The following is a 72,089-nucleotide window of genomic DNA, read 5'->3' as shown; positions in this document are numbered from 1 at the left end:
TCGTTCCATCTCTCTCTCCCTATTTCATTTTTTTTTTTTTTTTTTCATATTATTCGCATCCATTCTGAACATAACCGTTTGATCCCCTGTAAAAGTCATCTATCAATCTAGTCTTCTATTTCTCCAGTCAGTTTCCATATCCTTCATTATTTACATCAACCTTTTCCTATTAAATCCTCCTCTTTTTTTTTTTTTTTAACAAATGCACAAAACAATAAACAAACATCCTTATTCGTTCCCGATATTTCTTTCCATCATAATTCTCACTATACCTGTCGAAATCCACATTCGTCTGTCTTTCTAGATCCTATATTGTTTCCCCCTATCAATACCTTCATTGTTTCCCTCCGTCTTCTCTTCATTATCCTTAATATTACTTTTGCTGCAATACGAAACAGTGGTATTTATGATTAAAGATCTTGGCGATTTTCCCTTCCGTATATCTGCTCAATTTTGTTAGTTCCCCATATCACTGCATTTCTCATCGCTTCAAATTACACTTTAATTCGTGTTCCATCAATTTCAACTACCTTTACCGTCTCCATTTTCTGTTTCGGTTATCGTTGGATCCAATTTAATCCCATTCACCCTCACTCACAACCTTATTCTTCCTTCCACCTCTCCCACATAAATTCTCTATATATTTGGTAAATCTATTCAGTAAATATAGCAGCCTTACGTTTTAATAATTTCCCATATCTTGCTTGTCTTTTTCTCTAGAAATTTTGTCATAGAGGCAATGTCAAAGTTAACATTGACAAATGCAAAGTACTGCATATGAGTAACAGTAACCCTAGAGAAACGTACCAACTGTGTGGTAAAGAATGAAAAAGAAAAGATCTGGGGGTAATTACGCAGTCAGATATGAATTTTTCTGAGCAGTGCAGACAGGTGCCAGAGAAGGTCATGGGGTTTTGTCAATGATATACAGGAATTTTGCTATTAGGGAAAAGGAGGTGATTATCCCTTTGTATAAGGCAATTGTCAGGCCTCGCCTTGAGTACTGCGCACAGGTCTGGAGGTATCATTTTGAGAAGGATGTAGAATTGCTAGAACGAGTGCAGATAAGGGTAACAAGATTGATGAGGGGAACAAAGCAGAACTTAAGCCTTTCTTACCAAGAAAGGCTTAAGTTCTGCAAATTACAGCGTCTGGGGTCTAGGCACTGATTGAGGTGTATAAGGCCTTGAATGGTTTAAACAGGCTCAATGCTGATGGGATCCTTGATCCTTCCTCTTGCTCAGATTATTCACCTGAAGGGACGTAAATTCAAATTGAGGAAAGACAATTGTAGAATAGATGTGCGGAAATTTGCCTTTAGCCACCAGGTATTTCATTGCTGGAATAAACTTCCATCTGTCGTTGTGGAAGTTGATAGCTTAAATAAATTCAAGGAAGAAAGTTTTGGATTTTTTTTTTTTTTTTTTTTTTTGTGGCTGGAGCTGTATAAGCTTACTTTTTTGCATCATATTCCTCTACTAATGCTAACGTCCTGTTTTCTTCTTTCCTTTTCTTAGTCGTGTAATAATTTTGTTAATTGGGCAACTTTTTTTTTTTTTTATGAAAAACCCCAAACACGAAAGGTATCAAAACCTATAGTACTTTGTACCATGCATGGGTTGAAGGAGAAGTATGGGGGTAGGGGATGCCGGAAACTGCTCTAGAGACTAAACATGGGTTTCACCACTTCAAGCCTCCAATAAGCAAAGAGGTATACTTTTGTTAATTGATCATCGCGGATGAGCTCTCCATTTTACTACAGAGTGGTTCTTATTGGGCTCAAACTAGGCCAGTTCACTAAATGTCATATTCTTTTTTTTAATAATTGAATTAAAAGGAGGAACAAACCAGGGCTTTAACGAAAACGTGGAAGTTTTTTGTAAAGGAAGTTTTCTTGCTATTTTCATGTTAAGAGAACTACTACAAGTTTCACTTATTTTCAGATTTGTCATTCATGGAGAGAACAGTAGTTGGAGGTTTTCATGCAAACTTCACCTACAACTCTGTAAATTCACTTTAATCTTCTAATTTTCTTTATGTCTAACGGTCATAAATAGATTGTGATTAATCAAGAAATCAGGAATTGCGATTTCGTTTTCCTAAGAGTTATTGGATTTAACAGCAGTAGCAACGTTTCATACAAACAAATCCAAATACAGAGTGATTCACTACTAGTGCGACAAACTTGCAGGAGGTGTAGGGGGCACAAAGACGAATCGGAATCACATAGCATTGCAGGGTTCGAAATGCCTTCGTCATGCGGTAGAGGACGTTGAACGGGAGGTCGCGTGAAGAGCGATCCCGCTGGAAATCAGCATTTGCGAACCGGTTCCCGAGGCAGTAGGATGGACGAGTATTCAAACGATGAACTGGCCGACATGCACCTCGCGTATGGAGCTGCGGACTGTAACGGGCGCGCCGTTCTGCGCTTGTACCAGGAACGTTTCCCGCACAGGCGTGCTCCTCATCACACGATTTTCGCACGTGTGCACAGAAGGTTACGTGAGACTGGTTGTTTCACGAGAGGTACCATGAATCGAGAGCGAACGACGAGGACGCCAGACAATGAGGAGAATGTCCTACGTCTTGCAGAAGGCAATTCGAGTACGAGTACTCGAGCGATAGGCCAACGATTGGGTATTTCCCAATCCACTGTATAGAGGATACTGTCAACAAACCAAATGAGTTCATACCATCTGCAACGCGTCCAATCATTGGAGCCTGCAGATTATCCACTCCGGAGGACTTTTGCTACTTGGTTTCTTCAACAGAAACGGTTCGCAAATGCTGACTTCCAGCGGGATGGCCCCGAGTGCCAAGCGAGTGATCAAAGCGAATTTAAAAAGTGAACTTCACAGCGACTTCTCCAGAATCAGCAGATTACTGAGAATTTAAGTCTTTATTTCCAAAATTATTTAATTTCTGCTCTTCTGAAAAAAGAAGCTAGCTCTTCAAAAAAAGAAAGGAAAGCTACCTTTCTTCTTGTATATTGTACTAATTTATATAACCCACTAACCACTAACCTCTGATCGCTTGGTCACTGGTGGCACCGCTCCTGCCTCCACGTGGCGGGGCCGGTAACCTGGGGGAAAAGTTATCCTCCGGGGCGAAAAGGAGCAACCATGGTTTTTGACAATTATCCCGCACTTGAGCCTAAACGCTCAACTCATGACCTGATTGAACCCGAACATGACGTATCACAAACCAAAAGACAACATAGAAATGAGAATCAGCAGGAATTCCCAACATTCCTTATATTCCACTCTCTCTCATCCAAGCCTATGAGTGCCCTTTCACCATTTCTAATTCAGAAATGTTTAGAAAGCGTGGCTGGTTCACCGAAAATGGTGAAAAGACTCCGATCCGGAGATCTGTTAATTGAAACAGCGAAATATCAGCATTCTCAGGCTCTACTAAAATTATCAAATTTTGGAGGAATTCCTATACAGGTCACCCCTCATGCTACACTAAATAGTTCCAAAGGGGTAATAGCTGAGTGGGACCTGATGAATGTCGCTGAAAATGAGATAGTCGAAGAACTAAAAGAGCAAAAAGTCGTCCAGGCAAAACGAATAATGATTAAAAAGGATGGTGAACTTGTTCCAACTAGAAACATTATTCTAACATTCGGTACACCTACCTTACCATCATGTGTGAAAGCCGGATACCTAAATTGCCGAGTACGTCCATACATTCCCAACCCAATCAGATGTTTTAAGTGTCAAAAATTTGGACACTCGCAAACAGTATGTCGAGGGGACACTACATGCCCGAACTGCGGCTCCAAAGATCATGCACAAACTGACTGCACTGCAGAAAAGCCACAATGCCCAAATTGCAAAGGCCAGCATCCAGCGTATTCAAAAAATTGCGAACTCTGGAAAGTAGGCAAACAGATCCAGAAGTATAAAGTCGAAGAAAAGGTCACCTATCAGGAAGCTAGGAAGCAAGTTATGCTCAGTATGCCAAAAATCACCTATGCTGCAGCAACCAAAAAATATCAGTCAACAGCAACACAAACGGCAGTAACAGTACCACCATCTATTTCAATTGCTGATTGGGCTCGATCAGTGCTATCAATCCCACAGCAGTCACCTACAGAACAATGTAAAGTAACTTCTGCTAGCAATACCCCGCTAACAGTCCCACCAACTGCTTCTGATACCGTAGCAGAAACTGCAAAATCAAAAGCATCACTCCCAAACAGTTCAAACCAACCATGCTCAGCAAATATGGATATTGATTCTGGTACCCTACAGAATGAACCAATACTATATCTACATGCAGAAGATGATATGGAAATTGGACGCCCCACTTTTCCAAAAAAAGAAAAGATCAAACTAGATCGAGGCAAACAGGTAGGACACAAAAAACAGACAGAACCATACACAATTTCTAAAACTAAATAATGCACAACATTATACAATGGAACTGTAGAGGTCTACGAAGCAATATTTTTGATATTTATGAACTAATCAAACAACATAGTCCAGTTATCCTATGCCTGCAAGAAACCAATCTAACCCCACAAGTGACTCCGGTGATCAAAAACTATAGTATATATCAACAGGACAGAAACAATACTAATTCAACAAGAGGAGGTGTAGCCATAATTGTCGACAACAAGGTTCCTACAAAACAGATCCCGCTGCAGACCACATTAGAGGCTGTAGCAGTACGAATTGATCTGAATGTTATGTTAACAGTAGTCTCAATTTACCTTTCCCCAAACAAAGAATTCACTGTGAAAGAGCTGGAGGAACTTATAAGGCAGTTTCCATCGCCTTTTATTCTGCTAGGAGATTTCAATGGGCACCACCCTATGTGGGGATCACCCCAGATAAACAAAAGAGGAAAACTCATTGAAACAATTATTGATAACCAGAATCTCACATTATTAAATACTGGTGCTGACACCTATATTCACTTTCCAACCGGAGTATCTACTGCCATAGACTTATCAATATGTTCCCCAAAATTGTTCTCAATCATTCAGTGGTCAGTCTCAAATAACCCACTGAGCAGCGACCATTACCCGATTATTTGCAAATTGCAAACAAACAGAACCTCACATATAATCAGTCCCATAAAATGGAAATTCTCCAAAGCAGATTGGAACAAGTTCACCAATGCAATTTCCTTTGATGATCAAGTTATTAAAAACCAGCCTATTGATGATGTTACCGACCATATTACTACACAGATAATAACAGCTGCAACCAGTGCCATACCCAAAGTCACAATCGGTCCACATAGATATGCCAATATTTGGTGGAATCGTGATTGTCGAGATGCTAAAAAAGAACGGAATAAGGTATGGAATCTTTTTCGCAAGCATCCAACAACCGAGAACCTAATTAATTTTAAGAAACTCAAAGCCAAGGCACGTTACGTGCAGAAAAAAGCAAAAAAAGACTCTTGGATCCGGTTTGCTTCTACCATCACTAAAAATACTGAAAGTAGAAAAATATGGAATAAAATAAAGAAACTAAATGGAAAATACCTCCCAGAAAAAACGCCTATTCTAAGCTGGAAGGGTAAAGAGTTTTCCTCTTCAGTGGATATTGCAAATGTCTTGGCAGAATGCTTTTCTCAAATATCAGCCACGGCAGCATACGAGCCTGCCTTCAAACAGCATAAAGCCAACGCAGAAAGGTATAAACTGAACTTTCACACAACGGCATCTCTCTCATATAACAGACCTTTTACATTACTGGAACTAGAGAGCTCCCTAAACCGATCAGCGAATACTGCACCAGGGCCTGATGGAATATACTACATGATGCTTAAACATCTAAACAATCAAGCTGTGAATTCACTACTGGCATATTTCAACCGGCTATTCTCAGAAGGTTACTTCCCCCTTTCTTGGCGCCACTCAATTGTCCTAGCCTTTCCTAAACCTGGAAAGGATCAGTCAGAACCACAAAACTATCGGCCAATATGTCTCAGCAGTTGCCTTGGTAAGATAATGGAAAAAATGATTCATGCTCGATTAGTCTGGTTTCTAGAATCTTATTCGGTAATGGACAAAAATCAATATGGCTTTAGAAAAATCGATCAACTCTAGATCTTATGATCAAGGCAGAATCCAACATACGGAATGCTTTTATCCGTAGAGAACATCTCGTCATGGTCTGCCTGGACATTGAAAAAGCCTTTGATACAACCTGGCGTTATGGCATACTTCAAAATCTCTATGCCACAGGACTTCGGGGTCAGCTACCACTAATCATACAGAGCTTTCTACAAAATAGAACATTTCAGGTGCGTTATTGTAATACACTGTCCCAAAAGGTTGTTCAGGAAGAAGGGGTCCCACAAGGATCAGTTCTTAGTGCAACACTCTTTGCAGTTAGGCTGAACAGTGCAACAGATAATATTCCGCGTAATGTCGACACTTATCTATACGCAGACGACCTTACTATATCCTGTCATTCACTAAATATGCGCTCCATTGAACGCCAACTGCAACTCTCAATAAACAAAATAGAGTCATGGGCATCCCACAATGGCTATCGCCTATCCAGAACAAAAACCACTGCTATTCACTTTTGTAAAAAGCGACAGCTTCATCCAGATCCTGAGCTAAGGTTAGGAGCCCAACTAATACCACTTAGCAACAATATCCGGTTCTTGGGTTTAGTACTGGACACTAAACTTACCTTTCAGGCACATATAATGCAAATGAGAACTCAGTGCATGAGAAAGATGAATATTCTCAAAGTTATCTCTTCTATGACATGGGGAGCCGATCGCTTCACACTCTTACACTTATATCGTACTTTAATCAGATCTCGACTAGATTATGGAGCCCCAGTCTATGACTCTGCGCGTAAGACAGTACTAGCCCGGCTCAATCCAGTCCAGCATAGTGCTCTGAGGATTGCTTTAGGAGCCTTTAAGACCTCCCCAGTGCAAAGTTTGTATATAGACGCCAATGAACTACCACTATATCCTAGGAGAAAAGTATTGCTCCTTAACTATGCAGCCAAATTACATAGCCTCCCTTCTCACCCCATCTGGACATATCTGTTTGAACCTCAGTGGGAAAATTTGTATAAAAATAAACCCAATGAAAACAAACCTGCTGGTATCCGGCTACAAGAGCTAACCAAAAATTGGAACATCTGTCTAGGAAACATCTCTCAAGCTGCAGATGTAGTACAAGCACCATGGGCAATGTATATACCTATTTGCGATAACTATTTTCTACAGTGGGGAAAACACTCCCTATCAAATCACAATCTTAGACAGTTACATGCGGACCATGCATTGACCAATGCTCACAGTCTTCATATATACACAGACGGATCCAAGACAGATATATCCGTGGGAGCTGCAGCAATCAGTCCTACATCCACTGTTTCTGTACAATTACCATGTGAATGCAGTGTATTTACTGCCGAATTATATGCAATCAAAATGGCTCTAAATCTCCTTAATGATCTTTTAAATATCCAGGTCATAATATACACAGACTCTTTAAGTGCAATGAATGCCCTACAGGAAAATCGACAAAATCCCCATCCACTTCTCACACAAATCAGATCACAGTTATATCACCTCAATAAAAATAAGCTGACTGTCACTTTCTGCTGGATACCCAGCCACGCCGGAATTCCAGGAAACGAGCGTGCAGACCAAGCAGCAAAACACCCTGCTTGCTCTGATCTCATCCCAGTTCCTTTTTCTGATTACAAGCCAATCATACGGAGGATATGTACAGAGATGTGGTCTGGAAAGTGGCATAATCAGATATCAAACAAACTTCTTGAAATAAAACAAAACCCACAGCTATGGAGATCTAGTTCCCGATTAACCAGGCATGAAGAGGTCGTCCTTGCAAGAGCACGAATTGGTCATACGCACCTTTTTTTACTGCTAGGAGAAGAGCCTCCTCTCTGCTTGCACTGTACAGTAGTTCCATTCTTACAGTGAAACATATTATTATTGAATGTGCACACTATGGTTCAGCTAGAATTGAATGTTTCAGATCTTTAATCAACTCACAAAAACCCTTGCAACTAGATAATATACTTGGCGATGACTCCAATCTATCAGAACTGTTTAAATACTTAAAAATGATAAACGTATACAGTCACTTCTAGAACAATTCCTTTCATATATTGACCAACAATCTTAAGTTATAGGCGCATTTTGGCCATAGCAGCCCTTGCGCCAATAAACCCCACTTCAACAACAACATCCAGCGGGATCGCTGTTCACGCGACCTCCCGTTCAACGTCCTCTACCGCATGACGAAGGCATTTCGGACCCTGCAATGCCATGTGATTCCGATTCGTCTTTGTACCCCCTACACCTCCTGCAAGTTTGTCGCACTGGTAGTGAATCACCCTGTATGTATTTCACTGTATTTTATGGTTCGTAAATAATGTGATTATCACCTTAGACATGAACTTTACCTGCTGTGGATATATGAATATCTCGTATAATTCAACAAGTTTACTTTTATTAATTGCATGGAAAATTTTTTATTGCATTATTATTATTATTGTTAACAGCTACAAAACAGAAAACAAATGTGCCTGAGGGTGCAGCTACAAAGCATTATTACACAGCTTCAAAGCAGAAGCTTGGAGTATACATTTCCCAAAGTAAAGAAAAAAGTAAATGTACAGATAAAATAAAACTAAATAAATAAAAGTAGGACTCATTCGTCCTATTTAAGTGAACAGGTAGGAGTAAGGCAGAGCACTTCACACACATTGCACAGAGTCTTAGACTTGTAAGAAGAGTCCATTTTAAGTCAGGTAACGGATGAGGTTAGCAATTTCAGTTGCCTCTTGAAGTGTCCGGGGGTATCAAACATCTCCATATTTGCTTTGTTCGTTGATCTTGCAGTCCTGTTGTAGAAGTTGTAGTATCCATAATTTGTTCTCGCATAGGATGATTCGAGCAGTGGATGGTTTCTTAACGCTTTTGTCGGAGCGTTGAAATTTATTTGTGAGACAAGATGAGGGCAATTCAGGATACCATTTAACAGCTGGTTAAGAAGGAGTATGTATGTATGTATGTATTTAACTGTCGAAGGGTGGCACCCGGACATACATCCATCTCCACCAATTTATTATATAATATATTCTCATAATGGCCTGTTAGTGTAAGTGTGTGTACACGTGTGTGTAATGTGTTATAAGTGAAACAGGCTACTCTGCCACCAGGTGATAGTCCATTGGGCAATTACCACCTGGTGCCCATCCCTGGCACGAGGAGCTATGCCTGGATCTATTAGCTCTGGCTGTGCATATTGCACCTAAATCCCGCACCCACCAGTAAGGGTGCAAGACTGGTGGGTGCCAGCAGTCCCGCTCCTGGGGTGCCCACACCCAAAAGCCAGCAAAAAAAAAAAAAAAATGCACCAACTAGGAGAATACATCTTACTAGTGAGTGCAACAATCCCGCCTCATGGTCATTCCACAAGGCCAGCCAAAAAAAAAAAAAAAATTTCTCCCCGCCTCCAAGACAGAATGCCTATCCATCCAGAGGAGGGGAGAAAAAAAAAAACCAAAAAAAAAACAGGTCTTTAGTCAGTATTAGTAACAACATGTATACTCCTCCTTTTATTAAATGTCAACCTGCAAAACCGTTGAAATTCTAAAAAATTCCTTTCATTAGACAGCCAAATTAATTCAGAACCCCTAATAAAATTAGGTACAAATTAAATAAGTCTAATCTAAATTCATCATACAAATTGCATTCATATAAGATATGATCCCACGTTTCCAACCTTCCACAAACACAGTAAGGATCTTCTACTAAACTAAACTGATGCAACTTACTTTTTAAGGAACCATGCCCCGTAATCAAATATGAGCATTCCATACTTGGATAAAACCAGCGATGCAATTTGTTATTAAAGTTAAATTCAACACTAGGTATAAATAAATAAGTTACTCTACCAGTACTACTGGAATCCCAACGGTCCTGCCATAATTTAATTAATTTCACCAAAATTTCTTTCTTCTGTTTGCTGACTGCAGAAGAAACTTCATTAGTAATCCCCAGAAATGTAATTTGTATTCCTTTTCTTATAAAATAACAAAAAGCTCTATACACGACTGTTAAATCCAAAGGCAATACCCCCGCAATCACCTGTAGAGCATTAGTCGAAACAGTCTTACAAACACGCAAAATAGTTAACAACATTATTCTTTGTATTGATAATAGTTTTTGTTTAAATTTTACATTGACAGTACGAACATACCAAATTGATGCAGCATACAACACAATCGGAATAAAAATAGCTTTATAATATAGATACAAAATGCGTTTACCTAATCCCCAATCTTTTCTGGTAACCCTAACTATAGAAGCAGTGTAATTTTTTATTTTCCTACTTAAATAATTCAAATGTTGGAAAAATAATAACTTGTCATCCAAGATAACCCCTAAATATTTTACCTGGGAAACAAGAGGAATTTGTTTACTGTTTACTAATAATCGAGGTGGTCTGTTGTAGTCTAATTTTCCTTTTAATAACATCATGACAGTTTTAGAAGATGAAATTTTTAGTTTATTTAATGTAGCCCAATCAGTCAAATCCTGAACAATAACCTCTATTCTACTTTCTAATACTGCTCTAGATCTTCCTGTCACGCACAAAACCAAATCATCAGCATAAGCCACCTTATAACAATTAGGGACTGTTCTACTTAACCACTGGTTTAAGACCAGATTCCATAAAATAGGACCCAACACAGATCCTTGTGGACAACCGCGATCAATAATTCTATTAAAAGTTAAATGTTGGGATCTTATAATAATCTGTCTATCCATTAAATAACTTTTAATAATTTGGTATAACAAATTGGGACAATTTAATTCTCTTAATGAAAAAAGCACACTTTGATACCATACAGTATCAAATGCTCCTTCAAAATCTATGAATAATGCTAACACATATTTCTCACCAGAATTTACACTAAAATTAATCAAATCGCGTAGGGCATCCTCTGTTGAACTATTTCTCTTAAAACCATATTGATATTTAAAATGAAGATTTTGTTCGTTGAACAATTTCTCTAGCCTTAACAACAACAATCTTTCCAATATTTTGCCCAAATTTGCTAACAAAGAAATGGGTCTATAACCCCTAGGATCAGTCAACAATTTGCCAGGTTTTTGTAATAATTTTAACAGAGCAATTTTCCAAAATCCTGGAAAAACTCCTTTCAATGAACACTTATTATACATATTAACCATTATTTCTGGGCGCCTCCGTAGCCAGGTGGGAAGGAGCAGCAGTGCGTAGCACACGCTTCTTGATTAGACCGGGGTTCGAGCCCGTCACCACCAAATACGGAGGATGCGGAAAGGTCAGGGAATGACCACCGCATATCCCCCAGCAATATGGCCTTAGTTGCTAATGCTCCTAAAAACCAAATAACAATAACCATTATTTCTGGACACAAGTCAACAAACTTTTTAACACAATTATTTTCAATCAAGTCTAAACCTGGTGTTTTATTATCCCCAACCTTAGAACATACAAATTTCACTTCATCAATATTAAACAATTCCATCTCAGATGATCCAGTGTATTGTTCATTCCCCTGTCTAATTTGTTGCTGCTGTACACTATCTTCCCCACAATTGTCGTTCAAAAATAAAGTGCTAGTAATAGTAGCAATTGTAGAATACCAATCAGTAGACTCAGTATCATTTGAATACACAGTATTAATTAAATTATTAACATTCAACTTGTTTCTAGTTAACTTAAACAACAATCCCCATGGCTCACTATTTCCAGTAGTACAAACCAATTCTTTCCATGCATTAAATTTGTGTTCAGAGATTGCCTTATGGTATTCTCTCCTCTTAATTTTATACATTTCTTTATACCTTAATGCTTCATTATTACTTCTACTCCTAACCCTCTGAAAAAGCTTCCTCATTCTAAACACTTCCCTCCTTAATTCTGATAGCTCCAAAGACCACCAAGGTACTTTATGACCTCTCTGTTTTCTTCTCTTAGCAGCCAAATTTAAAGCATTAAAAATAGAGGATTGAACAAAAAATGAATATTCAGAAGCAGTTAATGAATTTAAATTTTCCCTAGTATAAATTGAAAAACTATCCAACACAGCACCTTTAAATTTATCCCACTTAATATTTTTATAATTAAATCTCAAAGTATCATCTGTTGACATATCTGTATTGCTAATTTCAGATAAATTTATAATTATTACAATAGCTCTGTGATCACTGTTAGTCATATTTGTAACAACATCCCAAGAACTGACTCTTCTATTTAATTGATTATTTACTAAGGTGATATCAATATTGGAAACACCATGAATGTTATCAAAAGTATATGGTTTAAACGGTTCATTCAAAACACTTAAATTATGACATAAAATGAATTCCTCTAATTGAACACCTCTATAATCAACCATATCACTATACCACAAATGTGATTTTGCATTAGCATCCATTGCTAATATAAGATTACTAGAAGCTACAAAGTTCATTACATTTTCTAAGTATTGCACTGAAATATCAATATTAAATGAAGGTAGACTGTATAGAGATACTAAATAAAATGATATCACATTAGTTGAAACATGAATACAAGTAGCATGTTCAGAGCAAAGACTAGATATAACAGTGATATTAAAACTCTTATTAAAAACTACAATAGCAGTTTTAGGTTTAACTACAGTAGCATGTATAACATGAGCAGTTATTGGAAATCCAGTGACCTTACAAGAGTTTGCAAATGTACCTACATAAGGTTCTTGGAGACACAGAATATCATAACCTCCTTCAATCATACCAACTTTAATTTCATCCATGACATTTCTTGATTTTTGCCCATTCAATTGAACAATTCTTAAATAATTTACTCTATGATCATACGTACTAGCATTATTCATCATAATTAATTCGCATACTTGCAATTTCCAATGCCCTGATATATTCAGGGCAATTAACATCTCTTATAGAATGATCATGAATCCTTCCCTTCCTTTTACAATTAACACATTTTGGAGTACCATCCTTATCTTGACAATCACTATATTTATGCCCCCCCCCCTGGGCACAATGCCCACAAGACACAGTCCTATGTGTACAGTTACCAGCTGAATGTCCGAATCCCAAACATTTAAAGCATTTGGATATTATTACAAACTTTCTGAATTTAAAAGAAGCAAACCCAATGTATAACCTATCACAAGCTAAGATACACCTGTATAATTTTGGATTCATACTTATAACCCAATTATTATACCTGGCTTTAGATCCAGTACAAAATCTAAATAATACACCCTCTTTAACTTCCAATTCAGTAAAACCAAAATCCTTAAAGTTCTTATAAAACAAGTCCTCAAAAAATTCCTCCTTTTCCACATCCTTTGGCACATCATATACTAAAATTGAAGGGTCTGAAAGTTTAATGTTGTCTAGTTTTAAACCTTTATTTACTAACTGTTCAGAATTGATAATTTTATTCAAATCCTCCCTTTTAACTGTTTCAATCAGCACTCCCTTATTTCTTATCATTTTTAAATTTCTAATTTTAATGTCCTTAAAGCCTTCTTTCAGGGATTGAGCCACAACATCCTTCACCTCTTGACTGGAAGTAAATTGAGTATTGTCTTCTGCTCGCAATATAAGAGTATTGCCCTGTTTTTGCTGAATGTTTTTAGGTTGATGCCAATGACTTCCATCTGACACACCTTCATGATCCTCTAAAACAACTTGAGCACCCAATTGCCCCTTTACAACACCTGATTTCAATTTATCTGCATAAGAAACTGCCTGTTGTTCTCCAATTGTTGACAGCTTGGACTGATCTCTAATAAGATCATCGAATAGATTGGCTCTTAATTGTAACTCATCAATCCTAGCCTTCAAACGCTCATTATCAATGAGCAAGGCTGTAGTAATTATCTCCATGTCAACCCATTTATCTAGTATAAAATTTGATGCTGTCTTTATAACCTTGTTGGCTTCGCTCGTGGTGTAATCAACCACAATCTTCTTTAACTTTGTAATCAACTCATATACTGTATTTACATCCCCATATCTGCATCTTTGCTCATATATATTGTTGACTATTATGTTGCTCTCTCTGACATTGGTACCTATGCTTCGTCTGCTAATATCCCCAGAAGAATTGTCAACATCAACATTAAGAAATTCTGAATGAGCCTCTGAAGCATCTGATATCCTTGGCTCTGATGTTAATTGTAAATCCTGTATATCCACTCTGATCTCTTCACTCTGAAGAGAAGAAGGAGTAAGTCGGCTTTATCTCTTCTTTTTTCCGGCGTTTCGAGTCCAAAGAATACACACCACTCTTGGTAGGATTTCTCATTGTATTCAAGGCCACTTTTAAAGCAAACGTATTGGATTGCTCTTTTTTGAATATTTTCAATTTCTAATTTTTGGTAAGCAACATGTGGGGACCACACCTGTGAGGCAAATTCTAGGGCTGGCCTAACATAGATTTTGTAAAGAAAGATGAAAAGTGCCAACTGATTGAAGTCTCGGTTAATTCTTTTCAGGAAACCTAGTTTTTTGCTAACTGCCTTCACAATGTTAGAGACATGGACATCAAAGGAAAATGATTCTTTAATAAAGATACCTAAATTTTTGGCTGTACTAACTTTTTTGATTGCCTTGCTGTTGATACAATAAGAAAAATTAAGTTTGTTTTTCTTGTGTGCATTAGCAAAGCTCATCAGCTCACACTTGTTTTCATTGACTGCCATTTTGTTCTCCTTCAGCCACTGATTAACTCGTTGAAGAGCTTCGTTTAGGATGATACAGTCATTGGTACTGTGAATTGCTTTATAGATTTTTATGTCGTCTGCAAATACGTTGATTTTGATTTGGTAGTCTCCAAGGGTGCGTGGCAGGTCATTGATGTAGATAAGAAATAATAGCGGGCCTAAGGATGAACCTTGTGGGACACCAATTTCAGGACTGAAAGGATATGAGGTTTTACCTTTAAATGTCACGGACATTTCTCTACCTTCCAAGTAGTTTTCAATCCAGTTTAGTGCTTGTCCTCTGAGAACATAGTGATGCAGTTTGTTGATTAGTCTCTGATGGACTACCTTGTCGAAGGCTTTGCTTAAATCAAGGAAGATAGAGTCGACTTGTTTTCCTTCGTCAAGCGCCTGGGATATGTTCGAAACAAACGAAATCATATCTGTGCAGGTGGAACGACCCTTGATAAATCCGTGAGAGTAATCTGACAAATTAAGTTTCATAAAGTTAAATAGCGGCTTCATTACAATGGATTCAATTATCTTTGAGAGTGTATTTAATTGACAAACTGGTCTGTAATTGTTGGGTGAGGATGGGTCTCCTTTTTTGTAAAGAGGGGTAACAAAGGCCTTTTTCAGTTGAGCTGGACAGATTCCACTCTCAAATACCAATTTTTTTAAGTGAAGTAATGGCTTTATAAGTGTAGTTCCACATTTTTTCCATAAGATAGTAAGGATACCGTCCGGGCCTCGTGTGAGGCCCTTTTTCATACTATGGATTGTGCTCAATAATTCTGCTTGGTTTATTTCAAATACTGTTAGGATATCAATGTAGTTGAGAGGAAAATTTTCGTTACCTTCCATCCCGTCATCTGCTGTATCTGTTTTGTAAATTTCTTCAAAGCTGCCAGCAAGGTAGTCTGCCTCAGACAAAGATGACAATTCACTGGGAATATCTAGGGTGTTTACAGCCGCATTTTGATTTTTTGCTTTGAAATAGCTGAATATAGGCTTCATATCTTTTGCCTCGAAGACTCTTCTTTCGACAAAGCACAGGTATTTGTTGTAGTCCTGTTTTAATGTCGTTTTAACTTGTTTGTCTTCTTAAGGAGGAATATTTATTGTAAAGGCATATTTCTTTATTTGTCTTAAACCTACTATGCATTTTTCGTTTTTTTGCCAGTAGGGATTTTAGTTCCTTAGAGAATCAGTGTGGGTAGTTTGTATCAGGAACACTATAGCATGGAACAAGGTTGTTAGTTACTTCATTAATGATTTGGTAAAAGCAGTCCAGTGCTTCTTGAGGATCATTGATTTTTAATAGTAATTCCCAATTACAGTTTTTAAATGCATAATTCATATCAGGCCATTTCACTTTATTGAAATTGAGCTTCTGTTTTTGTTCTAAATCGGTATATTTAACTGATCTTTTCTTGATGGAAAAGGCCACGGGAATGTGATCTGATTTGAAAAGATTAGTTGGCTTAAAGACCACCAAAGGAAAGTTGGTGAAGACTAAATCCAAGTAGTTTTCATTTCTAGTTGGAAATTCACAGATCTGATTCAGATTTAGAGAGATGAAAATTTTTTGAAATCTACCCTTAAGTGTCCAGACATTAGTTGGATTGGCATTACACCCATTGTAGGCATGTGGCATATTAAAGTCCCCTAAAACAATTAAATGGTCTATTCCCAGATGTTGATCGAGAATTTGGTCGATAGTGTTCTCAAATTCCGTCATAAGAGTGTTATCTATAGGTGGTGGAAGGTAGACAAGCATAACATAGCAGATATAAGAGCCACTGCCCAGTTGGAGAAAAATTCCTTCAATGTTAGCCAAGACTTTGATTTTTGAGACAGGAATCTCTTTTTGGCAGACGATCACGAGCCCGCCGCCTCTCTTATCCAGTCTATCCCTACGAATAACCACAAAGCCCGGTGGGACCAATTCACTGTCCTTAACATCCTGAGTGAGCCATGTTTCCACTAAAAAGTAGATGTCGTAGTCTTCTTGTAATATAAGGGAATAGGTGTCTTTATAGTTGCTATTGTTTAGACATTGCACGTTTTGGTAGTTAAAATAGCAAATCGTCTTGTAAATTATTCTTATTTTGCCGAATCCTGATTTCCTGTATTTTCTTGATTGTCTGTAGTTGCTATTTATTTCCGTTTTCAATATTCGTAGGTAAGGATGGGTTTGTTGATTTTATCCTTGTACTTACATTCTTGTGGAAAGGCAATATCAGTGTTCCTTCGGTCCAGTTATTAGTGTCCAGAATTCTTGCTTCGTTGTCCTCACTGTATGAAACTTTAAAGGATGAGTACTCCTGTGGAAACCTTGCTTTCAGTTTGGTTACCTGAACATTTGACTTACAAAAGCTGTTAACGTATTCTTGTAATTCTCTTTCAGTTGTGTCCGGGGCCAACCTTGAAACAAATATAGCCTTGAGCTTTGGAATAACTTTAAGCTTTTTGTTTTTTGAAGCCCCGATTAGTAGCTGAGAATTCGGATTCTGGTTTTTTTTTCCGGCTAGAGTAAATTCTTTCAATTTTGTCTGTTATCCGCTTCCTCGTCGCCGCCATTTTCCATATCCCTTTTTAATATTTCGGCATAAATATGCTTTGTCTGTGCCTTGGCTGTATACGTTTCTTTCTTGTCGGTGTGTGCATCAATATTTTCCTCATATTTATTTACATTTATTATGTTATACAGTGAAAACTGCTTCGGTTAAACGGCCCCTTTTGAGGTCATGCTCGTAAAATTGCTTAAAATCTGTTTCAAATGAAAGCACTACACACCTTTGTTTTGAAAACTTTATTTCACATGAATAAGTGACACAGTTAATAGGTCTAGATAGGCTATAAAGCTCATTCAATCATTTATTGTAATATTACAGCGACTAAGGTATTTATTACCTTCTAGTTAGGAAGGTAATACATTTTTTTCAAAGTTGGCTAGAAATATATACTTTCATAGAAAATAGCAGTTGGAAGTCTAGTATAGATTTCATCCAGATCTCATGTTACCAAGAAAATGAAATATTCTTTCTTCACGAGTTAGATCTCAAGTTTTGGAAATCTGAAAAATAAAAGATATCGAATACATTTTTTCTGATATGTGCGCTTGATTTTATAAAAATTATAAGATTAAATAATAAAAATTAAATAAATTAATCCAGATTATTGAATCTATCAGGATTTTACACACTGGTAAAAGAAGAGGGACTTCTACCGACTCACTCATGCGTGCGGCTGGTTAAATCAGTGCTCCGCATATTTGTGTTTTTAAGTGGCGATCTCTTACTGCATAGTATGGAATTTTTATACTGATAGAATCGAGATGCCATGCATGATCCAATTCAAGTGCCTTCTGGTGTCTAGTATGATCAGGTAATTTTTTTTATCCATATTTCTTCCGTATTCTCTTTACGGAAGCTCGCATTCCTTCAACATGATAATCCTACAACGTACAATAGCAGTTGGAATAATTGCCTGAAAGGTTAACGTGCGAACGAAGACACTCTACGTCCGTGTCCTGCAACAGAGATTGACCTTGATTTCACTATCCCTTTGAAGAATAACCCCGTTCCCACAGGGAATATTGTATACCTAAGGAAAATACGTATCAGTCGATTACAGTGCCTGAGGAGATTTCATGACATTTCTGTTAAGAAACAACGTTGGAAATTAGAAAGGGGAAAAAAAAAAAAAAAGTGTTTAATCAACAGTGTAAGTGCTACAATGTATTCCCATATAGACTCATCATACGGCACCAAAAGATCAACCTTTCACCATGGAAGAGATCAGCAATGCAGCAGACCTAATAAAGGGAAATAGATGGCCTGGACCTGACCTTCTGGAACCCGAAATTATCAAAAAAAAAAAAAAAAAAAAAAAAAACGGTAGAGTACGCTCCGAACTTACTATTAAACCTATATAACCCCTTTGTCTCAGAGAAGGTACCTTCCCGACTTCCTGGAAGGTGGCGAACGTTAAACTCATCCTAAAGAATCCAACAAAGCCACCACACCTTCCGGACTTCTATCGGCCCATTGCACTTTTGACAGTTATCAGTAAGCTATTTGAAATAGGAAAATAAAAAATTACACTGCTTCTATAGTTATGGTTACCAGAAAAGATTGGGGATTAGGTAAACGCATTTTGTATCTATATTATAAAGCTATTTTTATTCCGATTGTGTCGTATGCTGCATCAATTTGGTATGTTAGTACTGTCAATGTAAAATTTAAACAAAAACTATTATCAATACAAAGAATAATGTTGTTAACTATTTTGCGTGTTTGTAAGACGGTTTCGACTAATGCTCTACAGGTGATTGCGGGGGTATTGCCTTTGGATTTAACAGTCGTGTATAGAGCTTTTTGTTATTTTATAAGAAAAGGAATACAAATTACATTTCTGGGGATTACTAATGAAGTTTCTTCTGCAGTCAGCAAACAGAAGAAAGAAATTTTGGTGAAATTAATTAAATTATGTCAGGACCGTTGGGATTCCAGTAGTACTGGTAGAGTAACTTATTTATTTATACCTAGTGTTGAATTTAATTTTAATAACAAATTGCATCGCTGGTTTTATCCAAGTATGGAATGCTCATATTTGATTACGGGGCATGGTTCCTTAAAAAGTAAGTTGCATCAGTTTAGTTTAGTGGAAGATCCTTACTGTGTTTGTGGAAGGTTGGAAACATGGGATCATATCTTATATGAATGCAATTTGTATGATGAATTTAGATTAGACTTATTTAATTTGGTACCTAATTTTATTAGGGGTTCTGAATTAATTTGGCTGTCTAATGAAAGGAATTTTGTAGAATTTCAACGGTTTTGCAGGTTGACATTTAATAAAAGGAGGAGTATACATGTTGTTACTAATGCTGACTAAAGACCTGTTTTTTTTTTGGTTTTTTTTTTCTCCCCTCCTCTGGATGGATAGGCATTCTGTCTTGGAGGCGGGGAGAAATTTTTTTTTTTTTTTTGGCTGGCCTTGTGGAATGACCATGAGGCGGGATTGTTGCACTCACTAGTAAGATGTATTCTCCTAGTTGGTGCTTTTTTTTTTTTTTTTTTTTTGCTGGCTCTTGGGTGTGGGCACTCCAGGAGCGGGACTGCTGGCACCCACCAGTCTTGCACCCTTACTGGTGGGTGCGGGATTTAGGTGCAATATGCACAGCCAGAGTTAATAGATCCAGGCATAGCTCCTCGTGTCAGGGATGGGCACCAGGTGGTAATTGCCCAATGGACTATCACCTGGTGGCAGAGTAGCCTGTTTCACTTATAACACATTACACACACGTGTACACACACTTACACTAACAGACCATTATGAGAACATGATATTATATGATAAATTGGTGGAGATGGGTGTATGTCCGGGTGCCACCCTTCGACAGTTAAATACATACATACATAGTAAGCTATTTGAACGACTACTCTACACACGGATCCAACATTACTATGAAGAGGCAGGCCGGGCCTCAGCAAACCAATTCGGCTTCAGATGGGGAACCTCTGCCATGGACGCCTTAACTCACCTCCTTACCAAAGTAAACAGATGTAATACAAAGTACTTCCTAGTGATAGTCGTGGACTTCGCTGGGGCATTCGACTCACTTTGGTGGCCGAGCGTCCTGGCGAGGCTGCGCGAAGCCAACATGCCGGAAAACCTCTATAACACCATCAAAAGTTACCTAAGCAACAGAACCATCAAAGTCACCGCCCCCTATGGTACACTCTCCAGGCATGTCCATCGGGGCTGCCCTCAAGGTTCGGTCCTTGGCCCACTACCGTGGAATATTGTCTTGGGCACCTTTCTTAACATCGATCTCTGGCCTATGGCTTTTCAGAAAAGCCATAGGCCAGAAAAATATAAAATACAGAGGCACAAAAACCTGGAATAATCTTCCTGAAAACATCAAAAATGCCATTTCACTAAACAAGTTCAAGCAGCTCCTGACTGAACACATCACCAGGGGGGGTCTGATCTAAATCACCTTCCACTCAACTCCTGAACTTTCCACAATGCATACCAGTTTGGAAATTGTGTAAACAAGTTGAAGGAATAGCTGTCATAAATTGTAACATTCTATGCAATTATTTCATAATTTTTCTTTCATACTTGCTATTGTAAAAGTACTCACAATGTAATTATAAGTATGTACTGTTGTTAACCACGCGACATGTGTGGTTGGTTTACGTAGTCTCGGTAATGGAATGTAGAAACATGTCCGATTCATGATGTATCTGTTTTTATTGTTATCTTTTTCAAAGGGAACACCCCCTAAAAAGCCTCTGGCTTATGTGTTCTCCCTCCCTTCTTGCTGTTATCTCCCAACAATTGTAACACAAAATAGGGATAAATAAATTATCAATTATCAATGAAGTACAATCTCAGGCATTTGCGGACGATCTCATTCTGACGATACAGGCAAACTTAAAAGCCGCGTTAGAGGTCCTCGCAAATCGGGCCCTGACCACTCTCCAAGAATGGGCAAACCGAAATCAACTCAAAATATCCCCACAAAAACAAACTCCATCCTACTAAAGGGACGCCTTGATCTTAGACGGCCTCTGCAAATAAAAATTGGGCAGGAAACAATCAAATTCTCCAACCAACTGAAATACCTAGGTGTGATATTGGACCAAAACCTGTTATTTCAGGACCATCTGAAATATCTCCGTGAAAACATAAGGCGCTACGCAGCCATGGTTGCCAGGGTCACGCATCAAGTATGGGGCTTGAAAAAGCGAGTCCTCAAACTGTTCTACAAAAATATCTTCACTCCGATCGTCACCTACGCATCCGGCGCATGGTTTCAAAAAATACAACAGCAGTAAACAGATGTATCACAGACCAAATTCAGAGATCCATCCTCCTAACCATCACTCGCACTTTCCGCACGGTGAGCACCCATGCTCTGCAGGTGCTCGCCGGCACTCTCTCACTGGACTTAGAAATCATACGACGCGGCCTACTGTACTACCTAGACAAAGGTACCCTACAGACTTTTCTGGGGTTCACTATTGATCTAACCAGCAACAGAAATGTGGAAAAGAATAGGATACAAACTCACCTGCAGCAAGCATGGCAGGAAAAAGGTGGAGCAACTCTCAAAAGGAAGAGATCACAAAGAAGTTTCTACCCAATATTGAACAAAACTACCCAACCTCACCCAACTGGTTCTTCCCAGGTCTACAAGTAACTTACCTCTTAACCGGACACAGAGCGATTAATGCCAAATTGTCTCTACTTGGGATCCAGGATGATCCAACTTGCACTTGTGGGGGGCTGGAGAGCTGGTAGTACCTCATGTATGACTGCCGGCTCTACCACAGGGACAAGAACATCACCTCCTAGACACGAAGAAGGAGTATCAAGCCTTCTCAGATTATGCACAGGCACTATTCGCAAGGAGGAGAAACCAAATGGCTGCAGCCCACAACCCACTACCATTATAACCAAAGAACATCTGTTCTTCAGTATGCTTGGACTGGGACACCAGAAATAGACTAACCTGGACGGGCCCCATGAATGACAAATGGAGATCACTACCAAACTTAGACACCTCACTAGCTGGGTCTGTGTGAACAAGACACATTCCTGAGAACTGGAAGGCTTAGGAAATAAACCACACTAAGGTAAAAGACTAACACGGACGGGACCCAGGTCCCACAGATGACAACTCGGACATGACACCAGATTGGACACCACCAACAGGGTCATTGTATAGTTTTCCTGCAGACACCTGTTAGCAATCGCACCGGGCTCCCTTGCCTGGTGCCTTTCCACCTCCTCCCCTGCGCCGGGACAGTTCCCCTGGTGCCCCTACTTTCTCATGGTGAGGCATGGGCCTACCTCACTGACTTCTGGGGGTTGCCTACACTATCATCCCCATATTTCTATGTTAACCCCATACCCATATTTCTATCTTAACCCCCATACCCATATTTCTATCTTAACCGCAGCCTTCAGTCTCCCACCCACTTTTATCTTTATGCCAGCGAATGTTCCACACACAAAAACTTAATTATGTCAAAATTCCCGTTCGCCCATTCTTTCGGCCTTTATTATGCAAGTGTTATCCCCCCCCCTCACGTAACGATCAACTGGGTTCCTGGTCTGCTTCCACTGGGCGAAGGTGGGGGCAACGTTGGGCCTCAGCAGGGGTTCAGCGGCTAAACGACCAGATGAACAACGGTGCATGACACTACACATATACAATATCCATACACTTTTAAACCTCTGGCATTTCTAGCAAACTGGTACACCCACAATGAAAACTACGCGGAGATGGGGGAAAACCCTGGTGCCGTCTGACACTAAATACACCTTTACACCACCTTACTGGTAAAAGAAACTAAATTCTCTCACCGCTTAAAGTCTGGCGACTAAGTAGCCATCTGAATCAAAGTAACTTTATGACCGAACCAGATAAATATTTTTTTTTATTCACACACGGATAATGAAAGAAAAAAGTGATTGAAATTGAATTTGATTTTTTAAGTGAAATTATTAAATTTTTTATTCTGTTTCATCAGTTAATGAAATGAGTTAGAAGAGATAGATACATTATTAGCAATGTTTTTTAAAGGTAAATAAATATCTTTATTGTAAGGTACAGGTACCATGACTTTGCAAAACTATTCATGGCACTAAATCGGAGGCTATAAAAATAGTTATCCCTTAGAAGGCACCAAAACTCACTTTTTTTGGGAGTGCACAATGGTAGATACGGAAAGGAGGTGGGGAGGATGTTATTTGTTCTTGATCAATTTTTTTTTTATGAAATTGAATATATCACTAAAAAAATGCATTGTATTCTTTTAAGTAAGACGAAAACACACTGAAATAAATTAAACTGTAGTGTTGCATTCCGTAATTTTATATTATGGTTAAATATATATACTACCCTACGAAAAGTTATTGGACCTCCTTCTGGTTGCAGGAAATTGTATGAAACTGTTAAATATGCAAATAGTCTCATTATTGTCATGTACTCAGCCACATTGTAAACCATAAGAATTCCTCGCGTTACTAATGAAATTCGAACTCAGGCTTTCTCCCCCCCCCTCCCCACCGGTACAGAAGGAGAGGATTATAATGATTTTGCTTACCTCAACATAACAATCTATTGTTGTTGTTGTTATTTGGTTTTTTAGGAGCATTAGCAACTAAGGCCATATTGCTCCGGGAAATGCCGTGGCCATTCCCTGACCTTTCCGCATCCTCCGTATTTGGTGACGGGCTCGGACCCCGGTCTAATCAAGAAGCGTGTGCTACGCACTGCTGCTCCTTCCCACCTGACTATGGAGGAGCCACACAATCTATTGTAAACTAATGGCTAAAAATTATAAGATTAATATTTGATTTTCAATCTACTTACTGCAGTTAGGCATCACTAGATTAATTGAAAATGGATGGAGAGTGTATGCATTACTCGAGGCACTCCTTAAAATGCTCTTTTTTCTCGAGTATTTCGTCTTCTGTAAGCTGTAATGAAAATATAATTCATTTAATTTGCATAATCGAATTAATTAGTGAGCTGTTCAAAATTTGGCAATTAATTACTCTGTAGTATTAAATAGAGGAATTACAGCTACTTCTCTAGTTGCTGATACAGATTAAATTATTTAGCAAAGCAGTATTTTATGATTTTTTTTTTTTTTTTTAGTAAGAATTGAAAACTTTCCAGTGAAAAAATATTGAAATGATTAATATTAACAACTATACCGATTTTTCATCAAAATATCTCCACAAAATTTTACCACTGCCTTACGCAGACATGGCATACTGGCAATTAATTTTATAATAGTGTATTCATTAACATTATTCCAAGAGAACTGTAAGGTTCCCCATAAATTTTGTGAAGGTGAGCAGACTTCACGGACTTGAGTCTTGATGATCCCATAAAAGTTCTATTGGTTTAAGTCAGGCGTTTCGGGGGTGGCTACACCATAGCTTGCAATACACCTTCCTGTTGTTTAGTTGCTAGAAAGTCCCTGTGGAGCTGTGCTTCGGGTCTTTGTGTTGTAATATAAAATTTCTCCCGCAAAGTCAAAGTCAAGAGGATTTTGCATTATGTTCAAGAATATTTTTATAGCCTTCTGTTCTTAAAAGTCCTTCAGTTCTGACAATGTCACTCACTCCAGAATAACAGAAGAATCCCCAGGTCATGACGGAACCACCACAGTGCAAACAACGTGGCGCCATTTTTTCTTAAGTTGATCGTCTCACATATATTTTATGCCTGGATCCAAAAATTTCAGATTTGGATTCATTCTTCCACAATACGTTTTTCCACTCTTAATTTGTCCAATATTGATGGCGCTTAGCCAAAGCCAACCGTTTCTTTTTTTCTTTTTTTTTTTTTTTTTTTTTTCATTTTAATAAGATTTTTGGACCGCTACACCATCAAGCAGTCCTGCTTGTTTAAGACGAAGTTTTACAGTGGATGTAGATACGGGAGTTTTTCTCTTGCTGTGGAACTCAGCTTGGTTATCTGGTGCAGTAAGTCTTCGATTGCGTTTAGAAATCAGTGTTATGGTCTTATCTTGTGCTTCCATTGTTATGCGCGGTCGTCCTGGTCTCTCCTTTAAACTGCTAGTATTCTTGAACTATCGAATGGTAGTTTAAAAACCAAAAACTTAAATATTATTTAAATTTTTGGTTTTTTATACATAACAGAAAATACTTTAATAAAAATTAGTAAACCAGTTGGCTCTTTTTTAATAAAAATTCTGAAAATTAAGAAAAATTAAACGTGATTTCCAACTTTTAGGCGGGAGTGTACACTGTTTCACAGTAACGTTTCGGATGGAGCGTGTGAACGGCGGAAACAAAGGTCCAGAATGCTATCAACATGACTTTGGTTTATTGAACTATTTTCATTAGCGATCAGATCTTGTATGAAATAGGAGGAGTGGATCTTGTAAGAAATGAGAGGAGTGGATGCGTCTGGACGCCGTTTGGGGTATGAGGGGCAACTGGAAACTCACACATTCACCTTCTTACGTTCATCATCATACACAAACAGGACGCATATATATATATATATAAAATCAAACTCGGCCATGTGGTGGGCAGTGGCATACAACCACATTATCTGATGCCACAGAGAACCTGCAACTAGGTGGAAGGATGGGATCAACGAACTTTTCGGCGTAATATTCTGCGATGCCGCTTGTATAGCACATGATTGATGCAGTTGGAGGAATTTGTTGGTGACCACAACAGCTCCTCAGGGAACTATGTGACTGGAAGAAGAAAAAGAAGATATATTCTTATATATATATATATATATATATATATATTTTTTTTTTTTTTTTTTTTTTTTTACGTAAACCCCAAACACGAGAGGTATTAGAACCTATAGTACTTAGTACCGTGCTTGAGTCGGAAATTGAGAAGGCGAAAGAAGATATTTGTTGACATTGGACTTGAACTTCTGTAGACGGTAATTTTCAGGAAATACGTATGAAGGAAGGTTGTTCCAGAAAACAACAGTTGAATGAATAAACGAGGAAGATGAAAAGTTGGTTCTGTGAGTTTGAAGTTGGACAATAAATGGATGTTGGCTGGTGGCGGCACGTGTTCGGACTGTTTTGAAAGAGAGAGTGGGAATTATAGAAGCCAGTTCAGAAGAACAGTGCCCATGGAAGTATCTGTAGAAGAGGCATGCAGCAGAAACAGTACGTCTATGAGACAGCGAGTGGAGAGACTCTGTCAGAGATTAATCATTAATTAACCTAACTGCCCTCTTCTGAATGGAATCAAGAAGCCTGAGAGAGGTTTTGGAGGCACCACCCCAGATGTGGGAACAATATTCCATGGCAGGGCGGATTTGCGATTTATACAGAGTTAGCAGCTGTTTGGAAGAAAAGGAGATTAGATGTCAGGGTAATCCCCAAAAGAGATATATCATTTTGCCTAGAAATCGGAGTGCCCCTAAAGATAAGCATAGGAGCAGAAGAATCCTTTTTGAGAGATATAAGACAAGACTGAGTTTTAGAAGGGTTGAAATCAACTAAGTTGTCTTTGCCCCACTGGAGAATTACCTGAAGATCGGCATTTAAGGAATTGGTGGCAGATTTTCGAGAAGTTGAAGCTGATTGAACAGGGCAAGGTTTCTCAAAATGGAAAGTGGAACGCAATGTGTTATCATCGGCAAAACTATGGATATGATTTCCAGTCAATGGAAGAAGGTCATTAATATACAAGACGAAAAGAGTGGGGGAAAGAACTGAACCTTGGAGGACGCCGGCATTAGTGTAAAAGTTAGAATACAGAGAGCCATCAACCATCACCCTCAGTGAGCGATCAGAGAGAAAACTGGATAACCAATTACTAAAAATAGTTGGCAAACCATAAGATGGAAGCTTGTTTAGAAAACCTTTATGCCAAACGCGATCAGATGACAAGAGCAACTACTTGTGTTTCACCGAACCTTTCCATTGAATTAGTCCATAAATGGGTATATATGCCAGAATAAATCCAGTGGATCGACACTGACGGAATCCATACTGGCGATCGTTGATCAGACGGAAGGTTTCTAGGTAGCTTAAGAGTTTGCGGTTAATTGATTTCTCCATTACTTTAGAAAGAGTAGAAGTAATTGCAATGGGACGATAATTGGATGGGAGGGATTTGTCACCCTGTATAGGAAGTGGCTGGATATGAGCAAATTTTCAAGCAGAAGGAAAAACGCCTTTGGAATAAGAAAGTGAAAAAAGGCGGCAAAGAATAGGAGTAAGTTCAGGAGCACAGGTTTTGAGAACAAGTGTAGAAATACCATCGGGAGCTTTCTTAGCATCAAGATTGGTCAAAATCCTTCTGACATCCTTTTGACGGAAGACCACAGGAGGCATTGAATGGAGCGTGTTGGGAATGGTGGGAGGTGTTTTACCAAGATCATTAATATATGAGTTGGAAGAAAAATGGGATGCTAGCAGATCAGCTTTGTCCTTTGGCTGAAGTGACAACAGAACCATCTGGTTTGGACAGAGGTGGGAGCAGAGATGGGCAAAAGTTGCGGCCAATAGCTTTGGCAAGAGACCAGAATGCTCGGCTACCATTAGAGCAAGAAGCAAGTTTTCTACTCTTAGCCTGTTCAAATTCTAGTTTGGACTGATTAATAACTGCTTTACAATTGTTGCGAGCTTTGGTGTAGGCAGAAAATGAAACTGAAGAATTAGAAACAAGCCAATTACGATATTCAACATTCTTCTCTTGAACAGCCTTAGCACATTTATTGGTAAACCAAGGTTTAGATAAAGGACGAGATTTTAAAGTGGAGTGTGGGATAAAGGATTCCTCCTGCAAGAATAATTTCACTGATACGATCTGAACAAACGTTGACATCAGAAGTTTTGAAACAGTAATCCGACCAAGGAAAAGAAGAAAAGAAATCTCTCAGGTCATCCAATTTTGCATTCTTGTAATGCCAAACAACACGAAGTTGGGAATAGCCATGAGATAAAGGTTCCATTGGAGAAAAAACAATCACAAAGTTGTGATCTGAAGTGCCTAAAGGACCTCTCACTTCGACCGTGTACTTAGAAGGGTTGTTTGTGAGTAAAAGATCAAGCTGTTGGCTGTATGATTAGGATTATCCGGTATTCTTGTAGGTAAATGAACAATCTGTGCAAGGTCATTAGTAATTGAAAAAGCCTCAGCATCTCGACCAGTTGGGTCGGTGTGACTAGAAAACGGAAGCCAGCTGGAGTTGTGAACATTAAAATCACCAAGGAAAATTACCTCACTGTTAGGAAAGTTGGACTGGAGAAAGTCAATTTGCAAAGAGAGGAAGTCAAAAAGCTCCAAGTGATTAGTGGAGTTGGGAGAACGGTAGAGACAACAGATGAATTTGACACAATGAGGTAGAGAGATTTTAAACAAGAGAAGATCAAAGAGAGTAGATTCCAAATTGCCAAGTCTCTGACAGGGAATATCAGAACGGACATATGCACAAGTACCACCTTTGAGGCAGCCGTTCACTCAGTCACCGCATAGTTTACATGTGACCTGGTCACCGCACAGGTAACCTGGTGTTCACTCACATTTATACAACTTAACCTACAAAGATAGCTAATTAATTTTTTATTTTATTTATTTATTTTTTCCTAGGCTAAAATGAAACGAGAATCGTTGCTTACCAACGCCTTATGCATGTCAACAATAATCATATCGTGCTGTAGCTTGTTTTCTCCTGTACAGATCAGGTTTTGTTTCTTTGCAATCCGTCAAGTTTTGATTGAACTGTGCCTCTTTAAGTGAATCAGTATTTTAACCCTTCGGAGGAAAATTGAAAAATGAGTGACCGTAATTTAGAGCAAAGGATTGTTATTAAACTTTTTGGTGAAACTCTGTAAAAATGGTGCAGAAATGTTGGAGATGTTACGGAAAGTGTAAGGTGATGAAACCATCAGTCAACTGCGTGTGTACGAATGGCACAAAAGGTTCACAGTGCGACGGGAAGACGTTCGCGACAAAGAAGTTATACATTGACAAAGAAACAGTAAGAGCAATTTTGACAGAGCAGTTAGGCATGAGAAAGGTGTGCACGCGAGTGGTTCCGCCCGTCCTGACAGACGATTAGAAGCAGAAACATGTGAAAGTTCGCAGTGCAAATTTGGAAAAAAAATTCGTTAAAATCCCGAATTTTGGGATTCAGTGATAACAGAAGATGAATCCTGGTCTTTCAGTATGATCAACAAAACATGCAGTGGTAAACTCTTCTCTACATTTAAAGAAAGCAAGAATGTCTCGATCGAAGATCAAGTCCATTCTTGTCGTTTTCTTTGATTGTCGTGGTGTTGTTCAACATGAATTTGTCCCGCCAAATTAGACTGTTAATCAGACACTCTACATTGAGATTTTAGGAAGACTTTGTGAAAAAGTTCGAAAGATACCGCCCAATTTTTGGCTGGACAAATGGTTTTTGCATCATGACAATGCGCCTTGCGATTCCTCTGTCGCAGTGAGACAGTTTTTAACGAAAAACAGGATCACAACGTTACAACACCTGCCTTATTCGCAAGATCTAGTGTCTTGAGACTTTTTTCTGTTTCCGAAAATTAAAATCCACCACATACAAAACGATTTGAAGACAGTATATATTCAGAGGAACACAACACAGCATTTAAAGGCGGTATCTTCCGAGGACTTCTGCTGCTGTTTTAGATCCTGGAAATCGCGAATGGAGCGCTGCATAGGCGCGGCAGGAGAGTATTTTGAACGGGTACCTCTCACTGCAAGACACAAGAAACTGCTCTTTGCAGGGCACGTCAGCACCAACACGACCACCGACATGTTGAAGTCTATCCTGATCAGTTGAATCCTTTTCGAACTCTTTCTTACTGATGGGCGTATCTGCATCTGGAAAAAGCAACACGAAGTTAACTATGGCCACCCAACTCAACCCAGTTGAGCACGTTTTCGTTCCTACTGGAAATGACATTTCATGTTACGACCCGACAATGTGCCGGTATTACTGGTCACACTGTGCAACGCGTGAATAGCACTACTACAGCACCCCTTACAAAACCTTGTGAAGTCCATGCCAAGACGTATACAGGCAGTCTTACAGGGAAAACGTGGCTCCAGGTGGCATTAGGCAGGTATTATATACACTGAATTGGCAAAGCCAACTCATCACGCTAATCAGATTCAAACGCTAATGACGATGGCATAGCGTAAGAGTCACATGGCGTGAACATAACTGTACTCTTTCCGCCCCTTTAGATGTATGTTTCTCTGCATGTACTTTGGTGGATATTTATAGATCTGTGTTCTGCGACCAGTCGGAGAATTCATTGATCGTCCCAATCTGATTATTTTGGTGGTCCAAACCAACCTTTGCGATGGTATCTTCTTACAATCAACGTTGCAAACATTTTCCTACAGTTGTATGAGGAGTTGCAATTTTCGGCAACGAAAACTCAGCTTTAGGGCACCATAATAACTCATTCTTGTTCCACTTCCCTTCAGATATACGTAATTCTCCGAACACGTGCCAAAGGCGGAATACACACTTTTCCTTTTCTTGTCCGCTCCCTTTTTCAAACATCTGTAACGAGCAGTAACATCTCCTACGCAAACATGCTGATTATTTTCAAAATATAATCACTTTCATTTCATTCTTGAGCAACGTTTAGATTTTCAAACAGATCGGTTTATCTCTAGGAAGAAGAATTATGGCATAATACCGCTGCACCTCTCAGTTGCTTTTTTGTGTTCTTCCACTCGATATCTTTTCTCTCTTCTTCATCAACATGAACATCTTCTATATTAATCGCTTTTATTTTATGATTTTTAATATCTTATTTTGTAATGATCCGGAACCCGTGCTATTTTATATTTAGTGATTATAAAAATAGTTTTTTTATTTATAAAAAAATAAAACAGATATTTTTACTGTATTCAATTTTAATACAAGTTATATTCTGTTAATCATGTGGAACATAATTTTTATAGTTCAGAATAACTTACCCCTTCGTACATACACTCTTTTAGCTGAAATAAATAAAAAAAAGTTATAAAGAGAAATAAGACATTAAAAGATATCACCAGATATTTACAGAGAAATAAACATACGATATAGGTTTTATGCGAGGGCTGTTCAATAAAGAATGGTCATAATTTTTTTTAACAACATACCTTTATTAATCATCCATATTTTGGTGGTCCTTTTCAAAGTAGTTCCCATTTGATGAAATACATTCACTCCAACGTTTCTGCCATTCTTCAAAAACATGGAGAAATCCATTTTTTGACATGCGTTTGCGAAACGTCTCTGATGTCTTTTTTATTAAAACTTCTGACGACCTGAAGCGTTTCCTTCGCAGCTCCTTTCTTAACTTTGGAAATAAAAAAATTCGCAGTGTGCAAGGTCATGGCTGTAGGATGGATGAGAAACGCATTTGATATTAATGCTGATTAAGTACTCGATGACAGTACGAGCAATGGGGTCTCACATTGTCGTGATGCAGTATCCACTCACCCACCTGCATGCAGTTGTGGTCATTTGCGACGAATGTGATCCCTTAAAGTGCGCAGTTAGTCCCGTAAGAGTCGTATGACGTGGCACAACGTGCTGGTAAACCATTCCTTGAATGTCAAAAAAAGAGATGACCATAACCTTTCGTGCAGAAGCCGCAGCTTTTGCGTTTTTTAGTGTTGGCGATGACATAGAATGTTCTTCCAAAGGAAGCTTTGTTTCTTATTCTCTGAGTCGAAATGATGAAGCCATGTCACATTTGCCTTTATCACTTTGTGCAGAAACTCACCATCTTCAGTAACCATACATTTCAGCTCCTGACAAACCATGCGAACTTGCTGTTGCTCAGGTGTGAGTAGTCTTGGAACCAGCCTGCACAATCACGTGTCGATATGCAAATGACCATGGAGAATACCGTGCGTGCTTCGTACTGATATTCTCAGCGTCTCTGCTAGGTGCCTTACTGTTATACCACGATTTTTTCTCACAATTTCAAAAGCGGTGTTTTATGGTTACTGTGGTGACAGCAGTAGTTGGAGCTCCAGGGCCGCCGATTTTTGTGATTGAATCACGTCCATCTTTAAATACAGTATTCTGAACCCCCTGCGAGCTGTGCTATGTGGAAGCCTCGATTCACCTGTAGCCTCTTGTAAGGTTTCATACACTTCAGCTGATGTTTTGTTAAGGCGGAAACAAAATTTTAGAACATCAGTCTGTTTTTCTCGTGTTACGGCCACGGAGGTCATACCGTGCGTTTTAGTGAACTGCGCAGTTGCTTGTGATGCAGCTCAGTATGATCATAAATTCCGATGCTTAGTTACAAATAGAAAACAGTACGGTTGTTTATGAAAATTTATGATCATTCTTTATTGAACATTCCTAGTATAAGATATCTTAATAATTTAAAAGTTTTTGCTTTCTGATTCAGTATTACATAAACCCCAAGCAGAAACACTAATTACCTATTTCGCTACTTGAAGCTTTTATGACAAACAAAATATCTAACCTAGCTGAGTCTCAAAACACCCTTCTTAATGTTGTACTGAAGAAGGGTAGCTAGTTTCTGTATTGTTAATCAGAATAAAAATTTGTAACCCAGAGTTTAATATTTGCGAATTAAATAATCTTTGCAGTTATTAAACCCAGAATGAAGTAATGGGTAGTGAAATTCTTGATGCATAAAACTAACTAGAGGTGAAAGATTTAAAAAGATACGCTGCTCGACAAAATTAACAGAGCAAAATGTTTTTCATGGATATTTTATTGTGAATAGTTTCGCCAAAGGCGAATATTTGATATAATGGGCATCCTGGCATGCAAATTTCGAATGTCTAATATATCGATTTCCCGCCTTACAGAGCTAAATTATTCATGCCTATAAAAACACGGTTGCGATCACCTCACTTCATTCCCGTTTTTTGACTTGCTCAGTGGGATAGCCGCATTTACGGTACTGAGGATGGCAAGTCATCGTTGTTACGATTATTCTTTGAGATGGCGGGCCGTTGGACGACTTGAAGCTGGGCAGTCGCTGACTAAGTAGGTACGCACGTTGGCTTAATGTGTTACGCAGTGTCGTCTCAGCACTATGAGAGCAGTTTCTGGAGACAGGAACGATTACAAGAAGAGTTGGCCAAGGACTGCGTCAACCAGAACAGACCGCTATCTGAATCTTACAGCAAGACTGAACCCTACGATGTCAGTAACGGCCACAGGTGAAAATATTTCCAACCGTACTGTTTTAAGAAGGCTCAAATCAAGTAGACTCTACGCAAGGGAACAGTGGTGTCTATCACATTAACCTCAACACACCGCAGAGCTTGTCGAAATTGGTGCCCTGAACATGTGGCTTGGAGCTCTGACAAATGGGCAGTTCTCTTCTCTGATGAAAACCGTTTTAGCCTACAAACAGATTCTAGACATTATTTCATCTGGAGACAACGAGAAATGCAGTACCATCCCTGCAACGTCAGAGAAGGGGATTTACGGTGGAGGCCGCGCCTCTTCATGTTTTTGATAGCAGTACCATGACTGCGCAGAGGTACCGAACACTACAGATCCTCGAACCCTATGTGCGACTTTTTAGGGGTATTTGGTTGTCCCGGATTTTCTTTTCATGTACGACAACGCCACTGCACATACTGCTCAAGTGGTGGAGGAATATTGTGAAACTGAAGATATCCATCAACTGCCGTGGCAAGCACGATCAGCAGACTTAAATCCGATCGAACATGTGCAGGACACTCTTGGGCGTCGCATTGCACGCCGACAGCCAACACCCTGGTCCTTTGGTGAGTTAAGGCCTTCTCTGATGGAAGAATGGGATTTGTTGCCCCAGAATCTTATACAGTAGACACCCTTATATCGAGCGTGGTTCACGGCTGTCAGACCTCTTTAGCCGTTGGAGGGGATAAAACGGCATATTGATGTCATGTGACCATATTTTTGAGCATCTTGTATGGCTTCTACAATGTGACCTTTTCATAAATGTTCCTTATACCTGGCCGAAGTTTCTCACTGTCTCCTCACTTCATTGTTATTCTATGGTACACCACCGTACCATATTTTTCCCCACTTCATTGCAAGCTGCACGGATTGCACCACAGTTTTCTAAGTGTTCTTTTAATTGTGTCGAGCAGTATAAATAAAATGCCCAAATTAAATAAATACATCTCGCCCTTTTCTTCATTAAAAGAGTGTTATTAAATAGTCTTTTAATGAAGTGTATTTAATAATAATAGATTTCAAAGAAATGTACCTACCATTTGTATAATGCCTACTTCTGTGAAACGAGCACTCCACAAACAAACAAACAACTTTCACAAGCTTCCATACTGTTTACAGCGCTGATGTAAGAAGATCCTTCAGCCCTATACAAGTGTGAGGCTTTTCAATAGTCCCGTAGTCCTCTGAATTCATTCTCACGGTCGATAATGTTCTTCAACACATGGTTCTACAGTTTGGCGAATTCTTTCAAGGTAGGGCATTGCTCAGTACGAAATTCGGACCTGAAACTGCTGGAGCATATCTTGAATAATTTTGAGAGGCCAGTTGGCGCATGTCGACAAGCTCCCCTTCTTCTCACCCTAACCCTCCAAGTACTAAGATCTGCTCTTATACGAGAGTGGGATTTCCTACGAAATCTCAGGTGCCGTCTGACACGAACATGTTCGTGTCAGACGGCACCTGAGAGTGACACGAACATGTTCCTGTCACTCTCGTATAAGAGCAGATCTTAGTACTTGGAGGGTTAGGGTGAGAAGAAGAGGTGGGGCTTGTCGACATGCGCCAATTGACCTCTCAAAACTATTCAAGATATGCTCCAGCAGTTTCAGGTCCGAATTTCGTACTGAGCAATGTTCTACCTTGTATAGGGCTGAAAGAATTCGCCGAACTGTAGAACCATGTGTTGAAGACCATTATCGTCCACGAGAATGAATTCAGGGGACTACGGGACTATTTAAAAGCCTCACACTTGTATAGGGCTGAAGGATCTTCTACTTTTGAGCAGGAAATGTGTCGCCCTGAAAAGTATGGAAATCTTTGTGAACCATCTGAAAAAGTCAGTTGTTTCCTATACACCTCGGGCGGAGTGGAGTGGGGTTGACCTTTGTGACCAGATTGTTATACAGACATGCTGATAGGAAATTCATGCACCCCAAATTATAAGTTTTAATTTATAATTGACAGTTTGATGGAATTTGGTTCTAATTGATATAGCAGCAACACTGATCATGCACGGATGTTCAACCGTTATTAGTATAGTGGTTTCGCCACTTATCATTCATTGGAAGAAGTCTTTGCTCGAGTGCCGTAATAGAATGGAGGAATTTCTAAGGGTCTCTTCAACTGGAATTGTAGTTAGCGGATCTAACGCGGAAGAAGTAGAGTTTTCACTCGTGAGTTATTTCGGATTTTTCATCCCTCACTGCACGCACATCAGCCCCCAAACACACTTATACAAACATAATATGGTTGAATATGGTTTGGCTCTAATGCGCCTAAAAATCGACAGTAATATAACTTAATTATTCAACTAAAAATTAATATTAGAGTGCTGGGTGGCATTAGAAAATTTATTTGTAATATAAATTTGTTTTACGACCGAGCGTCGTCATCAGCTTGTCTGACGATACGGTATAAATTACTGTGATTGGCCAGAGAACCAGCTAAGGGCATTGCATAATGCACGTTTCTCGGGCCATTATGGGATGATTCGTTATAGTTGTTGAGATGATAGATAATTGAGATTCCATCAGAAAAATAAAATTAGATTGGAACTAAGACCGCGTATATTTCTGAAATTAATGAGGAAGTTTTTGGAAGGTTTAGATCTTTTCGCAGATAACTTTTTCTATTACTTTGACTGTTAACAATATATACTTTGAGTAAATAAGGTAACGGTAGAGGAGGGGAACATGTATAAATTAATGAAATTTTTGGATATGCAAAAATATATCCATATCCTTGGCATAACGTGGCGTCAACTATGTCTCTAAAATGCACACTACTCAGACTTCCTCTAGTCATAGTCACTAGCTGGCAGAGTAGAGGCGATTATACTAGCTCATGGTTTTCAACCTTTTTTTAATAACGGCACCACTGAGTAATTTATTTTATTTTGCGGCACCCCTACTCAATTTTCTGCCTGTTAGATCCGATTCTCTCTCTGTATATATATATATATATATATATATATAATATTAAAAATATATATATATATGTTATATGATAGTTATTACAATAACATGATTATAAAATTACATTTCATAATACAAATTATATATATACAGTATATAATAATTTTATTCTTTATATATAGAGGTACTAAGTAAGCATCAATTATAGATCACCACAAAATTAAAAAGATACTGTACACCGTTTTATAATGAAATAAACATACAAATTTAAAAAACAATAATGTTTTAGTGACTTAAATCCAAATTACGTGGCACCCCTGGAATGTTGCTGCGGCACCCTGGTTGAAAACCGCTGTAACTAGCTAATCCGGATGTCTCCTAGAAAGTTACCAATAGGTTACCCCCGAAGTGTGAGGAATATTGGATCTTGCTATGATACCCACGCTAACCTCAAAGGACATGGCATACTGCCTAATAGAAGAGTGGGGAGGTGGGGGAGATTTCTGGAGTTTTGCTCCGGAGACTAAATAAGGATTTCACCACTTCAAGTCTCCACTAAGCAAAGTGGTGGTATTGCACCGGGTAATGAGGGTCATCTACCACCTAGTATTCCCCGGTGACACGGAAGGTCGGTCATTCCTCTGTATGAGATGTGGACGCCACACCTCGACCTTTGCTTTTAACACTCGATGTTGACCTCCAGTTTACTAGTTGCAGTGTTTCTGACCTTGCACATCGGGTATATCATGAGTTTCTAACAGTCCCACCATCGTGAAGGTAAAAGGAGAGGATTTGATTGTCGCAGAAGGACCGGACTTGCCGAAATTCGGTCGCCGAGAGAACTGATAATTGAGGTCCCAAATTGACTCGCAATTGAGACTTGAATATCAGTTCTGTCGGCGTTTGGAAGTGCCAGGAAGAAGTCCTAGCTGTCATTTCTTGAAGATTATCTGCGACATATTTCAGAGATTTAATGCCTGTCAGAAATTTAATGTCAGAAATTTAAATTAGTGTGAAAATCTCTAACAGAGACAGATGGTCGTGTTTCGGATTTGATTTAACTTTAAACTTAAATCCCCTAAATGCCTCTCACACGCACATACTTATCCTCTGTGCACCTATTTTTGCAAAATAACAGTTGATAGTTTACTTATCCATAGATCCCCAACCTATTTTAAAATTCCTCACTGGCACGCACCTGACTAGAGTAAACTCGGTGCACCACTCTTGAAAGGTTGCCGATTCCTGCCGTAGAACATGCCTAAAATTTTATAAGAAGACGTATTGCAGACTTTACTTCCTTATCTTCCCATATTCCCTCTGAACTTCTGAATTGGTTATATCAAAATATGGATTATTATCTTGCCGTTGACTGATTATTCTTTCAAATGACTTTTTTAATGATCAGATGATATGTTGCTATTCAGGCTCATATGAGCAATGTTCAGATGACTTTGTTTCTTGGGCTATTGCAATCCAAAAATGACACATTAAGAGGTGTTGAATTAAAAAAAAACTATAGGGGGGGAGAGACATTTTGATTTGGGTTTAATGGCGCGTTGGCAAGACAGAGAGAGAGAGTTGGGATTACGATGCAGTTAGATATAAGTTTCTTGTGTAGAGCGCAAACTGATACAAAGGAGGATCCATGGTGTCCTGTCGATATATTACTGAATATTTGCTTATAGAGATAGAGAGAGAGAGATCATAATCCTACTGTATAAAGCAACTGCGAAACTGCATTTCGCATACAATGTCCAGGCATGGGAAGGCCACTCCTACAAAAAACAGACACCCAAGCATCCTGAAAAGGGCCTAAGAAGGACGACGCGCATAATAGGATCGGTAAAAGGTGCCCATATGAGAAAAGGCTTCGATAATCTGAGCAACATAGCTTGGTACTTGTAATTAGGTACCTGAGAGTAGGTGGACTAACTTGGTTTTGGATGGCTCTGAGCTGTCTGAGTGGGACAGTAAAATACAGGAACTCCCCGAATTACGTAATACTCGACTTACGGAAATTCGACTTTATGTAAGTTTTTGCCGGCCGGTGCAAACTTAAAAATTCGTGGAAACGTAATCTGCATTCCGTAGGAATAAATGGGGGTATTGTGAAAATATCGTAATGTGAACCCAATAACCCTGTGTTTTTTTTTTTTTTTTTTTTTGTAATTCATTCCAAGTCCTTGGAAGTTGAAAATTTCGCTGTATTACTATGCTATTTATCTCTTTAAAAAAGGTCATTTTTATAATGGAAATTGCACTACCCTTTCTTCGTTATCATATGTTCGGTTATAAGAATCATTTTTGAACGCTTTTGTGATATTTTTCTAAAGCACGTTTATGGAGGTCACGACCGAAAAACAATAAAAACAATTTGCACTTTCCAGTTTATTGGGCTTTTCTGTTCGTGCCTCTATTTATAAACGGGTAGTAAATTCGATCTTATTGCATTTGCGATAATACCAATAGCTGGAATTCTGTGGGTTTTTACGCTATTATGGTGAAATGTGTTCTCCTTCACTGAAAATTTCAGTCATATAAAAAAACAAATTTTCAGAAACTTCTCTTCATTCCTGTTTACGTATTGCAATGATGAAGGGAAAGCGACCAACGAAAAGTGCAAGTGGTGGTAGTGCCAGGAAACGAAACAAAATTCATTTAGAAATAAAGATGAAAATGGTTAAGTACGAAGCAGGACAAAGTTTGTCATCTATTGCAAGGGAATTAGGTCTCGCTGCTTCAATAGTAATACTATTTTAAAGGACAGTGCGCTTATAAATGAACATGTCAAAGGATCAACGCACTTAAGATCAACAGTGATCACAAAACAGCATTCAGGTGCTATATCGCAGATGGAACAGCTGTTAATAATATGGAACGAAAATCAGATTCTGAAGCAAGTGCCCCTGAGTCCAATGGCCATTCAAGCAAAAGCAAGAAATATTTATGAAAATATTATGGATAAGTACGGTGAACTCCAAGCCAAGTTCGTGGCAAGCAACGGGTGGTTTAATAGGTTCAAGCATTGCGCTGGTTTCCACAACTGAAAAGTATGCAGTGCCAATTCTGCAGCTGCAGAAAAATTTTGTGAGATGTTGGAAAAAATTATTGACGAAGGCGGCTATTCAACGCAGCAAATTTTTTAAAGATGACGAGACTGCTCTGTATTGGGAAAAAATGCCGGATCGAACATACGTTGCCAAAGAGGAAAAGACAGTGCCAGGTTTCAAGGCGTCAAAAGATAGGGCCAAGTTCTTGCTTGGGGCTAATGCAGCGGGAGATTACAGATTAAAACCACTGCTTGTGTACCATTTTGGAAATCCTCGTGCATTTAAGGGCATCAATAAAGCCACCCTACCTGTGCATTTCCGATCGAACCAGACAGCATGGATAACATATTTTTTTGAGGAATGGTTTAAATGCTGCTTCATTCCCGAGGTTGAAAAATATTGTAAAGACAACGAAGTTCCTGTAATGATTTTACTTCTATCAGATAACGTTCCTGGACATCCTACGCATCTAGAGGATTTCAATTCGAACATGAGAGTCATATTTCTACCGCCAAACACGACTTCACTCATCCAACGTATGGATCAGGGTGCCTCCGTAGCCAGGTGGGCAGGGCCAGCAGTGCGTAGCACACGCTTCTTGATTATACCGGCGTTCGAGCCCGTGACCACAATACGGAGGATGCGGAAAGATCAGGGAATGACCACCGCATATCCCCGGAGCAATATGGCCTTAGTTGCTAATGCTCCTAAAAACCAAATAACGAACAAACAAACTATGGACCAGGGCGTTATTTCGAATTTAAAACCATACTATTTACGCACAACATTTGCTCAGGCATTGTCTGTAGACCGTGAAAAAAATTTTACGTTGAGAGACTTTTGGAAATCTTACAACATTTACCACGCCATCTTAAACATTAATATGACCTGGGCAGAAATTACTAAAAGTTGTTTAAATGGCGCATGGAATAAAATATGCCCACGGCACGTAAAAGGTTACGAAGGATTTGAAAAAGACAAATCATATGAAGAGGTTACAGATAAAATTGTAAAGGTTTCAGAGCTACTTCAGTTGGGGGGTTGATGTCAAAGACGTGGAGGAGTTAATAGAGGAAGAAGAGAAGGAATTATGTAACGAATAACATATTGACATGCAGGAAGCGATAGTGAAAGAAGCAAGTGCTGACGAAGCTCAAGGTGAACCAAATGAGCAGCCAAGACGCTTCATCGCCAGAGAGAGAGAGAGATGGCAATGGCATTTCGTGAAATTGCGTCGGCAATGGCGAGGGTTGAGAAGATGGATCCTGACAGCGACCGATTCTTAAAAGTTAACAGAGGGGTGAAGGATATGCTTGCTTGCTAGAAAGGAATCTATGATGAAAAGAAAAAAGCCACCGTCCAGTCACCCATTAATATGTTCTTTCGTAAGGTTGGGCGGCCGACCGCTTCTAAATCGCCACAGCCCTCAACCTCCGCAGCGGCGTACTTATCAGCTGAAGACGTCGATTTTGGCAACGATGCTCTAGGGGTAAAACTTACTGACGTTATGCCTGTCTCCTCTCTTTTTTTGTAATTTTATAAATTTGAAATTTTTTTTAAATTGCACGCTTTTGTAAATTTTCTTCGCATGAGATAAAAACGTAGAGTTCCGCGGAATGCAGCCCTTACGTAAGTCGGTAATGAATGATCGTAAAAATGTTCGCGGTTATAAACGAAGTTAGAGCTAGAGGCCGTGAATTGAAATTAAGAGAAAAAAGTATAGACTGGATTATCGAAAGTTGTCTTTTCAGTCATTAAGTTTTAATTACTGAAATAAGTATCCCATAGATAGTTCAGGCGGACCGCTTTGGAAATTCATAGGTGTTTTTTTTTTTTTTTTGGCTGGTGGAACAAATCCTGGGCTTCTTGGATAATACATTGAGGGGTCATGGTCTATCTAAATTTACGTATGTTGGTTTTTATACCTAATCGCACCTCTTTTAAAATAAGTAAATATATTTAATAAATGTAATGTACTTAGAGTATTTTGATATATTTAGTTTTGTATTTGTTTCTTAACCTAGGCGCCTCCTTAGCCAGGTGGGAAGGAGCAGTAGTGCTTAGCACACTTCTTGATTAGACCTTGATTCGAGCCCCTGACCACCAAATACGGAGGATGCGGAAAGGTCAGAGAATGACTACCGCATATCCCGGAGCAATATGGCCTTAGTTGCTAATGCTCCAAGTAACAAACAAACAAACAAACATAATTTTTAACCTTTTTAGTACCTGTATGTGCTGTTGTGTATTAAACAAAATTGTACCTAAATTAATATTTGGAAGAATTCGTTCTAGTTCAGTTTGAGTTAATTTTATTTACTCTTAAGAGTGTCTGATTGAACTTGTTAAATTATAAATAATCACGTTTAAGAGATTAAAATATTCCATTTTAATTACCTCTGCATTTTCGCCAGTCTCACAAACTTTCTTCACTGCTTCGTGAATTGATAGCACTTCTCCAAATGCTTTATGCGAACATTCCTTCCACTTCCCCTCTGCCTATAATTATTATTATTTAATGAATTAGACTATTTAAGCAGTATGTAAATTAATTATAAAGCTAATTATTTTAACTATTATATAATTACAACTTCATTATATAATTTCATCAAATTCAAAAAAAGGAAAGTTTTCCATATCAAAGAGAATTTCCCAAATTCAGGCAGTGGCTGCTTTCTGAATACGGATATGCTTATTAATTGGCGCCTCCGTAGCCAGGTGGGAAGGAGCAGCAGTGTGTAGTACACGCTTCTTGATTAGACCGGGGTTCGAGCCCGTCATCACCAAATACGGAGGATGTGGAAAGGTCAAGGAATGACCACCGCATATCCCGGAGCAATATGGCCTTAGTTGCTAATGCTCCTAAAAACCAAATAACAAACAACAGCTTATTAATTGGGCAGAACGCACTTTTCAGGTCTTCTCCCCCCCCCCATTGAGATTAGTTTATTCCTATATACAATAAAACAATGACACTCCGCGTTGTATTATTATTTTGACCAAACTGGATCATGTCTGTATGGTCAATAGCCTCCCAGACAAAACTACTGTGAGGATATGGACACAGTATACAGTGTACGCCGCTTATTGTGATCATTTCACGACCGAGCTTAATAAATAACAATAACCGAAGAAGCAAGTATGCAGCTGTTTAGCGCTGTTTATTGATACAGAGTGGAAATGTGTACATAAAAAGGCAGAAGTAGATAGAAAGAAAACGTTAAAATACTGTCCACTATTTCTTCAAGAAAGTCATCAATAAAAATGAAACTATCATAATGTTTTTGTAGATCCTTACAAACCATTAAAAACAAATAAGAAAATATTAAAATCAAGAATTAGAAAAGGTTTAATGCTCTATTGTAAAACAGTCACACTTGTTCTGTACAGATTCAGTTAAAATGTACTGCACGTTACTCCGCGAAAACAGGGAGTAACGACACCTACAACCATACGAAACTGCACGAAGCAGGAAGCAACAGCAATAACGATAAAAGCAACATGTCGGAGTTCAAGAAAATAATTGGGATGTTATGTAACACCTCCATGCACATGCGTAAACCGCAATAAGGCAAAAAAAGCGATAATGTATATCTAAATACTGATTATATTAGTATACGTCTGATCGGGACTTCATAAAAGTGATAATAGTAAATGAATGATAACATTATCCGTGATCACAATAAGGGACATGTACTATTTGTTTGGGAGGTTACTGACTGCACAAAAACGAAAAGTAACATAAATTAGTCTTCAGTGTTATACCCTATAATTAACCACATAATTAATAATAAAATAAAATGTAATAAAATAATATATTAATAAAAATGAAATGCAACGAAGATAAAAATAAAATGATGATGGAGAAATTACTTATAAAAGGATACATTGAATGGTACGTTGATGAGGGCTAGCATCACTCAATACATAATTGGCTCATAATTGACTCAATACATAATTGGCTCATAATTGACTCAATACATAATTGGCTCATAATTGACTCAATACATAATTAGCTCAATACATAATCAATAATTGGCTAGAGCTATCTGTTTCTGTTTGCTATTTCCCCTTTTTTGTCTAGGTCCAAATTCTCTAAAATTATATCAGCAATCTATGTTAAATTTAGCAGCAATCTGGTAGAATAACAGCTAGCCCGACAGATAGTAGTGAATCAAAAATAAAGAAAGAATGAATCAAAAATAAATAAAGAATGAGAATGCCAAGTATAAATTACATATGGGTTTTTTTTTTTTATTAGTGAAAAGGAAAGGCTATTGTCGAATTAAGGCGAAAAGGAGGAAGAATAAGGATAGCAATAGCACCTCAATTTCCCTACATTCAGTAATATTTTCTTTGTTACCCTTCCTTAACAGAGTTATCTGGTCTGCCATTATATCCTCAAATGGGAAACAGTATATCGCTAACTCCATTCCAACAAACCAAAATTCAGTATAGAGTAATATAGACCGATCTTTATAGCATGAATATGCTAAAATATTTGAGAAACCAATCTTTAAGCACATAAAGGAGCACTGATTAGCGCAGGCCCACTACACTCAACTACGTGTAAGAAACAGATCCACAACTACAGACGTTTTTGAGATATTCCTTAGAACTCGGACCCTGAACTTTAGAGGACGAATGAGAATCATTTTCCTGGACATCAATGCGGCAGAACATAGACTTTTTTCAACTCCTCAATTAGAATTCTTGAGACTTACTTGTGGGTCACATGCGCAGTCTTTTTAGAAAAGGTTAACTCGAAGACCCATCTTCGAATGAAATAACGACACTTGCTTCACTTGCACCATGAATAGAGGTGTTTCCCATGGAGATGTTTCTGTCTGCATCCCTTTTTGCGTCCGCACTTGACCATTTGTGTAGCTACATAAGAACTTTCTTATGCAGGCGGCGGCCTCAAGACGTTCATCATGTCAGAAGAAAATAGACTTCATACATACCAAGCAGGTTGTCACGCGCCAGATTTACCTAAATCTAAACTAAACTAATCTAAAATGGAAAAAAAAAACTAAATGAATATAAGAGGAGTATAAAATGTTAGGAGAAATGGAGGTTTTTTTTTAATCATAACGATTTGAAAAAGCAATATATTAACTATAATGAAAGTTAGAGAGGAAGGGGGGGGGGTGGAAGGAAAATTAGGAAAGAATTACATTCATTCACTTGGCCATCTCTCCGCTACTTCATCACGGGCTTTGAGCAGACAGATAGCCATACTAAATGAATGTCTCATGCATACCCGTTTCTGTATTCCCAATAACAGTTTTACTAATTTTCATTAATCATTTTTAGTAAATTTCATTAACCATTTTTAGATATACTTTTATATAATAAAGTGTGCCTAAATATTAAATTATTTTTATCTTAGATTGGCATTGACAGTAAACTGGAATTGGGACCCAAAGCCCAACGGATATGCATCAGTATAAAGTATACCCGTTGGGCTTTGGGTCCCAGTCCCAGTTTACTGTCAATGCCAATCTAAGATAAAAATAATTTAATATTTAGGCACACTTTATTATATAAAGGATATCTAAAAATGGTTAATGAAAATTAGTCAAACTGTTATTGGGACTACAGAAACGAGTATGCATGAGACATTCATTTAGTATGGCTATCTGTCTGCTCAAAGCCCCCGACGAAGTAGCGGAGAGATGGCCAAGTGAATGAATGTAATTCTTTCCTAATTTCCTTCCGCCCCCCCTTCCTCTCTAACTTTCACTAGTTAATATATTCCTTTTTCAAATCGTTATGATTAAAAAAAAATCTCCATTTCTCCTAACATTTTATAATCTTATATTCATTTAGTTTTTTTTCCATTTTAGATTAGTTTAGGTTTGTTTAAAATCACAACATAGACCTTTAGGCGAACCAACACCTGCTAGCATACCAAATTGCGAAGCAGTACGGTTAGATCTTAATGCCTGAAGTGCCTCCTGAAGTGCCAAATATAAATTCAATCACAAACGCTAAAAATAAAAACGTTTGTGGTATATACTTGAGCCCAGCAAATGTTAAAACTTTAAAAGGAGCAGAAAAATAGGCTGCTTACAGGGCGGAAATATTAAGAGTGCCGTAAGCTGAAACCGGAAAGGAAGCCCGAGAGAAAAAAAATTATATAGACATAAAGTTAGTAAAATTAATAAAATTAAAATTATCGCAAATTATTAGCATAATGATATATTGAATGGTACGTTATCAAGGGTAGCACCATATACAAGGGTACACCCCAATAATAATTAGCAGAAGCTGTCCGTTTCTGATTGCTATCTGCCAGTACAGTATACGCGAAGTGGGGGTCCTGGTATTTCAGTAAGGCATAAAGCAATAATAGGATCAGTGAAGAGAAAGAAAAGCATCAAATAAAGGGATGGATAAATAACAGCCAGTAGCTACAATTTAAATGCATTTTTATTTATGAAAACCAAAGGAACACTATGCCTAACAATATACAGTATTGTTAAAGAATATTTATAAAACAATACCATCATAAAAGAATCTAGCCTAAAATAATGAATAGACAAAAGAAAAATAAGAAGTTATATTTTATGAGATGTGATGAATATACACTCAGTGATCACTGAATTATGACCACCTCCATCTGTAATGAACTGTGCACCATAGTTCGCAATATGAAAATCGGAACACTTTACTAAGCTAGAGCAGGGATATTCAGGGATATTCATGTGTTGCTGTGGCGGAATTCAGGGTTTCCCCCATAAGCCGCTATTGTACTTCTTGTGTTGAAGCTTATGCCAAAACCGGCCATTTGTATGTAGTGTGTTGGACGTGTAAGTGTTATGATGTGTTCCGTTGTTATGTTATCGGCCGGTGCCTGGCTCTTAGCAGGTAAGAAGCAGTAACACCTGGTCACTACGTCTCACCCCCCATCCCAGCCACTTGGAGGCGGCCAGGATCAACTATCTCCTGCTGGGCAAGCCCAGGGATTAGCACCTGAGAGTGCCCGAAAAAAGAATGAAGTGGAAAAGAAGGAATACAGAGAGAGAAGTTTTGGATCTGGGGAGGTAAATGGATAGAATAGAGGAGAATCAACAGAGGGACTCTCCAATAGTTAGAAGTGAGAAGAATAAAGTAGGAAGAAGTGGAGAAGTGGACTAACTTCTCTAACCACGGGAACCTATCCCATGGAAAATCCCATCCTAGGAACAAGGATCAGAAAAACATCTTAATTTACAGTTTGCTTAACCCCTTGTTGGCAGAACGCCTTCAATTGTTGAAGAAATAATTGATCTTCTAACAAAAAACACAGTGAAAGCAAATTCCACGAATTCTGAAAAGCTCCACAGAAAGATACTGTGCAATATGTACAATATCCTCTTCTTCAGGAACACAGCAGAATATACACTATGTAGATACCTCCAGTGTAATACCAGGATAATGCCATAACCTGGCCCAATAAATAAAAGGTTTCAGGGTTAACACAAAAGTAATATACATGTCCAAATCCTAGATGAGATCACATTAGGCAGGGTTCAAAATTATGATGTTTTAAAAAGTTCTTGCCTAAATACGAGCTCTAAGAGAGCTCAAAAATTCTAAGATAATCATCCAAGACAGTTAATAACAGAGTTACTAGGAAATGTCTCTGATATGAAATGTCACAGTGGTATTCGCTCACAAAGAAATATTAATTCCAAAAACTCTAAAACGCTAAAGGACAAATAGTATCTCGATGAGTAGAGCAAAATTCCTTATACAGTAAATACCTATTTTGCTGAAAACAGTTCACCTCAAGAACAAGTCTATTATAAAATCCAGGAAAGTGTAGAACTTAATGATACTAATCAGTTGCAACTATAGAATACAATCAAAAATGAGAGATATTTCTTTCCTAATCCAATGAAAGCTCCAAGAAATAACAAGAACAGTAAAACTAGGACCTAATTTCGGTTCTTCTTTTAAATGCACGAGAAGCAAACACATTCAAAGCATTAAAGCTGTCTGAGATTCAACCAGAATTTTATTGCTGCTGGAGTCCAAATTAAGAACTACACTAAGTAGGTCACGTCGAAGATCGTTATAATAATGACATTGATGAAGAATATGGTTAACAGTTTCTTCCTGACCACACAAACAAGATGTTGTTGGTGAAAGTCCCAGTTTATGAAGTTTAGTATTTATACTTCCGTGGCCAGTTATTATAAACATACCATATAACCCCGGCGAAAACCACTTTAACTCCTTGTTAATTTCCCTTGCTACAGGCAGAAAGTCCCTTGTGACTGCACCAATATCAGATGAAGACCACTCCTGCTGCCATTTTGCAATAAAATTTGCCTTAATCTTGTCTTCTCAGTACGTGGTCAGGAGGTAGCCCTCTGTGCTTGAAACAGTTGCTTTACTACAGCAACTTTATTGGCTCTAAAGCCCCATGCACCAGCTCCATAATAAATTATCGACAAAAACACACAATTATAGTGAAGTCGTAAGGTTTGACCTCTAAGACCCCAATCTTGTCTTGTTATCTGTTTAATTCGGCTCAGGAACAATTTAGCCTTTTCTGTAACATACTGAACATGTGGTAGAAAACTGAGAGCATCGTCAATATAAACTAAGCTAGAGCAGTGGTAATTTGCATTTTTGCAAGTCAGAGTGATAAAGTAGCAGTTATGGGACGAAGTGAAGATATCACGGAGTTGGCTGTATACGCCGCTCCAACTTGGACCGAGATCTTCCAGGTACACCGATGGCAAAATCATCCGCATAAGCCACCGTGAAAAATTAATCTCTCTGCTCAACCGGTGGCGCCTAACCCTAAATACTATGCCACTCTCTGCCCAGTCAGCCACTGAACTAATACCACATTCCAAAAATAAAGGCCTAAAACAGACCTGCTGACATCCCCGTGTTATCTACACCAAATGCTTAGCACAAACTTTAACTACTCTATTCCGGAAGTAAGATCTAATAACTTGATAGATATAATTATTACAATTTGCTAATCTTAAAGATTTAAGTAAACTCTCCCACCAGACAGAGTCAAAAGCACCTTCAAAATCCACAAACACTGCTAAAACGTATTTGCTTGGAGACAACCTGATATAATTCAATAGAGTAGTCATTGCAACCTCTGTAGAGCGGCCCTTTTTAAATCCATATTGATGATTAGAACAAAGAATATTTCCCTCAAACATCACCAAAATTCTAGGAGTCAGCAATCTCTCAAACAATTTTCCCAGATTCGCAAGAAGAGATATCGCTCTATATGCTCTCGGATCACATTTTGGTTTACCAGGTTTATGCAGAATCTTAAGCAGTGATAGTTTCCAAGAGCGAGGAAAAACTCCCTCCAACAAACGCTTATTAAAAAGAGAGAGTAAAATCTGGGGAAAAAATTGAAAGAATTTTACGAGTTCGTGATTTTCAATCAGATCCAATCCAGGACACTTTTTTGGATTCAATTTAGCAACTGCAACACCAAGTTCTATCAATGTGAATAATTCAACATTAAAGGAACCAAGAGACACCTTCCCATCCTCATCTGCTCTTCATCTTCATCCTCAGCTGATCATCGTCGACAGCGAATGTTGTGGTGTCAACAACAAGGCTGGTCGGACACTGAAGGACTGGAAACGGGTGTGCTGGTCGGTTGAGTCCAGATACCTGATACAACACGCCGATGGACGCCTTCGTGTGTGGCGCAAGCAACGTGTGTCCACGGATCTATCGTGCATGGTGCTCACTATGCAGACAGGTGGCGGTGATTGCTTAATATGCGGCATGTTTTGATGACTAGGACCCCTGGTGCGTGTAGACCAACGTTTCACTGGTAAGGTCTACCGGCAGCTTTTAGGAGACCATGTGTACCCTGCCATGTTGCATTTCTGCCCAGACATAAATGGAATCATCCAAGATGGTAATGTGCTATGTCACCGGGTTGCACTGTGCACGAGAGGTTCGAGGAACACAATGAAGGTATCACCGATCTTGACTGGTCTCCAAATTCATCTGACCTCGGTTCAATTGAACACCTGTGGGATGTTTTGGAACGGGAAGTGAGGCGTATAGGCACGCAACCGTCATCTATTTCGACACCTAGTCCACAAGGATCTGCAGCCTTTCAGGCAGCATGGCTGCAGACCCCTACGGACGTCTTCAGACATCTAGCGGAGTCAATGCCTAGGGTAACAGTGACTGTTATCCGTGCGAACCGTGGCCAAACGGTATTAGGTAGGTGGTCATAATTCAGTGACCACTAAGTGTATAATAAAACAATATAAGAATGCTAAAACAGGGAAGACCATAAAGGAAAGGACATGAAATACATTACTAGTAATATTTAAAGAGCGTACACGTGCCAGGAAAATGTAATATTTTATTATATACTTAATCTTAAGAATTGGCGGAATTAAGTATTGAATAATACTAGAATAGGCATGAACAACAGAAATATAGAAGATATTGCTATATTCTGAAAAAGAAAGCATTAATTTTAATAGTAACTGCAAAATAATGAAAAACAAGGAGACATAATACTTGCAATAGTATCTCTTAGCAAGAGAACCGAAACCTTACCTCCTTGCCTCAACTTCTATAGCAATACAATGAAAACCACCTTACAAAATTGATGTAAAAGAGAGCAATTAAAGCGTCCCTTCAGTAAAAGTATTGAATATTAAATCACTCTATAAAATAATAGAAAAAAAATGTCTCACTCTCAGAAGCATGCCAGAATACTAGAAAATTCTACCCCTCACAGCCAACACGTTTAATCTTTTTCTCACAAGCAACTCTTCTAAGTACACGGTCGAGGTTAATGATCCTCTAGGCACTTCCGATCACAACATCACAACTTGGTGATGGTCTCTTCTCTAATGGAGCCTGTCTAACGTGGTCATTCACAGCCTCGTGTTGTTTGGCATTACAAGAATGCAAAATGGAATGATCTGGTAGATTTATTTTCTTCTTTTCCTTGGTCAGATTATTGTTTCAAAACTTCTGATGTCAACGTTTGCTCAGATTGTGTCAGTTCAATTATTCTTGTAGGAATGGAATCCTTTATTCCACACTCCACTTTAAAATCTCGTCCTTTATCTAAACCTTGGTTTTCCAAGAAATGTGCTAAGGCTGTTCAAGAGAAGAACGTTGCATGTCGTAATTGGCTTGTTTCTAATTCTTCAGTTTCATTTTCTGCCTACACCAAAGCTCGCAACAATTGGAAAGCAATTATTAATCAGTCCAAACTAGGTTTCGGAAGGGCTAGTAGTAGAAAACTTGCTTTTTGTCCAAATGGTAGCCGAGAATTCTGATCTCTTATTTTCTTCAAACTCGTTTATTAATGATATTGATAACACCCCCCCCCCCGCCATTCCCAGTACGCTCCATCCAATGTCTCCTGTAGCCTTTCATCAAAAGGGTGTCAGAAGGATTTTGACGAATCTTAGTGCTAAGAAAGCTCCAGGTCCTGATGGTATTTCTCCCCTTGTTCTCAAAACCTGTGCTCCTCAACTTACACCTGTTCTGTGTCGCCTTTTGTCACTTTCTTATTCCAGAGGTGGTTTTCCTTCTCCTTGTGCTTATCCTTCTAAAATTCAGTCCTGTCTTATATCTCACAAAAAGTTTTCTTCTGCTCTTATACTTATCTTCGAGAACGCTCCGATTTCTAGGCAAGATCATATATATCTATTGGGGATTACTCTGACTTCCAATCTCTCATGGCATAAGCACATTACCAATATTACGTCCTCTGCATCTAAAAAATTGTGTTTTCTTTTTCACTCTCGGCATTACGTTTCTTCAAAGCAGCTGTTCACTTTGTACAAATCGCAAGCCCTACCATGAAATATTTTTTCCACATCTGGAGCGGTGCCCCCAAAACTCAGGCTTCTAGATTCAAAAGAGAACACTTGGGTTAATTAATGACTCATCTCTAATAGAGTCTCTCCACTCACCCTATGTCTCATAGACGTTCCGTTTCTACTGCATGACTTTTCTATACATACTTCCATGGACACTGTTCTTCTGAATTGGCTTCTATAATTCCTGCTCTGTTTAAAAGCAGTCCGAACCGCGCCGCTACCAGTCAGCTTCCTTTTACAGTTCAACTTCAAATTTACAGAACCAAATTTTCTTCTACCCATTTATTTATTCAACTTCCGTTTTCTCAAACAACTTTCTTTCCTATGTACAGTATTTCCTGAAAATTACAATCTACATTAGTTCAAGTCTAATATCAACAAATATCTTTCATCTTCTCAACCCATGCACAGTACTGAGTACTATAGGTTCTAGTACCTCTCGTGTTTGGGGTTTTCATAAAAAAATGTTTAAAAATTATTTTAAAAAATTAAATTAATTACTGCACACAGCACAAATATAGGTGCAACATTTTCAAACAGCGTAAGCTATATATATATATATATATATATATTTACTTTTTTCTTAAATAGAGCTATTTAACAAAACGTGTATACATATATACAGTATTTGCTTTTTTTTCTTAAATAGATTTATTTCGGAACTTTTAATAAGAAAATTAAAAGAAAACACAATATTTAATTAAGTAATATATAATTTTAGTTATTTTTTATTTATGCTTTTTTTTCCATACATTTTATGTTATACAATTTGCCTGTTATATTTTTCTTTGCTGTTAAAAAAAAATAAAACAAAACTTAATATATTGACTAGCCAAAATTTATAAGAACATTAACTAATGTTCTTGTATTTGTTGTTTAACGATCCCCTTCTAGTAATGTCGTACTTAGAATAATTTTTTCCTTTCTTCTGAAGTCCTGGTTAGCTCACTTCAAACATTCCGAGTGAGAGAGAGAGAGACTTTTGAATATTAATTTTGACAGGTCGTCCTCGCATGGCATTTGCAATAAGGCAAGGGAGTTATAGCCCACTCTGTAGAACTCCTTCAGAGCTGAAAGTGGTAATTGTCTAAAATGTCGAGATGGTTGAATTAAGCATGTTCTTGAGAACGATTAGGTTGATCGAAGACGAACAAATGACAAACAGTATTCCTCCTCCCTCAAATGTCTTACCAAAGTTTACTTTGTGTCAGCAGTTAGAGCCTTCTTTTTGAAGTTTATTAATCAATTTACATTACACTTTCCCAGCTAGCCGTCGTATCAGCCTCCTGTCTTACAAGGCAGTTTAGTCGGCTGTATACGTTGCTGTCTGCTTCTCTTAGGAGAGGTCTGGGTTCGATTCCCATCGACGTGTGGTGGAATTTTTAACTTCATTCGAGGCTGTGATTAGTCGTTCTCAGGTGAATGGAAGTAGGTAGGATTTTTCTCTATGAATTATTCCATACAAAATATTAATCGGTCAGTTAGCGCAAACTCTTCTCAATAAAATAAATTACACGGATATCAGCGGCAAGCTTGGACACCATTAAAATAATAATAATGTTATTATTATTATTTCACTTGTAAATCGCCCCAGCCACATTGTTTGGACTTGGCTGCATTAAACCTTAGCTCTGGGGTAGCGTGAACCATGGAGTTCTCTAAAAAAATTTTCAAAGGTTAGAAAATAAGCCATTAGCCAGTAACATTCACTTATGATATCAGTGGGCACAATATTTTTACCCCTTAAAATACGTATTGCTTTTGCATAATATACGCATATATAAATATAAATATAAAATCTTTTCGATTATAAATATAAAATAATATAAAACATAATATAATATAATATAATATATAACATAATATAAAATCTTTTAAAGGCCTGCCTAATAGTTTAATTTAAAGTTTATCATCGTATGGCAGATAAAAAAAAAAGTTTTATTTTTTTTAAATAAATTATTTATCTTATTCATTGAGAATAAGGATTAACACAAAAATTTCACTCTGGCTTAACTTTTACATCCTTCTGCGTGGACTGTAGAGAACCACAAAGCCTCGTTAATGCGCATGCGTGAGTTTCTTTGTTCTTGTAGGCGATGCGAGAGGGGTAGTAGTAGTAGTAGTTGTAGTGGCATGTTATGCAAGAAAGCAAGCGTATGAACTTATGCACCATCAGCCAAAAAAAAAAATCACACCATTCCCTCCAAATGCCTGTCCAGTTCCTCTTTAAATTTATTTAACCTATCAACTTCCACAACGACAGATGGAAGTTTGTTCCAGCAATTAACCACCCGCTGGCTAAAGGAAAATTTCCGCACATCTATTTTACATCTGTCTTTTCTTATTATTTTCTTATTATTAAATTTATGCCACCTTAGGTTCGTAATCTGAACAAGTGGAAGGATCCCATCAGAATTCAGCGTGCTCAACCCATTCAAGGCCTTATACACATCAATCAGATTACCGCGCAGGTGCCTAGTCTCCAGCCACTGAAATTTGCAGAACTTAAGCCTCTCTTGTAAGAGGATCCCTTCCTTCCCCTCACCAATCTTGTTGCCCTTCTCTGTACATGCTCAAGCAAATCTACATCCTTCCTAAAATGAGGCCTCCAGACCTGTACACAGTACTCATGGCGTGGTCTGACCATTGCCTTATACAGAGGGACAATCACCTCCTTTTCCCTGCTAGCAAAATTCCTATATATCATTGACAAAACCCCATGACCTGCCCTGGCAGCCTGTCTGCATTGCTCAGAAAACTTCATATCTGACTGCACAATTACTCCCATGTCTTTTTCATTTTCTACCACCTTAAGTGTAGTACCACACAGTTGGTACTTTTCTCTCCGGTTACTTCTACCCATATGCAGTACTTTGCATTTGTCAATGTTAAACTTCAGTTGCCACTTCTTAGCCCATCTGCCCAAATTTTCTAGATCCTGTTGCAGTAGCACACTGCCATTACTGTCATTAACAACCCTGTCAACCTTTGTATCATCTGCAAACTTCGACACTAAACCTTCATCAATATCATTGATAAATATACAAAACAACAGAGGACCCAACACCGAACCCAGTGGGATTCCACTAATAACATTAGTCCACGAAGAGCAGCACCCATTGATTACCACCCTCTGTCTTCTCCCACTTAACCATCCTTTTATCCATTGTAGCAACTTACCCTTAATACCATTCTGCTCCAATTTGTACAATAGTCTTCCATGCGCAACAGTGTCAAAAGCTTTCCTGAAATCCAAATATATGATATCAAAATTATTTTTTGCATCCAGTTCCTTTGTAACCACATCATAATAACCAATCAAATTTGTCAGACAAGACTTTCCCTTAACAAACCCATGCTGTGTCTGAATTATTGCTGCAGTCTTGTGTAGATGATCCTGCAATGCATCTTTAACCAGTGACTCCATTATTTTACCCGGAACAGAAGTTAAACTAACTGGTCTGTAATTGCTCGTGTCACCCTTCGATCCCCCTTTGAATTGGGGATACATTTGCACTTCTCCAGTCCGTGGGGACCTCTCCTGAGTCCAAGGATGCTCTCATAATTATGGCTATGGGTTTTAAAGTGAGACGTAGCTTAGTCTTTGATTTATTAATACGACTCATAATATTTAAACAATAAAAACATCGTGTAAAATACCAAATAAATTCAAACCAGAATAAACAAAATAAATATAAACAAGTAATAAACGAAATAAATATAAATCCAGTAAATACAAAAAATAAAGAGGTTTTACTCTTTTTTTATTTTTTTATGTTACTATAACAGTACCTTGGCTCACACACTTGCTGGCAGTAACCATATAACTTTTCGAAGTCAGCAAGCTATCAATATCTCCCCCCCCCGTTATATATTTCATTTCCTTTTTATACCAGGTAATTCGAAATACTGTACTATGATAAATATTTTATGGCCTATATCGTTTACACTGGTGAGCTTATCTTTAGGCAACGTAGATACGCATTTTGCTATTATAGTAATGAAAAATTACTTTTTATTACTGAAAAAACTATGAATACTTACTTCAGGACTTGCTTTCCCTTCTACACAGTCCAGTATATGTTTCTGCGCATCCTCATCCAGAGCTGAAAGAGAATTATTGATTTAATATTCTGCACTTTACGTAGAGCAAAATATTTATCACAGCTGGAAACTTTTTATCTTACTAGACCAGTGTTTCATCTCAGTCTTATGGTTTTCAATAGTTAAATAATTGGTATACGACTGTACTGTTTGGAGAATGGCTATTTCCCCGTGATATTTTGTCATAATTTGCTACTATTACGAGTACTGCAATAAGTAATAATAAAACGAGTGATTAAACACTGGAAAAGAATTAATATAATAAAGAACGTGTCGTTATTACCGAAAAATTTAAGATCTATTTAAAACAATTATACCTACAAATTTAAAATCATTTTGAAACAAAGTATACAATCTCTTAATATTGGAAACTAAGTACAAAAACTCTATCAGGTTTAATTGATAAAAGTTGAAACTGTTTAAAGTTGAACTTTACTAAATACACCCATAAAGAGGGCTCTCGAATGTAGTAGAGATTAACCTCCAAAGTTATCTCGAGATTATAATCACTGTCCTCACACACACTTTTTAGAGAAGGCCTGGATTCGAATGAATCCCGTCAACGACGCGAGGAATTTTTATGGATTTTGTAGCTAAGTTAGCCGGTTTGGGGAGTGAGGAGGAGGTAACTTTTTTTTTTCTTTTTCCTTTCTGAAAATTTTTTTTTTTTTTTTTGGCTAGCGCATAACAGACTAGAGAACGCATAAAATTTTGGCACATTATGGGTGTATGAGCGTAATTGCTCTGAAAACTCTAAAGTTGAAAGTATTAATACCCATTCAGAGTGATATTACGGGTTTTACAGCCGTTACAACATAGTGTTTTTTGTCTGGAGTCACCAGGGGTCCCCACCCCCCAACTCCGCGTTTTTACTCTGTGTAGAATACAATACCGTGTATAAGGCCAGAGTGTAGGGGCGGGCCGTCCCGAGGGTGCAAGGAGTGCATTGCACCCAGGCGCCAACATTCAAGGGGCGCCTGAAAGCCTGAAACTTACATACACATATGAAGAAAATTTTAAAGGGGGGGGCGAAAATTTTCATTTGGCACCTGGGTGCCTCATACCCTAGGAACGCCCCTGCTGTGTGTTAGTGTGCGTTTTGTGAGGTATTAGTGTGGGTTGTGTTGTTCTTCTGGCCACTTAGCCTGGGACCTGTGGAGAACCACAACACCCCCAGTTTCCGTCACTGCCCCAGGGAAACGGGCCAGGACCATTAGAAGAGAATAGCTGTGGCTCGGCGAACCCTGGAGTAGCCTAAGCCATTACAAGATGCAAATCGGCGAAAATGCACTTCTATAGACAAATATACGATACGGATATTAGTAACAAGTTGGTATCAGTATTATTTTAACTGCGCCGTTAAAATAATAATTTGAATTTTAATAATTTATGCCAGTACACTACTAGTAACGCGTATATCATATGATTAAGCAGATTATTTAACTAGCGTACAAGTTAGTGCAATCGCATTATTTCTGTACGTTGTCAACTACGTACAGAAATAATCAATTAATTACTCAAATTATAAATTTATAGAACACTTAATAAAACTCAATAGTTTTACATTCTCTGAACTTATCTATTCAATTACAACAGTATAATATTTATTACTCTTCTCTCATATACTTCTAAGTCGCTTTTGTGTGTGTGTGTCATTTGACAAGTGACATCACGTTCACGAATCTCACATAGCGATACACACAAAGCGTGCACGGACTGTCTGTCACTGTCTGCAGCTAACAATACTCCATTAAAACTGCATTTAATTTATGAATTTTTTTTCATACAAATTGCATGGTATGAAGAAATAATAATTACTGGATTTCTATTGGTCCGATTTTAACGGAATTTGGAATGGTTCAACAAATATTTTTAAAAGGGACAAATATAAATTTTAATGAAAATCTATCTACTGGGATTCTCCCTATTTCGTATGGACGGACGGACAGAGACAAACGAACGAATATGGCGTCCGTCTGTATATATGCGAACGCGCCTAAAAATAAAGTTCGTTAATAATCAGTACTCGAGTTGGGCCGGAGTTTCTTTCTGTTGTGTGTTGTTTTAAATTGAGCTGAAATATTTATACAGTATTTGTTTAACCTTCCAAAAAGTTTCCAAAATATTAAGATGATCATTGCTAGAATCAGTAATGATCCTAGACTAAAATATCCTAGGATTCTTTTAGACATAAAATTCTGCTCTTGGTAAAACTTAGTAGGTTTTATGATATGAGTATTTGCGCTACTAGGTAATAGAATTTCCGAATACTTAGATTTCTATGTCCTAAAATTTTCTGGGCGCGTCTTTATAATCATTATAAAATTTGGGCGTGCGTCCTATTAGTCAAAATTACTAAAATGCTGGATAAGCACGAGCTTGGCACAGCATGTTGAATCAAATAGCGTGTCCCTTCTCTGTCTCTCTCTCTGTGGTTTAGAAGGATCTATTTCCAAGTTAAATTTACTCCCGCGTCATTAAAATTCGCAACGCTCAATTTTCAAGTTAAAATTTTGATAGCACACTTACCACAGAAAGCTTTAAGATGCTGGCCTGAAAATACTGAGCTCACAAAACAGGATATCACTACGATGACTATAACTGAGACCTTCATCATAATATGGTTTTGGATTTTGATTATCTTTTACAATCAAAATTTATGATGGAGTATGATAAACCAAAACTTGAATATTTATAGAAGATAGAAGAGGAAAGAATTGAGAATATGAACACGTGATGTTCAATTCTAAAAGACAGTCATTTAACGAAGCGAGTCCTACAGCTCAGCGATGCAAGTTTGATTACCTTTTCTTCGCAATAAGGAGCACGAATAAAAGACAAGGACAACTTTCCAATGAGGTACAGATACAATGCCCAGGATCTCTGCGTGAAGATAATAATAGGTGTTTAGTTGCCATTCCTCATGTAACTTGGCGATTGTCATTAAAAAATCGTCATCCTTATAATACAGTATGTTTCCATGCAAAGTATTAAGTAATACCCGAAAAAATCCCACAATTTGCCACTCTCATGATAGCATCGCGATAGTAATGAAGAATGATCAGAAAAGGAATATACTTTGCCCAAAAAAGTTAGGGGATATCTCTAAGTCAGTATCATTTTTCAACTAAATCGATGTTATTTGTTCTCAAGCAGAATTCAGTTGATTTTCTGTTTACTGCAAGGAAAAGAAGGAAACGAAAAATCGAATTTATGAAAATGAAAGGATTTTAATAATGAATAAGTGAAAGGAGAGAAATGCATTGCATAATCAGTAGTAACTCACACAAACATCACGAAGGCGAAGGTGCACCTGTAGGATGGTGTGTGTAAAAGTGGAGGAGTTACCTGCCATAGTTACACACATTTTTCTCCTCCATAGTCCCGAACTTACCAAGTTATACACACAACCTTGGGAGAAGGGGAAATTCTTGACTGTACTTCTGGTTCATTCAGCTGTTGAACTAATTACAGGAGGTTCGCTCGCACAGTACGCATGTGTATCGCTTGCCCACTCATACTACCTTCATTCAGCACGATATCAATTAAGCATACGCTATGAAGTAGGACATTATCATTCAATTTTTTGAAAGGGATATTCATCTCCAGATTTCATCTCCCTACCTCTGATCTGTTAGAGTTCTGTTTCTGATGAGGTAAAGGTCTGTAGCGTCGGCGACGCTGATAGTTTTGTATGCCCTCGCCTCTCCTCCACCAAATTGATACTATTTCTGATAAGGATAGTGTTGTTTCTAGTACGAGTCATTAAGGTCTTATTGACAATTCTGTTGCTAAATGAAGCTGCACTCATTCTTTCTGAAGAGAAAGCAGCTCTATTGGTCATTAGCCCATCCATTATATTCTTGAGTGAAGTTCCTCTGGTTCATTTATAACGCACGGCCAGTGAAATGAGGGCGATGGGTGTAGAGCAGGGCTTCTTAAACTTTTTTCATTCACGACCCCATTTATGATTGCGAGTTTCTTGGCGACCCCATATAAATATAAAAGAAAGATAAATTAATATTTTTTGATGATTTATTTATTAGGTAACAATATACATATACATATGAAAATATATAGTTTTAGAATTCGTTTTGAAACATACAAAAATCTAAAATTAAAAATTGCACAAAAAATTGTAAAATTGTATTTATTATAGTTACAAAAATTATATGCCCTATTTTTCATCAAAATTTCATTTTTTGCAATAACATAAATAAAAGGGGATTCTGACCGTCTTAGTTCGCTCGAATATATTCGAACGCAGTCGTTGAGTGGTAAGTATTAAATTAAAATTAAAGTAAAAAATTTTATGAGATGGATGTGCCTGTTTTTTATTGCATAACAAATTAAATCTTGGTGGAATGTTTGACACTGCTGGACGTAAGACCTCTTCAACATTTTTTAGCGCTGAACGATACTGGGATTTAATGTGTTAAAGCTGAGAAAGTAACTTCACATAAATATGTGGTGTTGAATGGCAGAAGTACATTTAACGCCATATCAGCGATTGTGGGAAATTCAGTTCTAGTTCCGATCCAGAATTCAGTCAAGGACTTTTTTTGAAATTGTAGTTTTAAGTTTGAGTCACTCGAAAGCTCAGCAAATTCCTCTTGAGCTTTAAGTGGCAGGTGATCAATCTCACTTAAGCCAATCCAAAACGGCTTTTGAATCCAAACTATTTTTTGGAAATCAATATTTAATATAAAATATGTACGGAACTGTATTTCTAGCGCTTTTAAGTGATCTACAATAATTTTTGCAATAAAAGTTTTACAATGAATTTTCTCGATTATAAAATTGTCGACACTGGAAAACATTTCGAACGAATTTTTTTCTACCCTACTTTTCCAAATGTTGATCTTTTTGATAAAACTTTCAATTTTATCATTCGAAGTAAATATATCGCAATTTTTTCCTTGGAGAGACAAGTTGAGATCGTTTAATTTCGCAAAAATATCTGACAAATAACACAGCTTGGATAGCCATGTCATTTTGAAAAAAAGCAGCAAGTTCACATTTTCGTTCGGTTAAAAATATTTCGATCTCGTCCTTTAATAGCAATAACCTTCTTAAACTTTGACCTCTTGACAACCATCTTACTTCTGCATGTAATAATAAAGTTGTGTAGTAGTTGGAATCCGTATCCTTACAGAGATTTGAAAATAAGCGGCTGTTAAGGGCATGGCTCTTAATAAAATGTATAATCTTAACAGCATCCTGAAGCACATCGTTCAATTCTGGTGCTAATTTTTTTGCTGCAAGGGCCTCTCGGTGAATAAGGCAGTGAGTAAAAGTTATATGATCATAATGAGCAGCTTGAAAAAATGATTTAAAACCAAAATTTTTGCCGGTCATCGCTCTTGCACCATCTGTGCATATTCCACAGCAATTTTTCCATTCTAAACCTTCAGTTTTTAAAAATTCGTCAACTTTACAATATATGTCTTTCCCTGTAGTATGGTCTTCCATAGGACGACAAAATAACAATTCTTCCTCCACGCTTTCTTTATAAACGTACCGGACATATACTAACAACTGAGCCAATTTAGTAATATCAGTTGTTTCGTCCAACTGAATTGAAAATTTTGGGCTTTCTTTAATTCTTGTAATAAGTTGCACTAATTGGTCCTTGTTAATATCAGAAATTCTATTCGAGACAGTGTCGTTCGACAAAGGAATTTTTCGAATATCATCGCCATATTTACAAGTACTTCCATGTAGTATTTCTACCATTTTAATAGCAGCAGGTAATACAAGATCTTCTCCAATGGTGAACGGCTTTTTATTTTTAGCAATACAGTATGCAACTTCATATGACGCTAGTAAACATTTTTCACTAACGGTTATAAATTTTTCAAAGGATTTTTTTTCTTTATTTAAAGATTTATACAGTCTTTCAAAATATTCTTTTGGTTTATTGACATACGAAACATGCTTTGATTCAAGATGTCTTTTTAATTTTTATGGTTGCATACTCTCCGGAGCCAATAATTCATTGCAGATCAAACAAAGAGGTTGTTCATTACCCTTACAATTTTGAAATGTAAAGCCAAATTGAAGAAAAGACTCATCGTATTTTCTTTTTCGCACATAAGATGCCTGTTTTTCAATATTTTGTCCTGCCTGAGAAGAGTTTGTAGCATTATTATCTGCGTCATTGCTATTCTTATTTAAGTTCAGCCATTTATCCATGGCCAAAAATTATTTTGATCCTAAAATACAATAAATATATAAAAATAACATATTGCATATAATAATTGATTTATTAATTACCGAATAAATAAAAAAAACTAAAATCTCGTTACGGCGGAACACTGACAATTGACTACACTAGAAGAGCGTCAATACTACACTAGTTCACATTACAGTCAGTGTTATTGAATCATAGTTTCGCTGCACGTGTGCGCGCGCATTCCTCCCTTTGTTTGTGTGCAGGTGTGTGAGTGTGACTCTGCACAAATACACATCTAGATGTTATAAAATCGTGTATTTAAATATTTGACATTAAAATCTCTCGCGACCCCAGAATTTTGCTACGCGACCCCAAATGGGGTCGCGACCTATAGTTTAAGAAGGCCTGGTGTAGAGCAATGAAGGTTTATTATGGTCTGTGCGTATTTCCATGAGACAAATACAGGGTTCTTAACAAGGCAGGCTAACTTCTGTGGGGGGAAGAGAGACGGAGATTCAGGGGATGTGAGAAGGGCTCTTAAAATTGAATTTTTTTTGACCACGTATTTTCATTAACCAAATTTGAAATTAGAATAAGGGGAGGCGAGGTGGTAGAGAAAAATTGGAAAGGAGGTGAATGTACAAGAACTCTTTGCTAATGGAAATACCGCCTCGTCCTCGCATTCCTCGTATTTCGTACTTTTAGATATGATCCCAGAGTCCACTGGTGATGTTTTTGTCAACCCCAATAAATTTTACGAGTTGTTCATTTCCTATTGATTTAAAATAGAGAGAAAGAGAGAGAAAGAGAGAGAGAGAGAGAGAGAGAGAGAGATCTATAAAGTGGCGTGCTGTATTCACGTCATTCATATGAGTGACATTAGTTGCAGTAGCAATAACTTTATTGGTAGTACAATTATACTGGATATATACTAAATAAAGATAAATGCACAAGGCATAATACATTATGAGCTGAAATTCACTATAAAACTTCAGTGAAAAGACACCATTCTTTGCTCATGTCACCTCGCACACACACCTACTCGCTGCATAGATATATACTCGTTACACTTACTTACTTAGGTTTTGTGTGTACTAGGGTGTGGCCGCATCAGAACTAGCTAGTCTAGGCATAACCTATACTTTTTGTTCTAAGTGTAGTTACGTTGTTTCCGACACTTTTCTTTTGGTCTGCCATCTTAATTTGTTTTAATGTGTTCATCTCGCCTAATCTGGAATATCGTTCTGTTTTATCGTCTAGTGGCTCGGTTAGGACAAAAAACCTCGTATACCCTCAGGGAAGAAGAGAGATGGAGATATTTACCCCTTTTCTACCTTTTTCCCCGCAGTTTGGGCTTTGCGTTGTGCTTATTATTATCGGGTAATCAGGCAACTGATTACTCGATAACCGCGATTAACCTGTAATCATGCTTTAACATTTAGCTTTAGTGGTTACATGTGAGGTTTTGGCAGAGAATGAGAAACTCCTATAGCAAAACATAATAAGGTTTAATACAAGAGAAAGTAAATCTTACATAGATATCAATTCATCAAATCATTATGATAATAATAAGATCATGGACTTTGGGATTATCATTCTTAAACACTGCAGTAATTAGTTACAATATTATAAAAGGCTAGAAAGAATCCCATCTTTTCATTTTCAACTTACCAGTCTAAGATGCGGCGGGGCGGCGGCTCTTCCCTCCGTTCTCCGCGACTGGAACCGCTCTATTCTCTTCTATCCTCTCGACTCTTTCTCTGGACTCCGACTTCCCGTCCTCTCCGACTTCTCCGTTCTGTTCCTCTCGACTCTTTCTCTGGACTCCGACTTCCCGTCCTCCGCGCTTTTCTGGGTCTCGAGGACCTGCTTATATAGCTCTAGTTCTCCCTTATTGTTTATACATTTTCCTTTCTCTTAATGGAGAACTCCCACGTTATGGGACACTTAATCAAAGGAGTCACCATCATCCTCGATTACGCCATGTACCAAACATTCTGGCCAGACGCGTAGACACTTCACCAACTCCTTATTAGGAAAATGAAGAGTCTCTAGCTTGAATACTCACCGAGTTTATGATGCTCGGAGGAATCTTCCATATCCGTTCACACGGGTGTGTGTGTATATCTCTGATTCCCCCCCCCTTTCTGTCGTCATCATTTGCATGTCAAGCTAAGTGCATCTTTCTGTGTTTATAAAAACGTAACCCGTAGGTGGCTCCCAAGATAGCCGTCGCCGGCAAACAACTGCAGGCTTCTGTAGAGTTTAGATAGGCTTTGTTTTTACCTAGTTGCTGTGGCTAATTTCGCCATATTTTAAGTCATTATAACAGGTTCCAATTTAAAGATTTAAAGACATCTAACTTGCTTTAATACTCAGTTTTAATAACTCTAAAATTGTCAATAAATGAGGTTTTGGATAATAACTAAGTAGGGGAATTATGAGAAATTAAAATTAATGTATTTATTATAGATTTAGAGGAAAAGGCGGAATTAGCACTGCAACATCTTCTACAGCTCCCCCCTTTTTCAGAATTGAGACTGGGGATTTAGAAGAAAATCACGATTTTCAATTCTGAAAAACCAAATCGGGCCCTAAACTAAGATTCCCAAAGTAAAAGATGGCTTCTTCCTTTACAACTGCCTCTATAACTAGATTATATATATTTATATTTTCAAACATAAAATACTAAAAGGTTAATATCTATAATATTATAACAGTGGTATAACATTAGTAATATTGTATCATGAATAATAATAAGTTCGTAAATCTTCCTTTGGCTATCTTTACACATTTTCGCGCACGTACAGTTTTATAAGGAACACATCTCTTATCTTCATTATATCTTCTCAAGTGTCCATTGTTCATATAACATTCACTAATCACAATGTTTCTTTGGTCTTCTAAACTGTAGTACACTTCTGTTTTAAGAATGATGCACGTCTTTTCCATAGCATAATCATCCTTCAAGATTTTTTTCTCCAAGCATGATACATGTTCATGTAACAAAATAAACAAAGTTAGCAAATGTTCTTATTAGATTTATATATGTGTTTTTCATAATGCTAATATATAATTACACATAATACAGATCAATAGTAGAAAAGTAACAGAAAAGTAACAATCAAGTTATTTTTCCAAGAATTTAAACCTTTAAAAGCATTAATACTTTCATAATTATTTCACAATTACTATTACAAGTATATCACTCTAACATAGTTATTGCATTAAAATTTCATTTGAATGTCAGTAGAACATTACAATTTCATTTGAATGTCAGTAGAATGTCAACAGAAGTATTCATAAAGTTCAAAGTTCTAAGTGTTTCTTTTAATTCACTCGAAAGTTTTTTTTTTCACACGGGACAGTGAGTCCCTGCACACACACAGTTTGAGTGTTTCCAAAAAAATAAAAACACTTCTGAAGTTCACTTAGACGTCAGGGAAGAGGAGAAAGGTTTTTCCTCCCCCTTTTCTTCCTATTCTAGGCTGGTAATGCTTACACGATCGTTGTCATTCTCCCTATAATAAACTTGATAAGTGCGTATTTGATTTGAAGTTTCCATATTGATGCTTCCACACTTCCATAGCTTCCATAACACTGCTCCTAGTGTGATTAAGATCAACACTATAGCTGGAATTCCTAACGTAAGGTATACTGCTTCACGAGACCAATTCCTTTCTAGATGCACCACTAATTTTAACTGTCCCCACTGATTCCATACAAGACATTCATAAAAGCCAAATTGTTCTGCTTGGACTGAGTCGATGCTGAGAGTACTGGTTACATCTCGTTGACTCCATACTTCTAAATGAGTGGTTAGTAGTTCATTAGTCATGGTATTTTTCCAGGTCACATTCTGTAGAGGAGGAACATGTTTAAAAACACATTGTAGCCGAACGTCGTCTCCTAAACTTGCTAGATGTGTTTTACAGTTTCCTTCTGGTGATCCTTTTATATAAATCAATGCCTGGTCTTTCACTAAAGGATAGTTTGAGATTTCTGCTGTACAAGTGTAGCGACCTGACGTTTGACGTGTCATCTTAGGAATTGATAAAGTAGAAATGATACTGCTTTGAATAATCTTATCCTCGAAATACCATTTTATTACTGGAAGTGGATTTCCTCTCACTTCACACTGTAGCAAAACTGGATTTCCTTGGATTGTAGCAATATCCTTCAATTTGGATATAAAAATGGGTACGTAAGATACTGTCAATACGTAGGAAGCTTGGGCTGTTCCTAGTTCATTCGAACTAAGCAGGTGAAGTTATCGTTATGGTTTGTTCTCATAACACTTTTAATTTCAAGAGAAGCGTTTCCTTGTTTTATTAGCAGTTCTCCGTTTTTAAACCATTTGTAAACGAAAACGTCTGGGTTTGCTCTGGCTTCACATTTTAATTTGAACCGATCATATTCACGTGCGATTTTTGAGGTTGTTTTCATAGTGATTCTTGGCTTATACTTCACTAGGACTGTAATTGAAACCATTAGAGGATGCAAGTAAGTTAGATGATTAGCGACACAGGTAAATGCTTTCTTATCATACTCTGGTGATAGAGTGGTTATCCATTTCAAATAAGTGTTCATTCTTATTTTGTCTGACCATAATTCCTGACTGGCTTGTACTGATCCGTTGATGGGATTACCATTAAAATGAATCCATCTCAACATAGCTGGCGGTTTTCCTGCTAAAGATTTGCATGTAAGAATGGCTTGCTCTCCTTCGTTCCCGTTAAGGAATGCGCCTTCTCCGATTAGAGGTGGTAGAGGCGTAACATAAATTGTTACAATAGCTGTACTTGATCGGAATTGACGTCCATCCTTAGTTTGAACGTGGCAAAAATATTTGCCTTCATCTTGCAGCTGCAGTTGGGAGATTTGCAATGCAAAATCATTCTCTCTAGGTGATCCGACGATTTTATAATCAGGAAGCCCTGATGGTCTGAAAAGGTGATCTGTGCTTTTTCCGTTGAAAAACCATTTTACAGTGACTGTGAGATTTGAAACTAATCTGCAGGGGATGATGATAGTTTGACCAGTAATGGCCTCTCTATTTTATGGCTGAAGAATGAAGATACCAGTCTGATAAGGCGTACACCGAATAAGTAGCGTAACTAGTAGGAACATGATCTGGGCTGGAGAAGTCATATTGATGAGTATTCTTGTATGTATTTCTACCAAAAATAACGTTACCCCCTTTTTTTTTTCCCATTCTTTTACATTAAATTTACTTCAAAGACCTAAAATACTAAAATCAGAGTTGAACAATTTTTTTTTTTTTTTTTTTTTTTTTGATCGTTCCATTTGACAGACTCATTTTTTTTTTTTCAGGAGGAGTGAGAAGACAAATACCAAACTTCTTTTGTTACTGCTTCCTCTTCTTCCCTTCTCTCATATATATTATTATTATTTTTTATTTAATTTTTTTTTCTTTTTTTGATGAGAAAAATAAGAAGAATCTTTCACTCAACATCTGAATGTTGATCTTTAGTTTTATTCATCTCTCTAAGCTTTAGATATACAAAGTGAGAGAGAATCTACCCTAATTGCTTCTTCCTCCTTCCAATTTTACATAATTGGATGATTCTTATAGGAAAACCTGTAATAATGTTACTCTTACTTCCTGTCTGAGATTCAGTTATGCATGATCCACATACTCTCTTACCTTCCTGCAGTCATTCTCACTGATTTTCCCGTAGTCAGTCCTGTTAATGTAGTCATTCTTCATAAAATTTTGAACACTTTCCACACACTTTTTACCATAAGAAACATACCTTTTATTGTCTGCCATATTGATCCTAGTATGAGCTTTATATACTAAAAACAAATGCTAAAATTATTCCTACTATTACATAAATCACATAGATACTTGGGTAAACAATGTCTATTTCTAATCAAATCCCAACATATAACACAAGATATCTTCAACACTCGTCTCTTCCTAGTAAATGTATAATTCCTTCAACAATCTTACCCTTTTGTAAGATAAACAAAAACTTTAAAGGTCCCGGGGTTAATAAGAACTCCTGGGAAACACTCACTTGAAGGGGTTTCTTTATCCATGACAAAAGATTTCTCTGCTCCAACTTTTCGTATAATTGCCTCTGTGTATCAAAGTAAAAAAGGAATTCATAGACATTACCTTGAAACCTTATTTGTTCAAATCAAACGTCTTGCCTCAAAAAGTTCAGAGTACTTATAGCCACATGTCATTCCTTATAGATAAATCTGATATGATGTGACCTAACTCTGTGATGACTGGTATATGAAGTAGACGGCTAGTTTTTTTTTTTTTTTTTCTCTCAACTCAGGGCATCTAAAAACCTCAGCACTAGATCGTACGCAGTAGTCCCTGTGGGTTGATTCGAGTTTCCCTGGTTTTCCTGAGATTCGGGTTCGAATATTGGTTCTGTTGCCCACTGTACAAGTCGATCATATATACTCAGACCTTCAGAGTGCGGCGGTGCTGTTTCTGTCCTTTCCTCGGAACAGATCTGAGCTGACTGAGTCTGAAGTTCAATGTCATTCTCTATATCCTTCGAGGGAGCGTTAAGTTTCATTTCATCGTCTGTCGATTGGACTATTTCAGGAGCAGTTATCTCATTTTGTGACTGGGGAAGTATTTTCTCTTCCTTATGTTCAGGAATTGATACTGAATGAGGCTTGTGACTTCTACTTCGTAAATTGTATTGATGTGTTGGCTGGGAATGCACTTGCGGGTTCCTGCTTGGCAAAGTGGCATTATCCTCTTGCCTTTGACTCTGTGAAACTGTTTGTTGCTCTTGCTTTACCACTGTTGATTGTTTTTGACTCTTATTAGGTAAATACCTTAACGGAATTGAAACGGGCAGACTTGGCACCTGGTAAACCTCAGGGTCAATCCAGTCTTCTTCCTCTGATTCGGATTCAACATATATCTCCTTTGGTTTTGTGTGTTCAGAGGTTTGTTCAGGTAAGGAAGTAGTTTCTGATAGCTCTAAACGTAGTTCTGGAAACGGTTTGCGTTCTATGACTTTAGTTAACCTATCCACGTGAACTAATTGTTTATCCCTAGGGTGATATATGTGCTGAATCTGATAGTTCACTTCAGATGCTTGAGATATAACCCGATATGGTCCACTACTCTGACGTGACAACTTGCGTGTCCTACCTGGTTTAACCGTCGGAGTATAAAGATATACTATGCTTCCAACCCTAATCTGCTTATCTACGGCCTTAGTAGAGCGATATCTTTCTTGGGTTTGTGCAGCGTTTTCCAAATGTTGCTGAACTATTTCATAAGTTCGCTGCATCCTCGCTACCATTTGCTCTGAATAATGCTCCAAAGAGGCATATGTAGGATGGGTTTCTGAAGTCCAAATATGCTGTGGCATTATAAGATCTCTTCCATACATTAGATAATTTGGTGTTTCATGAGTAGCAGAATGTACAGCTGAATGGTATGCTGCTACTGCCAATGGAACACAGATATGCCAGTCTGATTGTGTAGAGTTCACGACATGCGATAGGATTGCTGCCAGAGTTTTATTCAGCCTCTCCACTCTTCCGTTGGTTTGGGGATGAAAAGCAGTGGTTTGAAGCTTCTTAATGCCCAGTTTTTGATAGATTTCTTTCATTAAAGTTGATAGGAAGTTGGTTCCTCTGTCTGTCAGCAGGGTTTGTGGGATTCCATGTCTGGCAACCACATGATTTACAAAAACTGTAGCTATTTCCTCTGCTTTCTGTGTCTTGAGAGGTATTGCTTCCACATAACGTGTAAAGCAGTCTAATACCAATAATAAATATTTATGTCCATCTAGACTGGTCGGCAATGGACCAAGGATGTCCATGCTCACTGTGCACCAGGGAGATGATTGTGTTGGGAGTCGCAGCAAGCGTGCTTTTGCTTTTGGATTATATCCTCTTCTTTCTAAGCATGAAGGGCAAGAACTGACATAAGCTTTAATTTCCTTGTACATATTTGTCCAGAAGAAATTTCTTCGTACTTTCTGTAGAGTTTTGTCAAACGATAGATGGCCACTGGAAGGATTCGTATGACAAGCCTCCAAAATCTGACCTTTTAATGCATGTGGAACCACAACTTGCTCAAATGGCTGCTCTCGAGTTGATTTAGTATCAGGTAAGGAGTAATGATACAATATCCCCTCATTTAAATAATAAGAATCTGGAATCTTAGCTAAAGCTTGGCCATTTCCCTCTAATTGAGTGATTAAGGCGTTTAGACTGTTGTCTTCCCTCTGTAATGTTCTCATTAATTTCTTAGTAGCCTCCTTGGGCATTACTAATGCTTCCAACGTAATTCCGGTCGACATCGTCGCAACTTCTTCAGTTCTAGGTTTCTTTAAGCACTTAGGCTTTGCATCTTCTTCTAACACTGGTCTAGACAAAAAATCTGCGTTTAAATGCATTTTTCCCGGCCGGTGGACCACATCAAACCGGTAATCCTGGATCATTAAGTTCCATCTCGTCAATCTGGGCGTGGGGTTTTTTAATTTCAATAAATAACTTAAGGCTGAATTATCTGTGATGATCGTAAAATAATTCCCATACAAATACGGGCGGAACTGAGATATGGAGTACACCACAGCTAAACTTTCCTTTTCTACAGTGCTATAGGACTTTTCAGCCTGTTTTAAGAGTCGACTTACGTAAGCAATTGGATGTCTCTCCCCATCTTTTGTATTCTGCTCTAGAATTCCCGCGATGGAACTCTCACTAGCATCTGTGGCAAGGAAAAAAGGCTGGGAAAAGTCTGGGTAAATAAGGACCGGCTCTGTTATGAGTGCCATCTTCAATTTCTCAAAGGCGGACTGTGTTGACTCGTCCCACTTAAATGGGGTGTCCTTTTTTGTGAGATCGGTTAATGGCTTGGCCACCTTCGCATAGTCCTGGATAAACTTTCTATAGAATCCTGTCATTCCCAAGAATCTTCTCACCTGCTTCACACTCCTAGGATGAGCGCAATTTGCGATTGCTGAGATATTCTTTCGATCTGGTCGGATCCCTTCTGAGCTGACTCTATGGCCGAGGTATGTGATTTCTTCTTTTAAGAAATCACATTTGGATGGCTTGAGCTTTAGATCATACTGCCGCAAGCGCTGGAACACCAGCTCCAACCGCTCTATGTGTTCTGAGAACGTTTTACTGCAAACCACCACATCATCCAGGTACCAGAAAATGGACTGCGTTGGGAGACCTTGTAACACGATCGTCATGGCTCTTGAAAAACTAGCCGGCGCCCCCTGGAGGCCAAACGGGAGTTTTTCGCATTCGAATAGTCCTCTTCCCGTTGTAAATGCAGTTTTATGCTTATCAGCGGGATGCACTGGGATTTGCCAATATCCCGATTGCATATCAAGCGCCGAGAAGTAACGAGATCCAGAAAGGAGGTCCAAAATTTGTGAGATTAACGGAAGCGGAAAGCAATCTGTGACCGTTTTAGAATTTAATTTCCTAAAGTCAATACACATTCTCATTGATCCATCCGATTTTTTCACCATAACGATCGGAGCACTATAGGGTGAAGTACTTGGAGAAATTATGCCTGCATCCAACAACTCATCGATCTGTCGATCGACCTCGTTTTGCAAAGAATATGGTGTTCGATAAGCTCGTTGTGCAACTGGGGTATCATCTGTAAGTTTTATTCTATGATATAGAACTGTAGAATGACCTAATTGGGATGGAGAATTAGCAAAAACGTCTCTATATTTATGTAGCAATTGAGATAACTCCTGTCGCTGTGAATCAGTCAAATGATTCAGCTTGAAGTCACTAATCGACACTGGAGGCAGCTTTTTCCTGTTATCTTGTTTACCTGCAAAATTAACTTCATTCATTTTAATACATTCTATAACAGCAATTCCCATACGTTTTGGTAGATGTAATGGTTCATCAGAAACATTCGCCACTAGGACAGACACCCTTCTGTCCTGAGATACCTGGTCAATTGAAGTCCTCACAGCTACATCGCTCCGGCCTAGATTATAATTCGGCTCTACAATTACTGATTGCCCTGGGAGAAACTTGGAATTACACTGAACTGTTAGTATAGATTCAGTATTAGGTGGTAGGATATGTTTAGAAGTTAGTTTTCCTACTGTGGGTTTTGTGTCACCTAGGATTTTCTCCCTAACTCCTATTTCTCTCATGCAAATACCAAGTGGTAAAGATTTTAAAATTCTTTTCCCAGAATCTATGACAAAAGAACGACGGCGTAAGATGTCTGAACCTAGGACAATTTCATATCTAGGGCTTAAGGTATCTGAGGCTACAAGAACATGTTCTGTAAATGTTTTTCCATCTAATGTTAAGTTTACAGTAATTTTCGAATGCAAGGGTACAATATTTCCCCCGATTCCACAAACAGTAACATCAGGTGGCCTTTGTTTCAAAAATCTGTCATTTTTAATTTTGTGAAAAATATCTGCACTAATTAAAGTTACTGAAGCCCCACTGTCAATTAAAAATGTTGTTGGGATACCCTGAATAAAGCCTGCCACTAAGGGTAACTCTGTAT

General features: G+C 38.0%; 2 protein-coding genes across 2 annotated transcripts; both read right to left on the bottom strand.

Annotated features, from left to right (window-relative positions):
- Window positions 1-17,567: 17,567 nt before the first annotated feature.
- LOC150086966 (uncharacterized) lies at window positions 17,568-58,067 on the bottom strand. Its single transcript, XM_090371709.1, has 6 exons — window positions 57,922-58,067; window positions 55,333-55,394; window positions 41,843-41,944; window positions 31,245-31,268; window positions 24,142-24,248; window positions 17,568-17,820 (listed from the first exon to the last, which is right to left on the bottom strand). Exons 1-5 carry the CDS (start codon window positions 58,007-58,009, stop codon window positions 24,192-24,194), a joined length of 333 nt encoding a protein of 110 aa, XP_090227835.1. The 5' UTR covers window positions 58,010-58,067; the 3' UTR covers window positions 17,568-17,820; window positions 24,142-24,191.
- A 7,742-nt stretch (window positions 58,068-65,809) lies between these two features.
- On the bottom strand, window positions 65,810-67,291 carry LOC150086965 (irregular chiasm C-roughest protein-like). The gene is made up of 2 exons (XM_090372339.1): window positions 67,236-67,291; window positions 65,810-66,581 (listed from the first exon to the last, which is right to left on the bottom strand). Exons 1-2 carry the CDS (start codon window positions 67,289-67,291, stop codon window positions 65,810-65,812), a joined length of 828 nt encoding a protein of 275 aa, XP_090228465.1.
- Between the last annotated feature and the right edge of the window lie 4,798 nt (window positions 67,292-72,089).

The sequence above is a fragment of the Mastigoproctus giganteus genome, chromosome 4, assembly GCF_048544385.1.
Source record: "Mastigoproctus giganteus isolate SK-2022 chromosome 4, ASM4854438v1, whole genome shotgun sequence".
Lineage (NCBI taxonomy): Eukaryota > Metazoa > Arthropoda > Arachnida > Uropygi > Thelyphonidae > Mastigoproctus > Mastigoproctus giganteus.
The sequence above is the reverse complement of the archived record's forward strand: the minus strand, read 5'-3'. Positions and strand labels throughout refer to the sequence as shown.

Coding starts and splice junctions, on each gene's coding strand:
- LOC150086965 (XM_090372339.1), bottom strand. CDS start 67,291: ATGACTACATTAACAGGACTGACTACGGGAAAATCAGTGAGAATGACT. Junction 66,582..67,235: donor GTGAGAATGACTGCAGGAAG/GTAAGAGAGTAT, acceptor CATCCCCTGCAG/ATTAGTTTCAAATCTCACAG.
- LOC150086966 (XM_090371709.1), bottom strand. CDS start 58,009: ATGATGAAGGTCTCAGTTATAGTCATCGTAGTGATATCCTGTTTTGTG. Junction 55,395..57,921: donor GCATCTTAAAGCTTTCTGTG/GTAAGTGTGCTA, acceptor ATTCTCTTTCAG/CTCTGGATGAGGATGCGCAG. Junction 24,249..31,244: donor AAGAGTGTATGTACGAAGGG/GTAAGTTATTCT, acceptor TTTTCATTACAG/CTTACAGAAGACGAAATACT.